General features: G+C 36.3%; 6 protein-coding genes across 6 annotated transcripts; 4 read left to right on the top strand and 2 right to left on the bottom strand.

The window, feature by feature from the left end:
• The first annotated feature begins 5,989 nt into the window (after positions 1 to 5,989).
• Positions 5,990 to 11,273, top strand: LOC111155662 (keratin-associated protein 6-1-like). The gene is made up of 2 exons (XM_022515956.1): positions 5,990 to 6,003; positions 10,940 to 11,273. The coding sequence occupies exons 1-2, from the start codon at positions 5,990 to 5,992 to the stop codon at positions 11,271 to 11,273; spliced, it is 348 nt and encodes a 115-aa protein (XP_022371664.1).
• Positions 11,274 to 20,304: 9,031 nt separating this feature from the next.
• On the bottom strand, positions 20,305 to 20,451 carry LOC111155641 (keratin-associated protein 20-2-like). The gene has a single exon (XM_022515913.1). It carries the CDS (start codon positions 20,449 to 20,451, stop codon positions 20,305 to 20,307), a length of 147 nt encoding a protein of 48 aa, XP_022371621.1.
• A 5,427-nt stretch (positions 20,452 to 25,878) lies between these two features.
• Positions 25,879 to 26,115, top strand: LOC111155661 (keratin-associated protein 6-1-like). The gene has a single exon (XM_022515954.1). The coding sequence runs from the start codon at positions 25,879 to 25,881 to the stop codon at positions 26,113 to 26,115; it is 237 nt and encodes a 78-aa protein (XP_022371662.1).
• A 15,184-nt stretch (positions 26,116 to 41,299) lies between these two features.
• LOC111155660 (keratin-associated protein 6-1-like) lies at positions 41,300 to 50,352 on the top strand. Its single transcript, XM_022515953.1, has 2 exons — positions 41,300 to 41,328; positions 50,019 to 50,352. Exons 1-2 carry the CDS (start codon positions 41,300 to 41,302, stop codon positions 50,350 to 50,352), a joined length of 363 nt encoding a protein of 120 aa, XP_022371661.1.
• Positions 50,353 to 59,384: 9,032 nt separating this feature from the next.
• On the bottom strand, positions 59,385 to 59,531 carry LOC111155643 (keratin-associated protein 20-2-like). The gene has a single exon (XM_022515917.1). It carries the CDS (start codon positions 59,529 to 59,531, stop codon positions 59,385 to 59,387), a length of 147 nt encoding a protein of 48 aa, XP_022371625.1.
• Positions 59,532 to 64,958: 5,427 nt separating this feature from the next.
• On the top strand, positions 64,959 to 65,195 carry LOC111155659 (keratin-associated protein 6-1-like). The gene has a single exon (XM_022515952.1). The coding sequence runs from the start codon at positions 64,959 to 64,961 to the stop codon at positions 65,193 to 65,195; it is 237 nt and encodes a 78-aa protein (XP_022371660.1).
• The last annotated feature ends 6,894 nt before the right edge of the window (positions 65,196 to 72,089 follow it).

Here is a 72,089-nt window from a genome sequence, read left to right as displayed (position 1 = left end):
AATGAAACTGGACCACTATCTTATTATACCATACACAAAAATAAATTCAAAATGGATAAAACACCTACATGTGAGACAGAAAACCATCAAAATCCTGGAGGCGAACACAAGTAGTAACCTCTTAAACATATTGCCAGAGGCAAGGAAAACAAAACTGTTGGGAATTCATCAAAACGAAAAGCTTCTGCACAGTGAAGAACAACCAACAAAACTAAAAGACAACCTACAGAGTGGGAGAAGATATTTGCAAGTGACGTCTTTGATAAAATGTATAAAGAACTTAAGAAACTTGACACCCCAAACACAAATAATCCAGTTAAAAAAATGGGTAGAAGACATCCGCAGACATTTTCCAAAGGAGACGTACAGACGGCCAACAGATACATGAAAAGATGCTCAACATCACTCATCAGGGAAATGCAGATCAAAGCCACAATGAGCTATCACTGCACACCCATCAGGATGACTAAAATTAACAACACAGAAAACAACAGGTGTTTGCAAGGATGTAGAGAAAAGGGAACCCTCTTACGCAGCTGGTGGGAATGAAAACTGGTGCAGCCCCTGTGCAGAGTACTACGGAGCTTCCTCAAAAAGTTAAAAATAGACCCACCCTAAATCCAGCTCTTGCACGACTCGGTATTTGCTCAAAGGATAAAAAATACTGATTCGAAGGGACACATGCCCCCCAATATTTATAGCAGCACCGTCAACAATAGCCAAATTATTGAAAAAGCCCAAATATCCATTGACTAATGAATGGATAAAGAAGATGTGTTATATATGAGTAAGATATTTCTTGTGATTTGTTTGGAATTTTCATGAGAAAGCTCTTTTCTTTGTCATAGCTAAAGCTTTTTAGCCTGAATTCTATTTGGTTGATGTCAGGTTTATATGTTTTCTTGTGACATTTTGCACAGATACCTTTGTATATGCCTTTATTTATTTATTTTTTGTTATTCTGAATCAATTTTGCTTAGGTATATATACAGCATATAGTGATGTTTTCCTTCAGGAGTCAAATTCAGAATATTTTATTTAATAGATAAATGAAGCCAATTTATATGTATTGATGAGGCTGATATGTTTCAAAACTCAATACTCTTAAATAAATTTAAAAAATGGCATTGGAGGGAGCCTGGGTGGCTCAGTGGGTTAAGCCTCTGCCTTCAGCTCAGGTCATGATCTCAGGGTCCTGGGATCGAACCCCACATCGGGCTCTCTGCTCAGCGGGGAGCCTGCTTCCTCCTCTCTCTCTGCCTGCATCTCTGCCTACTTGTGACCTCTCTTTCTCTGTCAAATAAATAAATAAAAATCTTAAAAAAATGGCATTGGAATGGTTTGTAGTTTTCCTAGTGGTTACTTCGGTATCTTTGTATCTATAACAAACTTAATGTGCTAAATTCTCTCTTTTCTTATTCAACATTTTATTATGTGATATACTAGTTACTTCATATTCTTAACTTCCACTGTTGTCTATAGAATAGCAGCTTAAGTTATTTTTCTCTCTCCATCTCCTGCTACTCCCTTGTCTTTTACCTGGTTTATTACTACTTTGTCATCACAACATATTTATATATTATTAATCCTCAAATATAATCCCTGTGTTTGATTTGGTTGTATATTACACTAAATATGTATCTCACACACACACACACACACACACACACACACACACACACATATAGTTACCTATATGTATATAGACACACATATCTCTAAATCTATATGTCTCCAACATTTTGCTGCTCAGTATAGCCTTTTGGGTGCAGAATTTCCTAATTTATTCTATGCTGAAAACTGTTGTTCTAATACATTGTTACATGAAAGACAGCTTCATTAGATATAAAGTCTTTACTTAATACTAGCTTTTATTAGTTAGTCTTTAAATGTTCTCTCTTCCACCCATCTTTGAATGTAGTTTATGAAAAGTCTGATTAACAGCTTAATACTTTATCCTTTGTAAATTATTTGATTGCTGAAAAGCCTTGAGTAAGCCTTCTTTATCTTTGAAATATAATATTTTAATAACATATATCTTATAATTAATAATTTTAAATTCATACTCTGTTATCATTAGGACCTGTCAATGAGTATTTTTTTGATCAAATAAAATAAACACTAGAATATATCATAATTAAATATTTGAAAAGCAAAGGCAAAGAAAAAATTCTTGAAAGTAACCAGAGAGACACAACAGATTATCTACAGAATAACAGCAATTTGAATGACAGTTGCTTTGTCATCTGAACGGAGTAATAAAATATGGCATAGCAGTTTTCAAATGGTGAAAGAGAAGAACTGTCATCCATGTATTTTACATCTTGCAAAACTATCTTTCAAGAATGAAAGGGAAGTAAAAACATCCTCAGAAGGAAAAAAATAATTTTCCATTAGCAGATCTACATTTAAAGATTGACTTGAAAAAGTTCTCTGAACAGAAAAGAAATGCTAAAGGAAGAGATCTTGAAACATCACAAAGGCACAATGAAAAAAACAGGAATATGAATACCTACAATACACTAACTTCCTCCTCATGAGTTCTAGAAATCATATTTAGTGTTTGAAATAAATATTATAACATTATTATCAGGGCAATAATAGTAAAAGCAGACATGATAAGGGGATCTAAATCAAAGTAAATACCCAACACTTCACTTGTGGCCATAAATATTGATACCAGTACACTGTTATAAGTTGCATATGCATATTATAATACCCAGAGGAAACATTATAAAAGCTATGCAAATATATGCACTAAAAATACCATAAATAAATTAAGATGCAATGCTATGAAATGTTCAAAAAACATAGAAAGGCAAGAAAAATAAACAGAGTAACAAGAACTAGAAGAAACAAATAGAAAACAAATAATAAAATGACAGACTTAAATGCTAGCTTATCAGTAATTACATTGAATGTGTATGGTCTAAATACATCAGTCAAAGACAGAGATTGGAAAAGTGGATTGCAAAATCCAACATGACCTACCTATATTTTGTTTATCAGAAACTCACTTCAAATTCATTGACATAAGTAGGCTGCAAGTAAACGGATGGAAAAAATTATGTCATGTAATCATTAATAAACTAAAGCAGGAGGTGGCCATATTAACACCAGATAAAATAGACCTGGGACCAAAGAAAATTACAGAGACAAAGAGACATATTACATATGGTATAAGGATTAATCCACCAGGGAGAAATAACAATTCTAAGTGAGTACCAAACAATAGAGTTTCAAAATATATGAATTAAAAGAAATAGAATTTAAAATAGAAATAGAGAAATTTACAATTATACTTGGGTATTTTCAACTCACCTTCTGAGAAACTAATAGATCTAGTATGCAGAAAACAACTTGGAGACAGATGATCTGAGCAACACAATCAGCCAAAAGAGTTTTTCATATTATAGAATTCTTTACCCAGCAATATATATATATATATTTTCAATGAAAGTATGTATATATTTTGAGGCCAGTCTTTAAGGTTTGCCCTACATCTAGGAGGGCTCCTCTTACCTGTCTTTCCCCTGGTTCTCTGGGAAAACCAGCTGGCTTATGGTTTAGCTTATTGCTATCACAGAGCAACAAAGTTCCTCTTAATTACTTATCCTCAAAATCTCTGCTGTTTTCAAGCATATGCTTAAGCTTGAATTTCCTACACACTATTCTAAACAAACTAGTTCATTTGAGAAAAGGTTCAGAACTCTCTGTTTTTGCCTCTTGCTTTGTGCAAAATATCTGAGCAGCAACTACAGAACTGGGGATAGGAACAGTTGCTTGCTTACTATCTCGTAAAGACACATCTGCATTACTAGCAATCACTGGGCTTGAGCAGTAGCCTCTTGTTTTTTAGGCTTGATGCCCTTGTGATGAACTCTCCTTCTTATGAGTGACATGGGGTGATGGAAAGTCAGATAGGGCCTCAAGATTATTAGCTTGTTGGGTGATGGGTAGAGTTTGGCACTACAATTGGGAACTGGGTAGACGAAGGGAAACACATAACTCTTGGCCATTTTCACTTGGAATTTAGCCACTGCAACATAGAACAAGAGAGCATGAGATATGCTAATGGCCTGCCCAGATAGGAGAGATAATGTAGCCTTTGACAAAGGGAGGGGGTACTGTTTTTGTGGCTTCCTCTGTCCAGAGTTGAGCTTCTGCCACATTAACTGGGAGGAAAGAGGATGGAAGAAGAAGATTGCGGCTTAAGAAGATCAAGACTCTCACTAAACCTTGATTAAGCTTATTTTCTTGAATGAATGTTTCTACATTTGTTTTGTTTCCTTAGGGCAATTTCCAAAGACTTGAATTTTTTAAAGTATGTAATATATTTGAAAAAGGCCTGATATCTGATGGACACTTTTTAAAGTATGGTGGGATTGAGTCTAAAGTCACAGCTTCTACATGGCTTCCACTCTGATCTTTTTGACCACTGTAGCACAGGGCCCTCTGTTGACCTGCCTTTTAACACTCTTATCCACTATGGCAGGACCAAAACCAAGTCTATTAGAAAAGGGACTTACTTAGTGTCTCTCCTTTCAGTTTTGCTGCCTTCAATGTTTGGAGATGTCAGGGTGATACAGCACCATACGTTGCCTGTTTTCAGTTGATGGAGGATAAACAGATAAACTTATATTCTTTCTTCCTTTGGATACCTTAAAAAAATCCATTTTGTTGCTGGTTAAGAGTTTAGCCAACTTCACATTTTAATAGTTATTCGGAAGGTAATTTTATATGGATCTAAAATTAGTTGTAGAAGCCCCTAATTCTAACAGTAGTCACTAAAAGTTTAGAAGATAATGTTGCCTTATACTTTACCATTATTGATGTCATTATTAACACCTAATAAGTGGAATTAATAAGGAAACGTTATTATGAACATCTTTACTGAACATGAACCAAGCTGGAAGGATCAAAGTACTTTCTCCAGCCTATAGTTTGGATCAGACTTGTGTTTTGTGGATTTGGTCTACCTCAGCCTCTGCTTTGTTATGAATGTTAGAAGGTCGTGGGCTTAAAGGCAGGCAAATATCAACCTCTGTGATAAATTTAGTGAAGCAGACTTAAATTCAGTCATCTCTCTGTGCCAACATAGAATCACATGCAGAATCACATAGAATCAACATGGGAATCACAGGCAGAATAGCTACCTATGCAGCCACCGTACATTGATTGAGTTCAATGATATATTTTGTCATGAGTAAAAAGAAACAGCTATAATACATGATTTAGGGGAAAACAGTTACAGCTGCCTAGAGCCACAGATTCAACAGCTGAGTATCAGGGAAAAAATGAAATTGGATGAAGTGTTAAGAAAGGGAATACTGTTTCTACAAATTATTTTAGTCAAACACTGGCTATACTGAAGATGAGGCTTTGATAAAACCAAGTTATATTATAATAGCTTTTGGGTCTGCTCATGAAAACACATTTGCAAAAGTGCTGTTGAATATAGCTATCATTCAGACCTAACACTTCCATATTATCAACTGTAGATAGCCAAAGGGTGACCAAACTCTTCTTCTGTCTTTTACGCATACACAGACACATACACATTACCCCAACAGACATTATATACAGATATATATCCGTGTATAATGTATATAATATGTATGCTGTGCTATATAATGTGTATAATACATACGATGTGCATTTGTATTATAAGATGACTTTCAATGAAAAATGAATTTAGACATTTTCCCAAATGGAAATGGTTAAGGTTGCTTATATTTAATCATGTACTAATAAAACAACATCGAGGCTTTTGTTTTCAATTGTTGGAAACTCCAGATAATTGATCAAGGAAGTTCTGATGTGGTATTGTAGGCTAAGATTTGGTTGTTATTGTTTGAACAGCCCATAATATTGTTATTATAAATAATGGAGTAGATGAATGTGGTGTCTCACAGGATAATGATCTAAAGAGATCAACAATCTAGAATTTCTTAGAAGAAACCAGAAGACCAGAATCTTCCATACCAGCATGGATGGTAAGAGGTATATCCATAGCCAACCATAGCCACATCCCAGGCTTCCACGGCCATACCTCAGGCCACCATAGTAGTTGCCATAGAAGCTCATGGGTGAGAAGAAGGCTCAGAAGAACAGAGTCAGTTTCTAAAGTTTAAAGTTTATAATCTAAACAGGACCTTATAAACCAACTGAGTGGAATGTGGGGCAAGCCACAGGCACTGCTGGATTCATCTTTCAAACTAATTGGCATTAAAACCATCTCAAGAATTTCTCATAACTAATATATCCAAGACAACTTTGGTATGTGTCAGAAGGCCTGTAATGAAATCATGTGCCTTTGATGAGAGATTCTTCTACTTTGGTGACTTGTTTATTCCAGATTCCAAATTTAGATTGTGTTACTGCTACCATAACATCATGTAACCCATGCAGATTCTACCTGTTGAAAATTCTAGTTTTATTTAATACTATTTTTGCACCTGCATATTTGCTGTCTTGAGGACAAAAGGGCAGTTTCAAAGGAAAGAGAAAGATGGAAAGGATATGGGACAGGAGATATGGTGCCAGGATTCACTTGTAAACACTGAATGACTATGTGTTTTATCTTTTTTGGGGGAGCAATGTTATTAACTTTGGTTTATACTTCACATTTACATGTGTCCGTAATTTTATAAATGACCCCAAACCATGGCAGAGACCTTGAAGTTTGACCTCATTAACCCTAAATATGTAGAAAAGGAGGGACTTAGTTTACTAGAAATTTGAGTTTTAATGGATTCCAGAAACTCTCAAATGATTTATTGACGTCATGCTCCACTGCATATGTTGCACTGAAAAAGACACATCTCTTTTGGTATTCTTGCTCAAAATGTAAAACCTCAATCTAGATGTGATAAAACTTCAGACAAATTCAAACTGGGAATATTCTACAAAACACACAACTCTTTCGAATTGTTAAGGCCATAAAGACCAAGGAAAGACAGAGGAACTATCACTAGTTAAAGAGACTAAAAAGGTCTTACAACTAAATGCAGCATGAATTGGATTATGGAACAGAAAAAAGACATGAATGGAAAAAATGATGAAATAAAATCTATAGTTAAGAATATCATATAAAGTTAATTTCTTTGACTTGATAAATATACTATGATTATGAAAGATATTAACCTTAGGGAACATTAAGTGTATATAAAAATTTTCTGTACTATTTTGGAACTTTCTATAGGTCTAAAGTTATTAAAAATATGATGTTTAAAGGAAATATAAAAATACTCTTTCATTTCATTGATTTGATCATTTTCTAATTCACTTATCAAACTTTATTGAGAACCAATTATATACTAAGCACTACCTTTTTATTTTAAGATTTATTTATTTATTTGAGAGAGAAAGAGAGAGAGAAAACACATGGAGGGAGGAGTAGAGGGAGAAGAAGAGTGAGCATCTCAAGTAGGCTCCATGCCTAGTGTGGTGCCTCATGAGGGGCTTGATCCAATGACCCTGACCTGAGACTCTGACCTGAGCAGAAATCAAGAGTTATATGACTACCAAACTAAGCTACCCAGGCACCCCAATACCAGGCATTTTTATGAGCACTGGGACAGAGCAATGGATAGGACAGACAAGGACACTATTGTGATGGAGCTTATGTTCTAGATTAAGCAGGGGAAGGAAATTCAAGACAGACAAAGATTGAGTGAATTAGATAATTTCTAATTGCAATGAGTCTGTGTAAATAATAAATCAAGATGAGCAAAGGAAAACTTGGAGAGTTATTGGTGAAGGATTTACTTCAGACTGAGTGATCAGGGAAAGCCTCACTGAGAGAACAAAGAGAGAAGGATGAGCCATTCTTGCTATTACTTCAGGAGCTCAAAGGCAGAGCCTTTAAGGTGGAAACAAGCAGGCCCATCTGAAAAGCTGAGAAGCCACTGTGATCTATATATTGTAAAGTAGAGGAACAGGGTTACCAGATGAGCTCATAGATGTAGTCAGGGCTGTGACATGCAGGGTCACATCAGCTGTGTTTTCTAAGCTTCGGGTTGCCAGATGCAGCAAACAAATACTGAAATTCAAATTTAATTGCATGTCTGGTACATACTCTAGCCATCCTAATGTGGGTAGACATTGAAGAATTACAGTCAGGGAGGGTCATGATCTGATCTGTGCCAGGCATGCTTTGAGACCTAGAAGAAAAAAATGAAAAAGTTGGAGTAATATAAAGAATCATCAACTTAATTTTGTTTTGTTAAATTTCTAATGATGATTAATCTATGAAGATATACATATATATATATACACATTTATATATTAAGATTGGAAATATATGAAATATCATATATAAGATATATATCATATATATAATAAGATTGGAAATATAAATTGAAACTGGAGAAGAGAATGTATCCAAAGTGATTCATCTAACAGGAGTCCTGGTGGAGACTAGAGACCATAGGTGGGGTAAACAGCTGGTGAGGCATTCTCACAGTTGAGGGTAAAATCTGAGGAGAAAAGAGAAAGGACACTTAGAAGGAGAAGCCACTGAGGTTGGAATTCAACCAACTGTGCATGGAAGGATGATGGTAAAGGTTGGAGAGATTTTCAGGAATGAGAGAGAAGCCGGTGAATCTGAATGCTGCTGAGAGGCTGACTAAAATACTTGACCTCTAGATTTGGCAGGACTGAGGTCCTGATGATCTCTGTCAGAGGGTCTCAGGAGAGTAGTGGAGATGAAAGACCAAAACACAGGATCAGAGAGATAAAGGATTCTTAGAATACTGCTGTGGAAATACACTTGTGAAGTTCTGTTGTGAAGCAGAATACAGAAATGCGGATTATGCTGAAGAGTGTGAAGAATGAAAGAAAGCTTGTTTAATTTTTCATTATGGAATATATTTGAGAATTGAGTATATTTAGAAAAGCACACCTACCAGAAAAGATAGGGAAAAAAAGAATGGCATGCCGTGCGAAGCTCTCATTGCTATGATCAAGGAGAACAACTTAATTCTTCAGAAGAAACACATTAATTAAGAATCTAGGGAGAAAAAAAACTCTAACAAATGTTATTAGAGACATCGTTTGCATAAAATACAATGTATTTGATATTCTTTTAAATATCAGAATATTTAAATATCAGAAAACCCCAGATTAATTATAGTTCTTTTAATTACCTGATATAATTCAGGTCTACCAAATTTAGGCAATGATCTAAGAACTTAAATATTGTTGAGGAAGAATAAAAATCATGCTATTTCAACTGGTGTTGGCTAAAACTTATTGTTCACTAGGCTCTGAACTGTGAGAATTGAGTCTATTGTGATTTTTCTGTATGGAAAATTTGAACATGATGTCAAATCATGGTGAGGATGTCCTCTGCCTTTAATATCTCGATCCAACAGGTAGTGACTAAAATTTTGCAATAGTGTGGTGCTTTACAAAACACATCTATCACAAAACACACATGGAAAGCACATTCAAAGACATATGACCACTGAGTAGGAGAATGTGTTGATGGGACCATTAAATGAAATTCTTTTCTGTTTCATTAAGATGCTATTTTCTTTTGACTTATTTGAAATAGTTACCATGTAAGATGAATTGCATTATTTGAAAAACCTGTGTCCTTATTCTGAACATCTCCAGAGAGAGTAGATTAAAATGCAGAGGGTGTCTAACTTCTTAACCCATCTTCCCTGTGATATAAACCAGCATCAGTTCCATTCTATAAACCCTGCTAAGGTTACTTGAAGAAATACATAAAAAGATATTTTGCCTGAGAACTGTAATTAAATATCAGAAATCTGCGTGGCTGTATAGATAATGCTGTCTTCCCACATGCATTTTCTTAAAGACACAGAAGTCTATTTTTAAACTGTAACATAAAACTACTCCTGCTTTTTGGGATTCCTGGGTGGCTCAGTTGGTTAAGCAGCTGCCTTCAGCTCAGGTCATGATCCCAGCGTCCTGGGATCGAGTCCCACATCGGGCTCTTTGCTCATCAGGGAGCCTGCTTCTCCCTCTGCCTCTGCCTGCCATTCTGTCTGCCTGTGCTTGCTCTCTCTCCCTCTCTCTCTCTGACAAATAATTAAAAAGAAAAAAAAAAAAAAACTACTCCTGCTTTTCTTGGGCTATCCTGCTGGGTGAGCTATCACACTGATTGGAGTAATTCAAGGGTTATGCAAGAGAGCTTAGCATGTCAGGTCACAAATCATACTGATTTGACGTTTAGAGAAAAAAATAGTTCTCTTATTAACAAAAATATGTGATGCTAAGCTCATTAGGTAGTTACTTCGAATATTGACTAATCACTGCATATACAATTAGGACAAAAAATATAAAAATTGGATTCCACAGAATAACTTGTATTTGCTTGTCCTTCAGTAGAAGTTAGACATAAGTGAGAATAAAACTCATTCGTATAAACAGGAAAGTAGAAGATACTTTGTTCAGACCTGTTTCCCTTGATTTTAGTGAGTTAAATTATTAACAACATCATGAGCATGAAAGATACATTATGCTTTCAATAGAGAAAAAGGAATTAAATCCTTGAAGAAATTAATTATTTGGATCAAGAGAGAAGAAAAACTCATGAATAGAAAGAAATGTTATTCTCTGTGAAATGCTATACAATAATATAATTATTTGGGGACCAAGACCCTCACAGATGCATTCTTTTTTGAAATAAGGATGATTATAGGTAGTTAAAATGAAGGTCTAATTTGGGGCAGGACTGTGTAGAGTGCATGAGTGTCTCCCCTCATTCAAACCCTAAACTGGATAAAAAGTCCAAACAAAGTAAATCACCTTAATACCTCTGAAGCTTTATCTTATGGTTGAGGAACAACAAACTAATGCAATTAATCATAAAATTAGCCAATGACATGACACATGTTGTGGTGACATCCACTCTGGGAGCATATAAAAGGTCTCTGCAGGGAGAAATGTCCACACCACAGTGAAGTAACACTTCTCCTCTCCTCATCTACCCAACAACAACCTCAACAACCAACACCATGTGTGGCAGCTACTATGGAGGCTGTGGCTATGGACGCTGCGGCTATGGAGGCTGTGGCTATGGAGGCTATGGCTACGGAGCCTGTGGCTACGGAGGCTGTGGCTACGGAGGTCTGGACTGTGGCTATGGCTCCAGCTATGGCTGTGGCTTCCGCAGACTGGGATGTGGCTATGGCTGTGGCTCTGGTTGTGGCTACGGCTATGGGTCCCGCTCCCTCTGTGGCTGTGGCTCTGGCTGTGGCTCTGGCTGTGGCTATGGCTATGGCTATGGCTGCTACTAACTGAGGTCGCCGTGGGAGACTCTCACCTTCCACACCTGGACATGGGCTTCACCAGTTCTGACACTTTCTGAGCCTCATGGTTGGGGGCTGATTATCCTGTATCACTGGTGTTAGACATGACTTTTTCTGAAGACTTGAACTCTGGTGCTTTCTTCTTCTGAACTATATCTCCTTCCTTTCCTGGTTATAACTCGTGAAAAGTAGGAGAATGTGAAAATTATCCTGTGAGCTCCTGCCAGGTGTCTCATCTGGGTGATGTCATGGATCCTGCCTTTTGATTTTCATACAGATTATTTTTCTCCATTTTTCTAATAAACTTCTTCAATCTGACATAAAAATATTGTTTTTTTTCATTTAATATTCATAGCTATGCTTTGAGCTTTTAAAAAATTATTTGTATAAAAGGAAAAAATTGCCTTCTTTAGGGGATATCTTCTTTTTATATTTCTTTTTTTTGTAAGATTTTATTTATTTATTTGACAGAGAGAGAGATAGAGATCACAAGTAGGCAGAGAGGTAGGGGGAAGCAGGCTCCCCGCTGAGCAGAGAGCCTAATGTGGGCTCAATCCCAGGACCCTGAGATCATGACCTGAGCTGAAGGCAGAGGCTTAACCCACTGAGCCACCCAGATGCCCCTTCTTATTATATTTCTAATTCAGTTGCTCCACCAAATCCTTGATTTGTGACATCAAGAAAGTACCATTCTTTGCAGCTATCATTTTCTACTCTGTTTAAGTGGTAATAATGTGTGATGCTGGGTTATTGTTAAGATAAACGAGATAGTATTTGCCAATTTAGTTAAGCATTGCCTGGAAACACTACATATTCCAAGTGCTTTTGCATCAAAATCTCCATCTATTGAAATTTCTTATAAGATATGAGTGTTGGAAGGAAAAATAAAACAAGATAAAAACAGGGAGGCAGGCAAACCATAAGAGACTCTTTACTATAGGAAATAAACTGAGGGTTGCTGGAGGGAAAGTGAGTGGGATCGGATAGATTAAATGGGTGATGGGCATTAAGGAGGGCACTGGTGATGAGCTCAGGGTGTTATATGCAAATGATGAATTATTAAATTCTACCCCTGAAGCTAATGCTACACTATATATTAAGTAATTTGAATCTAAATAAAATCATTTTTTCAGGGACGCCTTGGTGGCTCAGTGGGTTAAAGCCTCTGCCTTTGGCTCAGGTCGTGCTCCCAGGGTCCTGGGATCAAGCCCCACATCATGCTCTCTGCTCAGCAGGGAACCTGCTTCCTCCTCTCTCTCTGACTGCTTCTCTGTCTGTCAAATAAATAAATAAAATCTTAAAATAAAATAAAATCATGTTTAAAAAAATAAATAAAATCATTTTTTCGAAGATTCTACTTATTCATTTGAAAGAGAGAGAGAGGGAGAGCATGAGTTGGGGAGAGGGAGAGGGAGAAACAGACTCCCTGCCGAGCAGGGAACCTGATGTGGGACTCCGTCCCAGGACCCTGGAATCACTACCTGAGCCAAAGGCAGATGCTTAACCTACTGAGCCACCCAGGTGCCCCTAAATAAAATCTTGAAAGAAAAAACAACAGATATGAGTGTTGATGCATGATTCTGGTTTTCTCATCTTTGGTTTGGGCATATGTAAACAAGAAGTGTTTCTTATGCTTGTTCGGCTCATGAGGTAAAGTGGATCAAACCACCCGCAACGTCTTTCCATCTAACAAGTCTTGCTATGATTTCATAAATTATTTTTAAAAGATGACGCCATCTCTAACACCCATTACTTGTTTATGTTTAAAGCTGTTTGGTGGCCTCCTCCACGCTTGTTTGTCCTGAGTCATTTCTTCCCTGTCCGGTGTGTGGTTTCACAGTTGTAGCTGCGGTTGTTTGCTTCTTCCACTGGTGACCGTGTGTGCACACGCACATGTGTGTGTGAGACTCAGGCCTGTAAACTTATCAATTACTTTTTTCTTGAAATGTGATTTTTTGATCTTGGGACATGAATGAGTTCAAGTGTTGTATTTAAGGTGGTGGATAGGCCCCAATTCACAGGGCAGGTTGTTAGGTTCAATTTCAAAATTGTTCACCTCTGGAGAAGGAATTAAGATCCCTGGAAATATCAAACCCCCAAAGAGAGCATATTTTCCTCCATGTACACCTGTGTGAGAACTTGTCTTTCCTCTTTATTTTTGAAGCTTAGAATTTTTCTTTAATATTAAATAGAAATTAGTTGATCTATGCTTGCGCATCTAAAGAAATGGTGGGTTTTACAACTATTTTGGCTTGCTTGGTAAATCATAACAGTTGGACACAAGTGATGCCTTGGATGTAGGGTCACAAGCCAAGACTCTTTTTGGTTATGGTTTTCCATGATTTCCCCCCAACATATCCTTTAATGTCACCCAGAATTGATTAATATTCTTAGCAGCTCTACCACATTGAAATTGACATTAAATGTTACCATTATCATCCCCAAATAAACATCCATTTTTGTACTCACATTGGATGGGCCACTTCTTAAAGTCTTCAAATTATGTAGATCTCTAATTGCAATTGAAATACGTGGACATCTTTTACACTCTACACCATTCCTTATTTGTGTCTCTCTTTTTTACAGTGACAAACCTCTACCTCAACATCATTGTGTTCACCCTATCCAATAGCATACACAAAATACTTCCTAAATTACCACCCTAAAACTTAAAACATAGGTCTGCCTCTTACTGTCTCATAACATTTGACAAATTGTGGACTCTCTTGGAAATTGGTGTTCTTATAAAATGTTAGGTATAACAATAAAACCAGCCTTCTTTTTTTTTTAATTTTATTTTTTATAAACATATAATATATTTTTATCCCCAGGGGTACAGGTCTGTGGATCGCCAGGTTTACACACTTCACAGCACTCACCATACCACATACCCTCCCCAATGTCCATAATCCCACCCCTCATCTCCCAACCCCCCTCCCCCCATTAACCCTCAGTTTGTTTTGTGAGATTAAGAGTCACTTATGAAAACCAGCCTTCTTGAATTGCTCTGAGAATGTTCATATCAAGTAAATGTAACTTTTTACTATTTCATGCATGGCTTATTTTCTGATTCTTTGCATATGAAAGAGTTATTTTTTGTCATACTTGTTCTATGCTGCTTATGTAATTCATATTCCAAAGCTCTGTGTAATAATATGCATTTATAATCTAAATAATAGTAAGTAACATTTTTTGGCTGTTTATCATAGGATAATCACTTGCCAAGTCCTTTATGCACATTATCCTACATAAGCCCCAGAACAACTTTACAATGTATTAAAATTACCCTGTTTTATAGCTGAATAAAAGAGGAATGAGTTAATTTTCTCACTGGCAGTTTTAATGTGGCAAAGAGATGTCTCATAATTACCTATTTGTTGTCTCTGTGCATGTGAATATAAAACATTGTTGGTTTTTCCTGCCTAGATAATTACAAGGACCTTATTCCCCCCACTAAATGCAAAAGAATCTCCTGGGATAAATTTAGTTACTAGTACCATTTATTATTGACTAATATAAAATTAATATATTGATGATCAAGTTTATTTTTAACTCTTTTTCCCCATGACTTTCTTCCTTCATCCTTTACTTTCTAACTGCCAGTTAAATTATGAAATTCCAATGCTCTTTTGTGAGACATCTAGAATCTTTGGTGTACATGACTTTCTCTACTTGGCACAATTGTTGTCTTGGCCTAAGAGCTTTTGCTCCAAATTTTAGGGAAGCCTGTCAGTCTCTTTCTCTATCTCAGCTTATGTTAAATTTTCTATCTTCAGTAGAGGCTGCACATTTCTCATGACAAATATATATTTCTCCTTTTTGGATTTGCTATTTGCTTGTATGGTTATAATAGCATTATCCATCTCATGTCTCTTAAACATTGAATTTTAGAATTAAAAAAAATCTTTTAAAGTGTTCTCCTTTCTTTTGCAATAGTGCTATTTTGATGGATGAGCTTATTCTGAATCCTTAGATCAATTCTTTGATTTTTGATAACATGTTTTTTTTTCCCAAATGGTTTTATCCTTCAAAAGAATAATCTACATACCCAGTACTTAGGCTTGGTACTTGTTCCATAAGAATTTATGTGTGTTCATATGCAAATCTTTCATACACAGACAACTATAAAGGAAGATGTTTAGATTTTTAATTTTATTTAGCTTATTTACAATAGTCACTATTCTTTTTTAAAAAGATTTATTTATTTTAGAGAGAGAGAGAGTGAGAAAGAGCATGGGGAGAGGTAAAGAGGGAGGAACGGAGACTCAAGCTGGCTCAACACAGAGCCCAAAGAGGGGCTTGATCCCATGACCCTGTAATCATGACCTGACCCCAAATCAAGGTCAGATCCCTAACTGACAGAGCTGCCCAGGCACCCCAGCAATATCTATTACTTTTAAGGAAGACCTTATGGTGCAGGCAAGTGGAGGTAATCATTTCTAACACTGTATATTCTATTGCTATGTTTATTGTGAGGCTGTCTTACCGATCTATGCTAGACGTTGGTGATGTTCTACTTCAGATTCTTTCTATCTTCTCCCTAGGTGAGTTTTTCTTTTCCTTTCTAATATATAGAATTTTAATCTATTTACTTTTTCTCTCATTCAGTCTTGCCAAATAGCATGAAGAAATACTCTCAACATTCTTGCAAATAGATGACAATACTTGCATATTTACAGTAACTTCTATTAGTTTCTTGCAGCATTACAGATATTTTACAGCATTATTATCATAGTCCCTTCTTTTCTGAAGATATTTAGAACTTGGTGAATTGAAGTTATTTATGATTATATTTTTGATCCTAAGGTCAATATAAATGCTATATTCTCTTTTGATTGCATATTTAATATATACACTTTATAGCAATGTTCAATCAGTCACGGTTGCTTATGGTCAACAGCAGAACAAATATCAGTTAGTGAATAAATAAAGGAGTTAGCAGTCTCAGATTTTCTGGAAAGGTTATGCAGCCCAGGAAAAATGAAATAGCAATTTTTAACATCCCATTATGGGGGTTCTAGGAATACATCACTGTGCCACTTCTTGAGTAAAGGCATTGCAGTTGTAAGAAATGAAGTTTGGAAATAATTATCAGAAATTCTATGCCTTCCCCTCCTTATATGTTATATATTTGCCATTATTCTCAATGTATGATGATTCCTTCCATTATCCACTTGCCCACAGTTCTCCCTCCTGAATTTGGGCTCCAATGAGAAAGTGTGCTACAGTGTTACAGGACATATCTATCTATCTGTCCATTGATCCATCTATCATCTAACTATCCAACTAATTTCTTTCTAAAGGGATATATTTCCAATCTCTTTTTGAGGGACTTTGATAATTTATCAGAGTAGCTAAATACTAGGAAAAGAGAATATCTAAATTTTTAGAGTGCTATTGTCATAGGATCAGAGCTCATGTTTGTATAGAGACCCTGAATACAGGAATTACCTCTTATTAGGTTGAAGGACCACAAAGACTAAATGTCAGTCAGAGTTTTGGCCCAAATATGTCTCAAAATGGGATTAATGGCCCCATAAACCCAGTGTGTAGTAATTTCTGCAGTCTTGTGGGCATAAATAACATAGGTATACATAGAAGCTAACTAAATCTTTACAAGGTTCCCTCACCAGTAAAAAACAGTGGAAATGTTCAAATGGAAGACCTTGAAGAAATATTTAGAAATAGAGAAAAGAGCATTTATTATAGGAATTGTCTCACACAATTATGGAGGTTGAAATGTCCTACAGTCTGCCATATACAAGCTGGAGAACAAAGAAAGCCAGTGGTATAATTCAGTCTGAGTCTGGAGGCCTTGAGAACCAGTAGCACCAATGTCTGGGGTCAGAAGAGGGGTGTATTGATTCAGGAAGAAAAAAAATTGCCCCCATTCTGCTCTTTTTTTGGTTCTATTTATGTCCTCAACAGATTGAAAGGTGCCCATTCAGATTGGTGAGGGTGACCTTCCCTATTTAGTTTATGAACTCATCTCATCCAGAACCATTCTCACAGACACATCCAGAAATAATGTTTTACTAGTTATCTGGGCATCCATTAGCCTAGTCAAGTTAACACATAAAATGAACCATCACAGCATAGAATAACAGATTATTGCCACCACTAAAGACTTAAAGGATGTAGGAATTGTGATACCCATCATATACACATTTGATTCATTGTTGTTCCTCCTGCAGAATTCAGTTTTTGGCAAACCCCCATGTGCAAGTTGCAGCACAGATTGCTAGGTTTCTGGAGCAAAGCCATATTGCAGCAGAATATATTCACAGCTCAAAAAGAAGCTCCTGGCATACTAATAGACCCAAGCAGAGACTGAACATCTGTCACTAGGTAACATCAAATGATGATGGTGCTGACCTTCGTGACTGGGTACTCTCAGATCCACCAAGCTATAAATTCTGGTAGACTTAGCAGCAGGAATCTAATGTTAAGTGACAATATAGATTCAGAGTCAGTTGGAGCAGGTGCAAAGGTCATGAATGATTTGAACTTGTTATCTCTCTAAAAGCTTATCTAGCCCAAAGTCTACCTCTAACCCTAAAGCCTTTTGGTAAGCTCACTGTTATAGCCCAATGGGGCTGTTCCAATGACTAAAGGGCAGAGCAAGAATACACCAGGTATGGTTCATGGATGGGTCTTCTTAATATGTTGGAATTCGCCTGAAAATGGACTTTTGTTGCACTAAGAATTGCTCTGAGAAAGAATAGTAGGGGGGGAAATATTCCCAGTAGGCAGAACTTTCATGAACTTTCATGCAGTATACTCAATTTTACGTGGAGGGAGATGTGGTCTGAAGTAAGAAGATACAAAGACATCTGGAAAGTTATTATTAGTTTGGCTAGTTTGTCAGGGGTCAAAAAGAGTAGGTTTAAACAAAGAAATCTGAAGAGGAATTGTGTAGATGGACATATCAGAGTGGATACAATTATGTAGATATTTGAGTCTGATGTCAGTTTCACCATAGTGCAACTACATCAGAGAAGACTGTACTAAACAACCAGGAGGACAGTGACTCAGCTAGGAAATGTCTAACAGCTTTTGTTACCTGCAATACCAGCACATGTTCAAGGGGGCTCAGAAATAGAATTACTGTACTGCCAGATGGGTTTCCTTTTACAAAATGGATTGGAGTTGGAATATCTAATCAGCAAGCCCCAGAGTATTTCACTGAGCCCTTAATGGAGCACCACACTTAGAGGATTCCAACCAGGTCTTGATGGCAAATTGATTTTTATCAGACTCCTTCCATATAGATGGAAGTTGCTATTTAATAGGAATGATAGATATTCAGGTATGAGTTTGCCTTTACTGTCCACAGGGTCATGACCATCACCAGATATGTGGTGGCTTATTTATCATCACAGGGTCCCACATAACATTGCTGTGGACTGAGAAGAAGATGAAATAATTTTCTTCTGAGAAGAAAATGAAATAATGCACCCGTGGTTATGAGATCTGTTCATCTTAACATATGTCACAGCAACCAGTTGAAATGGCTTCTTTTTTTTTTTAAACAGGTAACTGTATTTTATTTTTTATTTCTTTTCAGCGTAACAGAATTCATTGTTTTTGCACTACACCCAGTGCTCCATGCAATGTGTGCCCTCCATAATAACCACCACCAGGCTCCCCCAACCTCCCACCCCCTGCCCCTTTAAAACCCTCAGGTTGTTTTTCAGAGTCCATAGTCTCTCATGGTTCATCTCCCCCTCCAATTTCCCTCAAATGGCTTCTTAAAATGCAGCTAATGAAGGATCAAAGGATTATACTCTGTGAGATTTGGTATTGTTTCTACAATGTAGACTATATATATATATATTTTTACCAATGTCGCCCTGTCCCTAATATGTAGAATATAGAGATCTGAGGAAAAACAAAACAAAACAAAACAAACAAACCTGTTGAAGAAAACTTCTCTCTCACCATCGCTCCCTGGGACCCACTTAATAAATCGCTATAGCGTTTTTGCCTACCTGATAAGAGTGAGCTCCGCAGACCAGTAGATCAGCAGAGAAATTAATTACAGTATTGATTACTGTGAAGAGATACAGTTCTACTGTATAGTGGGAGTCTGAAGAGACATGTCAGAAATTCATAGGATTTGTTGGGGTTGCTTCTATTCCCAAAGGACTGTTGTATAAAGGCACAAGAACTAAGAGGAGGGCTAAGACTTCTCAGGGATACAGTTTTAGCTACCTAGACCAGCAGCGGAAGCAACAAACTATGAGGGCAATGTAAAATGGGTAACACAGGACAGAGATGGTCATTGTCAATTACTGCTTAGAAACCAATTTGTAGCTGAAAAGAGACATTAGCTTGTCCAACTAATCTTCTCTGCTGTTTAATTTGGTTTTGTTTTTGAGACTTCAGGACCAGCTATTGTCTTTAAGAAGTGGTGATAGAAGAGATTGAACATAACATGAGTTGTGCCTGCACCTGAATGGGACAAAGAGTAAACTCTAGAAGATGCTTGTTGGTGCCTCATCAGTAAACACTCTGTATCCATTTCAGTCACGCTCATGCTTTCCTCTTGCAAGCTGTTCAAGTTCTCAGAACAATGCCTTTGTCCTTTCAAGTGCCAATGAGTTCATGTCTTTGGAGCAGACTTTAGCAAACAGAAAAATAGCAGCTATGCAGACACACACACACACACACACACACACACACACACTTACACTCAGAAGTGATGAAGGTAAATGAATATATGTAAAAAATACTATACACTTGCAAATGAACTTACATTTAATGAAAAATAAATAATAAATAAAATCAGAATTTTCCCAAGATTGTATTTGTGCACATATACCAAAATGAATGTATATTTTTACCCCACGGAATCATTGGATATTCTAGATAGTTCATGAGTTGGTGACTCTTTTATCGTAGGTGGCCTAGGATTTTAGATATTAGTGTTAGAATAGAAAAATAGTACTAATATAATAGAGAATCTTTATATAAATAACAACAGGAACTATCCCAGGGATCAGCAAACTAGAACAGCTCAGTAGAAGCCAGAACACCAGTATCTTCCAAAGCAGCATGGACGGTAGCAGGCATGACCATAGCCATCCCAGCCGCAGCCATAGCCATGACCCAGGCCACTGTAGCCGTAGCCCAGGCCGCCATAATAGTTGCCATAGTAGCACATGGTGTCAGGAGTGGAGGCTTCAGTTGAGGAGCAGAATCAGTTCCTTGAGTTTGGATTTCATAATCTGCACAGGGCCTTTTATACAACCTGAGTGGTATGTGGGAAGACCACTAGCAGGATAGACTCATCTCCAAACAGATGGACATTTTTAAAAAAAAAATCTGAAGAATTCTTCATAACCAATGTATTCAGGACTCTGTTGCTGTAGTGTCATGTGGCACTAAAACAAAACCCATCTCCTAATTACAGTGTTTGGTTACTTAAGAACCCAGCTTCCATGAGAGCTTACGAACAATGCAAACCTCATCTGTATTTGTTATTTTTATTATGATTGTTTTTGATTTGATTTGAATTTTTTGAAATTTTTATTTAAATTCCAGTTACTTAACATACAGTGTAGTATGAATTTTAGGCATACAATATAACGATTCCACTCTTCCATACATTGCCGGGTGCTCATCACAACTGTGCTCCTTAATTTCCATCACTTGTTTCCCCCACTTTCCCTCTGGTAATCACTGATTTGATTTCTTAAAGATATGATAGGAAATTCCTTTTTTTAAACTTTATTGAAGAATAATGGACAAATATAATGATATACATTTCAAGTGTACAGCATGATGATTTGATGTACATATTCATTGTGGAATGATTACGAAGATCAAGATAGCTAGTAGAACTTCCATCACCTTACATCGTTAACTCTTTTTAAGTGTGTGGTAATGACACTGCTATGGAAACATAAAGATGAATGGAAACACTAGTAGTTTAAGCAAAGCTTGATTTTAAGCTGAATAAATTTTTACTTTTTTAAATTCTTGAAGCCTCCCTCTCCCTTTCACTTGTTTTTCTGAGACTCCTTTGTTTCAGAAACTTCCTGTTGATACTGACATTTCACTGACCCTGATGTATACTTAGTAAGGTGACTAAGATGGCCAGCACCAGCGGAGTCAGGAAACCACCTCGAAGTCATGATGTGCACAGCTGGTACAGTACCTACCAGATTCCTATGGACACCACCCAGGTCCTGTATTTTCCTACAAAACCCCTCAGCCTGTTAACCAAGTGGGTCTGCAGTTTTGAAGGCATTAGTCTGCTACAGCCTCTTTTGCCTGGCAAAGTAATAAAACTATTGTTTTTCTTATTAGTTTTTAAAGATTTTATTTATTTATTTGAGAGAGAGAGCATGGACGGGGCGGGAGTGGGGCGAGCAGAGGGAGATGGAAGAGCAGATTCCCGGCTGAGCAGGGGGCTCAAGGCGGGGTTTCATCTCAGGACCCTGAAATCAGGACCTAAGCCAAAAGCAGATACTTAACCAACGGAGACACCCAGGTGTCCCCTGTTGCTCCTCTTAATCCCCAAACTCTGTCTTCATGTTTTATTTCAGCTCTGGAACACAGAGGTTAGTTTTCAAAAACAGTAAGAGTGTATAAGATCTTCTCTCAACAACTTTAAAGCATACAACTGTTATTAACTATAGTCACCATGTTGTACAATAGTTCCTCAGAACTTAAAAATGAAACTTGTACCCCTTGAACATCACCCCATTTCCCTCTTTTTGCAGCCTCTAGCCAATGCCATTCTATTGTCTGTTTCTATGAAATTGCCTTTTGTTTTTGTTTTAGCTTCCACACATGAGTGATACCATACAGTATTTATTTTTCTCTGTCTGGCTTATCTCACTTAGCATAATGCCCTCCAGGCTGATCTATGTTTCTGCAAATGGCAGAGTTGTCTTCTTTTTTTATGGCTCAGTTTGTGCCATTTGTCTACATGGGCCTTTGACATTGAGAGGAAATATGTATTCTACCAGAAATCTTAGTTTAGAAAGCTATTCTACTTTGTTGATTTTTTTTTTTCATTTTTTCCCTTATTATTTTTTTGTGTGTGACACAATAGCAAATAAACTCTGAAATAAATATATTAAATTCTGATAATACTTGAAAAACAATAAAAGTCAAAGGGTTGAATAAGGTTATTTGTTACTTGGGGGAGTAAATCTTGTTTATTTATTTTTAATTATTTTGTTTTTAAAAAGATTTATTTATTTATTTATTTATTTAATTTGAGAGAGAGAGAGAAAGACAGAAAGAGAAAAAGCATGTGAGTGGGGGGGCAGAGGGAGAGAGGGGAGGGAGAAGCAAACTCCCCAGTGAGCAGGGAGCCCAATCCCAGGACTCTGAGATCATGACCTGAGCTGAAGACAGACGCTTAACCAACTTAGCTACCAAGGTGCCCCTGGGGGAGTTATTTTTAATTTGAGTGGTCACAAAAGAATTTGAGGAGATGGCACTTTCACTGAAACCTGAATAAAGAGAAGGATTCAACCATTCCCACTGCTGCAATTTCCAGATAAAGGGGTCAGCTGTACATTGGCAAAGGTCTTAAGGAGAGATATAACTTGGTCTGAGATGCTGAAGAGTCACTGTGTTTGGAATATGGAAAATGAGAAAGAAAACGGTAGGAGATGATGTCAAAGAGGATAGTTTATTGCTGGATATTCTAAATGTAATGGGAAGCTTATGTAGTCATGCTCCAGGGAAAGGGTGTAATTTAATTTTTCTTGAGCCATGAGATTGAGATATTAGAAGAGAATACATTTGGTGTTATGAGGGGGTCATGGACTGTTTGTGGCTAATATTACATTTCTGATGACTATTTAAGATAACAATTGAATTATCAGGTAGACAGTTGACTAGACATCTATAAAAAGGGTGAAGATAAAGAACATAGGAAGGTCAAAAACAATGCTGTAAGATTGAAGTCAAATTATGGAGAAGATAATACAAAAATTCCTGGAAAGATGATGTTGGAGGCAAAGTAAGCAAGTACAGTGTATTGCATTCAGAGAGAGAGAATCTGTCAAGAAAGAAGAATTCAACTGACCTGAATTTTCAGAGCTCTGATGAAATGAATACAAAGAAACAAACCATATTTGGATTTGTCAAGACATGAAAGGTGCACCTCAGTGGAGTGGTGGGTCAACAGTCTAAATGTTTGAGGGAACAGAACATGAGACAATGGAAGCAGTAATCTTATAAATACATTTTTGAAATTTCTATGAAGAGGAATAGTGAATTAAGGAGTTACCTTGGGAAACTCATGGGAATTATCTTGGGGAAATATTTGTTTAATGTTTGCTTTGTTTTCCATGAGAGATAGTTAGCATTAATCATATTTCAGAGCATTAGGGAGCAATACTTAAAAAAAGAAAAAGAAAAAAAGAATACTATGGTATATACATAGACAGAGCATGGAAGATTTTTAGGGCCGTGAGGCTCTTCTATATGATACCACAATGGTGGCTACATGTCATTACACATTTGTCAAACACCACAGAATGTATAACAACAAGAGTGAACCCTAATTTAAACTATAGACTTAGGGTGATAATAATGTGTCAATATAGGTCCGTCAGTTGTAATAAATGTACCATTCTGGTTCCAGATGTTGATAGTTATGGGATAGAGGGGACCATCCAAAATCATCTTAACTATTTGCAAAACTTGTTAAATAATTATTTTGTTAACTAATAGATTTTAGTCATACACCTTTCTGGTCCATGAATTTATTCAATGTATAGGACTTAAGTCTAAAAAAAATGATAATCACATTATTTCAACTAGTGTTTATTAAAAAATTATTCTCAGTTGAATGATAAGTGATTGATGAAATCTAAAGTATGATAATTTGAAACAAGTATCTGATGTAGTTGAGATTTTCTAATAGTTATTATCTCAGTGAAGGAGGGAATGAAATGATCTGCAACCATCATAATGTCTTTAGTTTGTGGAAATATACTTATCAATAAAAATAAATAGAAAATACATTAAAATACATGATAAATGGATAAGTGATTGTGTTTAACCTGATTATTCATATAAAAACGTTGCTCTGTTCTATTTAGAGGCTATTTTCATTTGACTAATTTGAATTACTTATCAAAGCAGATGAACAGAATGAATTACAAAGATCTTGGGTACTGAATTCCAGGGGAAGGTAAACTGAAGTTTGAATGGTTTCCAGTCTTGAACCCTCTTCACTATTGGATAACCCAACCTTAACACTCTTTGGTTATACTTTAAGGTTAATGAAGAGATATTTGCTAAAAGTCTTAAAACACAGAACATCATTGTATTGTGACCACTTTGGTCATTGATTATGGATTTATATGCATAATCATACCTTCTTCCTGACTCTTCCCAAAGACATAAAATCTATCTGTTTTCAGACAATAACAAGATTCTCTTGGCTTTTCTGTACCCCCTAGTAGCCTAGATTACCATCCAGTGAAAAGAATGAAGTAAAAAAAAATATCAATGATTATTTAGGAGAGTTCCTTGTGCCTGATTAAAAATAGACTACTTATTTAACATTGTATGCCTTTATAAATGAACTTTTCTTTTTATCATGGGAAAAATAACTATCTGAAATTTAAAAAATATCAGTCAGAATATCAGCTGATAATTATATATCCCCAAATGTGAACAGATATCCCTGTTGACCAGTGAGCTATTACAAAAAAAAAAAAAAAATGGGAAGCACTGACATTTCAGATACAGTAAAGCCCATAAGCATGTAACTGGCAAAAATTATTAAATTTTCAAAGTTAAAAATGGTATCAATTGAAAATGGCAATTGATACATGTCTCAGTAAAATGAGATCCATTATTATCACTCTCTCTGGCGGTAGGTTCTGATCAGAAATTGCAATCCATAGGATAAACTATTTTTAGTGTCCTGAAGAAGAATTAGGCATAAAGAATTAAAAAAAAAACAATTTGTATAAGTAAAAAACCAGAAATGCAGTTGGCTCAGGGTAGTTCTTCAAGACATGTGAATAAGTTGGCTCTTTCTGAATTGTATTACAGAGATGAATTGACTTTGCGATTTTCTGTGACACATCCTTTTGAAGGTGGAGAGACAGCTGAAACACTGAAGAGGGAAAAGTGTTTTGAAACAAAGTAGAGGCAAGACTCATTGGTCAAAAATGTGTGCTATTAGTTTTTGGAAAGACAGGGAGAAGACTATAGGTTTTATTTTGTGCCAAGAGCAAGTCAAAATTGGCCTGCTGCAAATGCCATTTCTTGAAATGATGCATGTTTATTGAGATTAAAATGAGATTTGGTGTAATGCAGGGATTTGGGTGTATGACTATCTCCTGTCATTACTGACACTGAATTGTTTTGGGGGAGTCCCGAGTCACCAAATAAAATAAATTTCTTTAATTCCTCTGAGGTTTTATCTTATGGTTAAGAAACAACAAACTAATTAGATTAGTCATAAGATTAGCCAGTGGCATGACTCCTGTGGTGGATCCCACCCACATTGAGGGTATATAAAAAGTCTCTGCAGGGGAATTGTCCACACTGAAGTGACACTTCTCCTCTCCTCCTCTACTCAAGGACAACCTCAACAACCAACACCATGTGTGGCAGCTACTACGGAGGTTGTGGCTATGGAGGCTGTGGTTACGGAGGCTGTGGCTATGGAGGCTGTGGCTACGGAGGCCTGGGCTATGGCTATGGCTCCAGCTATGGCTGTGGCTTCCGCAGACTGGGCTGTGGCTATGGCTGTGGCTACGGCTATGGGTCTCGCTCCCTCTGTGGCTGTGGCTATGGCTGTAGCTCTGGCTACCGCTCTGGCTTTGGCTGCTACTATTGAGGTTGCCCTGGGAGACTTTTCTCTCCCACACATGTAACATCATGATTTACCTGTCCTGAATCCCACGCCCTGTGTTCCTACACAAGGTTGAGATAATTCTGATTTGTGGAATGGGGTGGTCCCTGTCTGGATCTAAAACCCATAATTATTTATTCCCAACCTTTGCTTCATGAAAAGCCAGAATGTGATAATTCATCCTGTGAACTCACTTACGTACTTCTACCTAGTCATTGATCCTGCCTTGATAATTTTCATGCATCATTCTGTTTCCCAGTGTTCCTTAATAAACTTGGCTATCCTGAAATAAAAATCTTGGTTTCCTTTCTATTTATTACAAGTAATAGGGTTTATTTTATTTACTTATTTTAAAGAATTATTTATTTGAGAGAGAAAGAGAGAGAGAGTGTGCTTATAAGCAAAAGAGTTGGGGGTAGGGAGAGAAGGAGAAGGAATCCTCAAGCAGATTTCCTGCTGAGCCCAGATTAGATTATATATTAGAGAATAGATTCCCAGCTCTATTCCAGGACCCTGAGATCATGACATGAGCTGAAATAAACAATTGGAGGCTTAACCAACTGAGCCACCCAGGCTTCCCAGAATTTATTTTATTTTATTTAAAAAAATTTTGTATTTGCTTGATACCAAGAAAGGTTGTGATTATCTGTTTTTGACATATATTCTTTTGCTGTTTCTACTTCAGTTCCTCTAACAGTTCTATTATGTCTCTGTTGCTAGGAGTTTTTAGACTAAATGGTACAGCATTTGTCAATTAGTTTATTGTTGCTTAGCTCATGGTAAATATTCTGCATATCTTTTCCCTTCACAAACCACCATCTGCAAAGTTCCATGCCTCCCCGAATCTTTTTTTTAATGTTTTATTTTTAAATTTTTAAAATTACAGACAGAAAAATTCACTCCCTTGGTTATATCTCTGTGACTTCGAAAAATGCATAGTGTTGTGGTACAACCATCAAAATCAAGATACAAAACAGTGCCATCATTCTCCCCACAAAACCCCTCATGCTTTCTTTCTTTCTTTCTTTCTTTTTTTTTTTTTTTGGTAGTTTCAAGTTTTGATTTAAATTCCAGTTAGCTAACAAATAGTATAATACTAGTTTCAGGAGTAGAATTTCGTGATTCATCACTTACATACAACACCCAGTGCTCATCACGAAAAATGCCCTCTTTAATACCCCTCACACATTTAACCCATCCCCTGTCCACCTCCCCTCCAGCAACACTCAGTTTATTCTCTGTAGTTAAGAGGGTGTTTTACGGTTTGCCTCTCACTTTCCCTCCCCACTGTGTTTATCTGTTTCATCTCTTGAATTCCATGTATGAGTGACATTATATGGTTTTGTCTTTCTCTGACTGACTTATTTTGCTTAGCATAATACACCCAACTCCATCCATACCATTCCAACTGGCAAGAAAAGATGCTCAACTTGTTCACATCAGGGAAATACAAATAAAAACTACAAGGAGGTATCACTTCACACCTGTCAGAATGGCTAAAATTAACAACACAGGAAATAACAAATATTGATGAGGATGTGGAGAAAGGGGAACCCTCTTACACAGTTGATGGGAACACAAACTGGTGCAGCCACTCTGGAAAACACTATGGAAGTTCTTCATGCCTTTCCCAAACCCCTTCCCAATCAAGCCTTCCTCTTACTCCTAAACCTTATAAATAACTGATTCTTAAATCAACCTATACTTTTGCCTTTTCCAAAAGGCCATATTGTGTTGGAGACTGTTCACAGTTTTGGAAATTTGCTAGAAGGACTAATGGGACTCAGCATATACTTATGCTTTTGGCTAAGATTTATTATAGCAAGGTAGTAATGATACATAGCTAGTTAAGGGAAAAAGAAACAGGCAGATTCTGGAGGTACCCATGTGAAGATGTTGTGATGTTCTCTCCCTCCAGGAGGGGCTACACAGAGCTCGCTCTTCCCCCAGCAACAGAAATAAAGTTTTCTATGGGTGATATTTCTGCTCAAGGAAGCCTATTAGAGACTCAATGCCCAAAATTTTAACTGGGGACAGGTGAAAAAAGGCACCAGCAAAATCTCACTCTTCCAGAATGAAAACATGTGTCTGGCTAAAAATACATTGTTTATACAATCTAGGGGCTATGAGTCCTGCTTATCAGTTAGAGAATGGTGGGAACACTTCTGACATCCAAATTCCTAGATCTGGGATAAGGGTAATATTGATTTCATAAAATAGATGGAGATACATTCCCTCCTCTTTTTCTTACTCTCTTTTCTGGAGGGATTCCATATAACTAGTATTACTTCTTCCTTTCATGTTTGGTGGAGTTAATCAGTGAAATTATATGAACTAGGAGTTTTCTTTTTTTGGAAAGATTTTAATCACAAAATGTATTTTCCTATGAGTTATGTGGCTATTCAGATGATATGTTTCCTTTTGATCAAGTTTTTGGCAATGTCCTGCCTTTTAAGGAACAGGTCTATTTCATGTAAGTGGTCAAATTTATGAACATATTGTTCCCTATGTTCCTTTATTGATTATAGGGTCTGTAGTGATGTCCCTATTTTATTACTACTGTTGGTAAATGTGTCTTCTTTTGTTTCTTTGTGAGTCTTGTTACAGATTTATCAATTTAATTGAAATTTTCATAGAATCAGTTTTTGGCTTCACTTTTTTCCCCTCTACCCTCTGTTTTAAATTATATTGATTCCAGCTATTAGCTGTATTATTTCCCCTTTCCTCTTTTTGTACTTCTCTGTTAATTATTTTGTAGGAATCTTGGATTACTGATTTGAGAACTTTCTGACTACTACCTATTCAATTTCCCTTCAAGCACTGTTTGATTTACATCTCACAAATTTTGGCAACTTCTCTTTTAATTTTCATTCAGTTCAAAATATTTCTAGCATCCCTTTAGTTTTTCTCATAGACACAAACACACACACTTATATTTTATATGATTCTCTTATAAACAATATATAGATGGGTCTAATTTTAGCAAATTTGATTATCTCTTTTTTTCATTGATTATTTAAATAGTCACATACTATTTAATTATTGATATGGTTGGAATTAGTTCTATCATTTTATTATTTGTTTCTGTTCTCCATTTCTCAGTTCCATTTCACTGCCTACTTTGTATTATTTGAGTGTTTTTTAATATTAGATTTTAATTTATCTAGTGACTTTTTGCTATATCTCTATATTTTTTAGTGGTTAATCTTGGGATTGCAGTATACACAACTAACATTTCACAGTGTTCTCAGAGCTCATATTTTGCTACTTTAAGTAAAAGGCATAAGCCTTACAAGCCTAAATATCTCTTTACCATTGCCTACTTATAATACATTTATTGTGTGTGTGTGTGTGTATATATACATACCTTGAAACCTAAACCTAAACATACCTTGAAACATACCTAAACATACCTTGAAAACCTCTCATTAAATATTTTAACACTTGCTTTTAATAGTTGCATATGTTTTGAAGAATTTAAGAGGGAAAGAATAATCTATTTACCCAAATGTATAAAGCTTTCTATTGCTCTTCCTTTATTTCTGAAGTTCCAACTATCTTTTTAGTATTTTTTTCCTTTAGAGTAAAAAATTTCTTTTAGCGTAGCTTTTAGAAAAAATCTCCTGGACACAAATTCTCTTAGTTTTCCTTTAACAGAGAAAGTGTTTAGTTCACTTTTGCTCCTAAAGCATACCGTTAAGAATAGAATGTAGGATTCTTTTCTATCAGCACATTAGGAATATTTCCCACTGTCTTTTGGACTCTGTTTCTGACCAAAAAATCCATCATTTCCTATATTTAATATATTATTTATCTCTACCTGCTTTCAAGAATTTCTCTTTTTTTTTTTTTTTTTTTTTTTGTTTATGATGTCTGTGTGTCACCAGCTAGAGACCCTAAGACCTGGCCTTTATTGCCCACCTTCTTGTACTCACTAACATTTGTCTTAAACATTTTTCACTAAACTCTTCTTTCAGGGTTTCTACTTAACTCAGACAAATGAGACCCCAAACCACCCCAGGTGATGGCAACTGCTCTGACAAAATCTCCCATCTGTCCAGACCATCCAGACTCTTTGAGCTAAACCTGATTTGTACCTGTGCAGATGAACCATGGATGACCTCTGGAATGACGTACAATCACCTTTATCTCATTATAATACTAATATCTCTGCCCAGTGAGAAGACTCAGGCTAATTTACATAGCATACGATGTATGTTTAGGTATGTTTCCTTAAGGTGTATGAGCAATCTCATGCCCGCCTCTACATACACAACAAGGCTTCACTATCTAAATATTCATCATAACCCTAAACAAAAAGAATCCGTTCATCTTCTCTTGGGGCATCATGGCTTTGGAAGACATTCCCCATGATTCCCTTATTTACTGCAAACAAATTTCTTTGTGTGACAACTCAACCTTATGCATTTCTGACTCATCAAGGAGAAAACTCACTTTGGTTCATTTGCATATGGACATAATTTTTTGTTTATTCTAATTGGGATTTACAACTTTTTGACTGTCTAAATGTGTGAATTTTACCAAATTTGAGAAAATTTCAACCATTATTTCTTTAAATATGATTTCTGTGTCAATCTGTATTCCCCTGCATTTGAGATTCTAGTGCTATGAATGTCAGAAATTTCTGTATGTCCTACAAATTCCTGAGACTTTTTTTCATAGTTTATAGTTGGATTCCCTTCGTTTTTGTTTTTGTTTTTGAATTCCATAATTTCTCCTGATTTATCATCAGATTTTTGGCTCTTTCCTCTGATATCTCAGTTCTGCTAGTGAACCCATCGAAAGGATCTTTTTTTAACATTTCAGATATTGTATATTTTTAGTTATAAACTTTTCATTTGGCACTTTTTACATTTCTATTTCTCTGTTGAAGATCTCTTCTTTTTTTCCTTTTCTTTTCATTCAGTGTTTATCTGTACCCTATGGATCATACTTATAAAGTTGCTTAGGAACACCTGGGTGGTTTAGAGGGTTAAGTGTCCAACTCTTGATTTCAGTTCAGGTCATGATCTCAGGGTTGTGAGATTGAGCCCTGCATCTATAGTAGTCTACCTATTGTTGTTACCACAAACTTAACAACTTAAAAATTATTATTTCACATTTTTTTTAGTCTCTGCTCAACATAACATAGCTGGCTCTGCTGCTTAAGGATTTCTCACAAGGCTGTAGTCAAGGTGTCATCTAGGTCTGAAACCCAGGATTGACTCAAAGATTGACTTGGGAGGGATCCCATTTCTAAGTTCTCGTGGTTGTTGGCACAATTCAGTGAGTCCTGGATTGTGGGTCTGAGGGCCTCAGATTCTTTCCTTTTTTTTTGACAGAGAGTGAACATGAAGAGGGGAGGGACAGAAGGAGAAGGAGAGAGAAAATCTTAAGCAGGCTCCATACTCAGTGCAGAGCCTGACACGAGGCTTGATCTCACAACCCTGAAATATGACCTCAGCTGAAGTCAAGAGTTGGATGCTTAAATTGCTGAGCCATCCATATTCCCCTAGGGTCTCAGTTTCTTGCCAGCTATTGGCCAGAGGCCACTTTTAATTCCTTCCCAAGTGAACCTCCATTAGGCAGCACACAACATAGCTATATTCTTAATCATAGCCTGCAAAGAAGAAAATATGTAAGAAAGATGGACATTATGGTCTCATGCAACGTAATCATGAAAGTAATATCATATTACCCATTTACACTTTATTGATTAGACGATGCCACAGGTCCTGTCATACAGAAGTGGGAGGGGTAATGCAAGGGTGTGAATATCAGTAAGTGGGGAAAATGTGGGCCATTTTAGTGTATTTGCCAGAGTGGGATATGTCTCAGTTTTCTTCCCCTTTAAGAACTGATCACAATTACTAGGCTTTTGTACATCATATGATTTTATATTTTATCTTAGACATTTTGAATGTTGTGGTATGTTAAAAATCTTGAAAGATTGTTATTTGTTGTTATTGTTGTTTTCTGTTAGCAGCAGATTAGCCTGGTAAGCTTCAACCCACTACAACTTCTCTCTCAAAGTCATGATTGAATGTTATATATAAAAGCTAAAAAAGAAACCTGAAGGCAGAAGGTAAGATTTTATACATTCAGCTATGTTCATGTAATATGTTCTCAGACTGCAATATCTCCTGTCTATTATGAACCTATAAAAATTAGTGTCAAATAACTTGCTGAAATACTGATACTAACCCATATCTATGGCAGATTCTAAATCTTTTGAACAGAGCAATGGGGCAACCTGAACCATATTATTTTCCCTTCCATTCCTAAATACAATTTTCTTTGCCTGGTCTGAATGGTTGATAGGGCTGTGAGCAACTAGGAATAAGTCAAGCTAGGGCTCTGTGTGGATTCCAGTGGAGAGAATTGACCTAGGACTTTCTGCATTGTAGGTTTGGCATGCACCTGACAAAATCCCATATGTCGTATCTAAGCAGTATAAATGAAAATTATTGACAATATCAGCACTCATAGATCTCTGGCCACCTAAGGGAAGTCAACTTCTCCCCAACATGCCAGGTCCCTATTGAGATTGGAAGGATCCTGAAGTACTAATTAAGAAACTGTAGAAATCTATAGGCAAGAAGTATAGAGCTAAAATCATTATAAGAAAAAAATATGTTCCCCTCTCTTTACCAGACAAGAAACTAAGATTTACAAAGGTCAGGGATTTTTCTGTAATCACAAATATTAAAATCAGTACAGCAAAGATGAGATGAATACTGAGGAAAATTATTTCCCAAAGAAAATTAATTGTTATTCTATTAATAACCCAGAAAATCAAACTCTACATAATAAATTAATTAAACAAGTTTTCTTTTTCATATTTATAAGGAAATTCAAATTTATTAGGAAAACAGATAAGCAAATTTAGCATAAAATTACAAAAATAAGAGTTATACCAATATCACCTTGTTGGAACATGAGTTCACAAGTTGAGTTTCATATTCTTTCAGGTATCAAGTGGTATCAGTTCCAGATATCAGACATTTACCAAATCTTATCAGAAGTTTGCAGTGCAAGATAGATTAAACATCACTTGGGGGTAAGACAAAAATTTGTGTGGTTCAGAACTGCTGAGTCATTAAGTGAAGGTGTGGAGGGTGAGAGTCTCCCATGGTGACCTCAATAGTAGCAGCCAAAGCCAGAGCCGTAGCCAGAGCCGCATCCATAACCACAGCCACAGAGGGAGTGGGAGCCATAGCCGTAGCCACAGCCAGAGCCACAGCCATAGCCACAGCCCAGTCTGCGGAAGCCACAGCCATAGCTGGAGCCATATCCACAGCCCAGGCCTCCGTAGCCATAGCCTCCATAGCCACAGCCTCCATAGCCATAGCGTCCATAGCCACAGCCTCCGTAGTAGCTGCCACACATGGTGTTGGTTGTTGGTTGTTGAGGTTGTCCTTGGGTAGAGAAGGTGAGAAGTGTCACTTCACTGTGGACATTTTCCCCCTGCAAAGGTCTTTTATATGCTCTCAGAGTGGGTGTCACCCACAACACATGTCATGTCATTGGCTAATTTGCAGGGCCACTGTGAGTAATTTGTTGACTTCTGGTTTTAGACATGGCTTCGGAGGCAATGAAGAGATCTGCTTTGTTTCACCACATCTGAACCATTCTTTGGGACATTAAGGAGAATCAGATGTCTCATCCTCAAAGCTGTACTCATGAAATCTTTAATTACCCTTTGTAATCAATCTTTATGGCAAGAAATAACATTTTTATTGACAAACTCTGACCTGCTCCAGATAAATAATTTTACCTTCGTTGTATTGACATTCAGCAGATCATAGTATTCTCTCTTAACCTTGAATTCTCCATTATTACCTCCTGCCCCAAACCTATTATTTTCCATGAGGGAGTCTTCTCATTTTCATGCAAGAGATACTTTACCACTAAAAGCCAAGAATTGAATACTTAGTTTCATGATGTTTTTGATAAAAAAAAAAATAGTTTAAAATTCTGAAATACCAGGTCTAAGAAAACCAGAATTTCTCATTTACACTAATATTTCTTAAACTTTTAACACTCTATTTTAAGCATGAAATACTTTCCCCATGGTTTCAAATTTATACCCTGAATTCAGAGTCAGAAAAAAAGAAGAAATGACGAAGTTTCACTGGATTCATGAAATGACATTTTTATGAATTTTTTAAAAAAATTTGAACTCTGTGATCTGACTGGAATATGGTGTTTTTTAATTTAAAACAATAATACTGCCAGAGATAACTTTTCGTGGAATCTACTAGATTTTCCCTAACAAACTGGCTTTTGATAAAATATTTCATACTCTGAAAAATATGAGAAATACATTGCTATCATCATCATTATTATTATGTTATTACTTTTACTACAATGAAGTTCACTATTGAATTCAATGATAAAGTCAAATAACCACTCTGAACCTCTATGTTCCTAGAAAAATCAACTCCTAAGAGTCAGTGGAACACATCTGTTAAGTATAAAATGTGTGTTACTCTCTGTTTGCACATATTCTCCCAATTTTTCTTCAGGAAAAAGATTCTCATTTATTTTTGTGTTAAATATAAGCTCCTTTGGAAGCATATTTTGAAATGTATATTCGTTTATCTCCACCATTTCTTTGTGTGAACGTATTGATTAATGCAAAGGGATAGGGTTGAGACACCAAGTATCTCTAACAAGAATCTGAAGAGTGTTGTTTGCTGACCTATCTACAAAAAGTTAGGATGAAAGAACATTGCAATAGCTTAGAATTCTTTGTATAAGAAAGAAAATCCCACTTAAGAAGAAGACAGAGAAACCTGAAGTACAATGTCAATAACCATGTGCATAAAATCTTTTACATGGTATTAGAAATAACTAGCTTTGCCTATTGCATTGCCTCCCTTGATAATAATGGATATTTCTAATTGGGCAAACTAAAATGAGGGAAATCTCAATATTTTTCTTTAAGTTATCAGTGTTTGAGAGGTTTACATATGAACACATGTAAACTCTGATAGAATAAATCTCTAGTCTCAGTACTGGGTAGGTATAAATAAATCTTTTAAAGGATAGAACTATATGAAAAGAACTAGCTATTCCAAATCAGGACGTCAATCTGAGGACTCAGAATGATTCCAGATTTTGAAATAGTTCTATTATAAGACAAGAACAACACTCTCAAACATTCTTTTTTAAACTTAGTAATGTTTAAAAGCCACGTAATTTAGAAAAGTAGAATAAGCATACAAGCAAATGGCAAAATCTGGAAAGAGAAAATACATATTTGTCATGAAAGAGTTGACTTCCAAATGTAAAGATTCATTAAAGACAGACAAATACTAATATGAGGTAAGACAGGGAACAAATTCAGAAATTCTTCTAAAATTTAGAGTAAAAGAATAATAAGAAAAAAATATACAAAAATAGAAGAGATATGTAGAACATATTCCAGGTATCTAATATTGTAGAGTAAGGATCACACATATAAAAAGTGACAGGGGTGCCTGGGTGGCTCAGAGGGTTAAAGCTTCTGCCTTCAACTCAGGTCATCATCTCAGGGTCCTGGGATCGAGCCCCACATTGGGCTGTCTGCTCAGCAGGGAGCCTGCTTCCCCCTCCTCTCTCTGCCAGCCTCTCTGCCTACTTGTGATCTCTGTCAAATAAATAAATAAATCTTAAAAAAAAAAGTGACAAACAGAAAAGAGGAGCAGAGAAACATTTAGAGAAAGACGTTTTTAGGTAGAGGATTCCTAAAACATAAACATATATTTAGTGTCATATCAGACATTAACAATTAAAGGATACTAATATTTAAATGTCCTGGGAGTTTCTTTGCCTTTTCTGGGAAAAATATTACCTAGGAAGCATAAAATATTTTATGTTTATACACAAAGAGACAAAAATCGTGTAGTTATGAGAACTGCCACTTGAGTACATTTCTTCATCACTACTTATTTACAGTTGTAAAATGTTCATAGTTTTAGCATATACCAGACTTGTTCTGAGAATGATGTGAGATAATGCACATAAGGGATTTCACACAGTAACTGCTCTGTGGTAAACACCTTGTAAATGCTATCTAATTGTTATTATTATTAAAATAATAATTATAAATTGTTTCACAGAGTTCTGACACAAGAATTCCATGAAGAGCACCAGGCAAGATAAACAGAGAATATTCTTATATATAGGAAGAAGCAGAAAAAAAAAAAACTCCATGTGTATAATAGTGTCTGATAACACATACATAGCATTTATTAAATTCCAGGCATGGTTTAAATGCTTTACATATCTTGACACATTTAATTCTCATAAAAACACCAAACTGTAGGTGGTGATTTTTATGTAAGAATAACAAGGCCTAAGAATTTACATAATTTAACCAATGTTATAGGCAGCTAAGTGGAAGAATCTAAATCTCACACAATGCAATATATTTATTCATACATTTTGCCTCATGAGAAAGCCTAGGAGTTGCTATCCCTGTTATAATAATGGATTATTTATAATAGAAATCCATGAATTTAGACTGATGTAAATAACTGAACAATGAAGTGGAAAAACTTCCTTGAAGAAGGCCAACTAATATATTTGAAAAAAAAAAGATGAAAATGAGAAAAATCAACATTCGCAATCCATCATCATAATAAATAATTCAGGCAAGAAAGAAAAATAAGTGCTAAGACTAATGATAAATTTGGGGATTTGAATGGAATATTCATGTAGTCACAAAATATCTCTGCCAAAATATTTCTTAGTGGCTAAAAGAATAATAAAAGTAAATTTCAGGTAGAGGAATCTGGTACTCATCATATTGATGAAGTGTAAAATTATCCCCATCGGTAATGGAACGCATCAACCTCAAGTGCCACCCAATAGAGTCCAACAAAAACCAAACACCAACCCTTCCTTTATTTGCTTGACAAAATGCATAACCTTGTCCTAATCACAAGGAAACATTAGGAAAATCAAAACTGTGGAATATTCTAAAAGAAAGTATCTCCTATAATCTGTAGAAATATTAAAGTCAGGGAAGAGACTTTAAAACAGTGTGACAACTGGGCGCATTTGTGACCCCAGATTAGATTATTTTTCTATCAGAGCATTATTACAACAATTAAATTCTTGGAATGAATATTGTAGAAAGGAAGAGGAGGAGGCAGCTTGGGGTAGGGAGGAGAGCTGAGTTGGCAGTCAGTTCATCGGAAGGCTCAGGAAACAATATGGAAGATTCGAAAGTTGGGATTTCCCAGAAAAATTGTTGGAGGTTGGGGCAAGAAGGTGTGTCCTTATATCCTCCAGTGATCAATCATGGGAGTCTGGCTGCAGGAAGTGGGTGCTATCTTGTGTTGACGGTGCTCTTCACCTGAAGGTACTCTGTAACACCCCCAGCAACTGCACAGTCATTTCTTCATTGCTGAAGAGGAATAGAGTGGTGTTGTACCAAGTGATCCCAGAAGATTTGGACTAAAGGTGATAACACAATGTTTAAACTTACATATGTTAGGGGTGATCCAGTTATAAATATGAAAATATTAATATAAAGTTCTTAAGTAATTCACTTATTACCCAGGATGCTCACTGATATAATTTTGACACTTAATACTTGGATTTTGTTTTCAGAATTTATCATAGAATACCAAGTTGCCCCCCCAACCAAAAATAACACAAAATTGTTTTATATTCACTCAATGCTTGATTGACCTAATTTTGGCACAAATTTCCTTATTTTTAGCATATCAAATGATCTTAATCTCTGTCTTAAAAATATTGGTTTTGGAAATATATGATTATTTTAATTGCTAGAGTCAGAAAAAATAGATTGTGATGTATTTTAGTAAATGATTATCTTGCAATGTTAAAAATGTACTAATGTGTTAATCTCATGAAATAATAAGAGGTTGGGAAATGCTCTAGATTATGACAGACAACAAATTGCAAAGTATGGTAGTTTTCATCCATTGGATTCTCTATCAAAAATAAAAGCTGTGAAGAGACAGACAGAGAGACAGAGAGAGAGAGAGAGAGAGCAGAGAGGGAGAAAGGGGAAATCAAACTGGCAGAATACCAGCAATTGCCAAATCTAGGTGAAGAGCACTTAGCTGTTCATTATACCGCTTTCTCAACTTAACTGAAGGTTTGAAATTTTTCAAAAGTAAATGCTGGGAGAAATCAATCGATATAGAGAAAAACATTATTTTTTACAGTACTGAAATCTTCAGTGAGTCATTTCTTGAATGCCTAAATGTAAGTGACTCCTGTTTGAAAGCTTGAATATGAGTATAAAAAAAGTAAAAGGGAAAATTAAAAAAAACATAAAAAATAAAAATGAAAGAGTGCAACCTCTAGGAAAAAGCATACAACCTCTAGGTAACGCAGAGGGACAATAAGAACAAGTAATTATGAGATGTATGATTGCTTCTGTACTAAGAAAGCAGAAGAAAATGAAAATACAAATTGGGTAAGCGGGAATGGGTAGAAGGAATAAATACAGGAGTGAGACTATTACTGAGTGTATCTTTATATATAGTTTTGATCTCTGAACCATGGAAACACTTCCCATATTTTAAAAACAGAATAAATACACTTGAAATCAAATATAAATGGAAACAAAAGAACTCTTTCTATAAGATAAATAGCATAACTACTCAGGAAGAAAATTAATTCATATCAATGTTGAACACAATATTCTGTCCATTCTTTGTGGAATCCCTTCTAATGCTAAGAATGCTGCAAAGGAATTTTAGCAGTTGCTCAGGGCATTGCTTTCAGTATGCAATCGAGAGTGAATATTGTACACAGGTTTGAATAGAGTTAATACAGTGATGCTGTTGGGATCTGGAGCTTTCAGTGTAAGAAAGAAGCAATGGTGGCGTGGAGTAAAATGTAAAAGAATCTTAGGTTTTTCAGTTTTAGTTGGAATTATTCATCATTTGAAGCTTTTAAAGAAGAGAACCAGCCAATATGAATACAAAGCAGATGCTTTTTTGGGGCTGTTAGTGGTGGCATTTCACTCGATGCAAAATACTTAGAGAAGCTAACATGTCAGCCAAATATGTTCATGCTAAGACAGGCTAAGCGGCAGATCTTGGAAAGCTATAATCCGTAACAGTCTCGTCTCATGAGTCTCTAATTTAGGATCTGTTCTCTAACTCAAGTCAATATCCAATTTCTTTGTGTTTCATTGTTATGACCTACCAGGTAGGCCAAAGGAGTTTTAAAAAATCTGCCATTGCTTGAGATGGACAAGCATAAACCATCTAAATTCTGCATAATATTAAAAGAAAATTTTAATCTTTCAGAATAAATAGGAAAGACAAGCCTTCATAAATAATGGTTTTAAAGGAAAAAAGGGCTCTCTTCTGGGTAACGATTTTCCCAGAGATCTTGATTCCATGGCTTCAACTTTTTTTACTATCTTGGACCAGTCAAAATGAATTGGGACAGATCCATTATCTTACACTAAAATGCTACTTAAACTCGTTCATGTCTAACACAAAAGCTTGAAATACTCTATCAAGAGAAGATAATTGCCAAGTTTACAGATACATTAGTCACAGAAAATTAGTGGAGAAAGAAATGCTTATGGCTACAACCATGAATCACATATATCACAGGAACAAGAAATCTCAAGAAAACCACCAAGTGGCTCTAAGCTTAAATACGTACTAGTTGGTAGAAAAGGTGTCACTTAAAAAAAGCTATATATTTCCAGACACATAGAAGTTAGGTACAACAGTAGGTTTAAACTTCTCTACCTCTTGCATTGAGCAAGCATAGGAAATACTTCTTTTTCTTCTCCTTCCTCCTCCCCTTCTTCTTCTTCTTCTTCTTCTTCTTCTTCTTCTTCTTCTTCTTCTTAAGATTCTATTTATTTATTTGGCAGAGAGAGAGAGAGATCACAAGCAAGCAGAGAGGCAGGCGGGGGGTGCGGGGGGAGAAGGCTCCCTGCTGAGCAGAGAGCCCTATGCAGGGCTCAATCCCAGGATCCTGAGATTATGACCTGGGCTGAGGTTGGAGGCTTAACCCACTGAGCCACATAGGCACCCTGGAAATGCTTCTTCTTTGAATATGCCCCAAAACATTGGTGTGCCTGGGTGGCATCCCAGGTTGGTTAAGTCTCTGACTCTTGATTTCAGCTCAGTCATGATCTCAGTGTCCTGAGATCAGCACAGAGGCTGCTTGGGGTTTTCTCTTTGCCTGTCTCTGCCCCTCTCCTGCTCCTGGTCTCTCTCCCTAATAGATAAATAAGTAAATAAGCCTCCAAACAGACTAGAATTGGAGAATTCTGGGCCAACTTCTGCATCTTCTGAAGGATTTCGCTATTAAGGTTTGGTATGAAAGTACTTTGAATATATAGTGTTTCCAGGCAATGCTTAACTAAATTGACAAATTACCTGTTTTCATCCTCACAACACACCTGCATAGCACATGGTTATCAGTACCTTACCAAAGCAGAAAAATGAAGGCTTCAAGTTTGATACTTCCTTAGTGTTGCACATCAAGGATTTGGTAAAACAACTGAAGTAGAAACATTAAAACAAGATGTCTCCCCAATAAGGCAGTTGTTTCCTTGAATTCATCCAGGGAAAAAAAAAAAAGCCAAAATGACAAATACTGGACTTTAAATGACAAGAAAGCCAGGTTTATTATTCCACACTGAAAGAGTTTATTAGGAAATTAGAGAAATGGTTCCTGCATGAACATCAAAAGGGAGGACCTGTGGCATCATTCCAATGAGAGACCAGACAGTTCTCAGGATCTCAGGAGTTTCACAAGCTCCCACTTCTCATGAGGTAAGTACAGGAAGGAAAAAGATTGCTGTATCCGACACAAAGGGCCTGAAGGCAGCTCTTCAGCAAAGTTGAGACGTGTGGGGCTCAGAACTGGTGAATCCCATGTCCAGGTATGGAAGGTGAGAGTCTCCCATGGCGACCTCAATTAGTAGCAGCCAAAACCAGAGCCGTATCCATAGCCACAGCCACAGAGGGAGCGGGAGCCATAGCCGTAGCCACAGCCAGAGCCACAGCCAGAGCCACAGCCCAGTCTGCGGAAGCCACAGCCATAGCTGGAGCCATAGCCACAGCCCAGGCCTCCATAGCCATAGGCTCCATAGCCACAGCCTCCATAGCCACAGCCTCCATAGCCACAGCGTCCGTAGCCACAGCCTCCGTAGTAGCTGCCACACATGGTGTTGGTTGTTGAGGTTGTCCTTGGGTAGAGGAGGAGAGAAGTGTCACTTCAGTGTGGACAATTCCCCTGCAGAGACCTTTTATATACCCTCGATATGGGTGGGATCCACTGCACGAGTCATGGCACTGGCTAATCTTATGACTAATCTAATTAGTTTGTTGTTCCTCAACCATAAAATAAGTCTTAGAGGTATTTGGGAGGCTCGCTGTGTTTGGCTCTCCATTTGGACTCCCATCCAATCAAGGACTTCAAGGAGAGGAGATACACACTCACACCTATGCAGCCCAGCCTCAAATTAGAATTTCATTTTAGCTTCCTCTAACCATTCTTTGGAAATGGAAAGAAGGAAAGAATACATTTATCAGTCTCAATCTTATTTGCTCTTGGTACTAGTTAGTTTCACTAATGTTTTTTACATTTCATAACAATACTACTACTTTTGACTCTCTTCTTTTGAGCCAAGTTAATTGTTTTCTGCAGGGATTCAGTTCCTTTTTATACTAAAACCATCATGTATCTTTCATCCCCATGATGTTGATAATAATTCAATTAAATTTTCCAAAATACCAAGTCTGAACAAGATGCATCATCCTTTTCTATGTGTACCAATGAGTCTAATTCCCATTTATATTCAATTTCTACTGAAGAACTACAAAGTAAGTTATTCCTTGGAATCCAATTGTTCTGCTTTTCTCTCTCTACACTGAGCATACAATTATACAAATAAGTATTCTCATTAATATTAGAATAATAATCTAAGGAGCTGTCCAATAGGTTTAACATTGCATATTTGCATTTACAATGTATTACACAGAGGTCTGTTCCTTTATCGAAATGCCTAGCATTATTCTTTACGTAACTGATCATACTGCATTCTCTTGCATAGCCCTACCATTCTTAGTCTTTATTTAAATTAATGTGGTAATTCTTCCCATTGGAAGGCACTGGAAAAGTGAGAAGAGTTTCATATGACAGTTAAAAAAATGTACCTTTGTGTCTTTACAAGAATGTGTGTGGGGAGGTGTCATCCACACATTATGTGGAATCTGTCAGTGTTTTTGTTTTTCTAGTGATATTTCTGAGTCAAACTATTACTTTTATGTATCCCCTCATAACCATACGTGGAGACAGGGAGTAAAAGATGATGGACACTCTCTGTATTTTAGTTAACTCTTCTCCATAGATTATAAGAATGAAGACGCAAAATTTTTAAAATTTTCCAATTCATCTGTCTTTTAAGTATATCTAAGGAGTCAACAATGCCTCTTAATAAAATAAATGTTTTCATACTGAGGATCTGATCAAACACATTCAACCTTTCATCTAGTGTGTGTTTTTGAATGTTCTTTCCATGTGTGTCTTTTGGTAGCTTCATTTTTGTAAAATGAGCATATTATTGTGTCATTTTATTCACCATTTAGTGGATTGACATCTTAGAAGGAGAGGACATCTTCACTCTATCGTTTTCAGATTTTCCATACAAAAATTAAAAGTAGTCTCATCTATCACGGTCAATTAAGTAATAAGTTAGAATAAGTTTTTGGTAAAAACTAATTTGAATAACATGCTGATCAGTCTTCCTCTAGATCAAGTTCTTAGAATATCACCTGAAATTGATATTAGTCAGTTAAAAAAAAAAACTATAATTAACTTTTTTTTGGTATTTGATTAATATAGCTATAAAAGACATTATTATTTTGTGCAATACAATACCCCTAATAATATTATTTATGGGGTTATATCTCTATAGAATTTACTTCCTGGGGCTAATTTGTTTCTTTTGAACAACGAAGTTGTCTCTCTGATCATAACTGAGAGCTTGCACCCAAGGAGATTCCATTAACTATTTGTTTTCTGCTGTGATTTTTCTGAACCACATTTAGTTCTGAAGTACATTCCATGACCAAAAGCAGAAGGAAACAACCCTCCTTGTGTCCTTGGTCCTTTCCAGCTGCTCTCACATTTTCTTCTGTTTCATTGCAAAACTGCACGTCTTTTTCCATGGTAGCTTTCTCTTTATGTCTTTCCTCACACTTTTGGTCTTTTGTCCTCACCACTCCACCAAAACTGCTCCTGCAGGGGTCACCAACACCCCAACCTTGTCAAAGCTAGAGAGTCAGTCTTCATTTCACTAAGACTCTGAGTAGCATTCAGATTCACCAGCTCCTCTTCTCATTCCTAAAAAACTCCCTGACGCTTATCTATATCCTACTGCACACATTGGATTTAATTGTAGTATCACCAGGTGCTTCTGGTATAGTATCCCTTTTCTTTTCTCCTCTTCAGATCTTATTTTCAAATGTGAAGGTGCCTAGCTAGGTGCTTGACCTGCCTATAGTTTACATTTAAACACTTTTTTTTTAATTGTTTTTTTTTTCTTTTTACTCTGGTGTAGATAACACATAGTCTGTGTTATATTAGTTTTGTAGTATTCAATATGGTATTTAAACTTTCTTTCAGGATTACTCTGGATACATTATTTTATCCAATTAATCTCCATTCACATTTCCAATTCTGGTATATATCCAAATGATCACTTGACATCTCCTTAGAGTGTAAAATGTCATCAAAAATATAATAAAATGAAACTAAGTTCTAGATTCTTCATAGACTCAGTTTCCTTCCTTCCTTCTTTCCTTCCTTCCTATCTTCCTTCCTTCCTTCCCTCCCTCCCTCCTTCCTTCCTTCTACCTCTTAAAGCATACAAGACATAAATCACTTGGGGTTCCTCCCCCTGGTTTGTTCTTTACTGCATTTCCACATTAACATTGCTAGATTATACATGACACCCAGTTAAATTTGAATTTCAAAATTTGAATTCAGAATATTGAATTTCCCAAATATTACATGGGATATGCTTATATATATAAATTATTTATCTGAAAATCAAATTCTTATTTCCTATACCTAGTAACTGGAAGCTTAGAAACACAGCCTTTATGGGCTGCCCTGTTATAGCCTTGACTAGATCTATGAGCATCTCTTGGAACACTCTTCCTCTCTTTATAATACATAGAAATCAGTAGTCCTTTTGTTCTTCAGATGTAGCAAACCTATTTCCAACTTAAAACTTCTGTTTGGGGGTTGCTGAACCCTTGAAAGTAATAGCAAAAATAGCTAAACCTTTTCTGCCTTTCCCCTGACCATCTAGTCTGAAGTAATCTCTCACTAGTGCTCTTTTAAAATTTACCTTACCTTGCCTTGATTTGTAATGTAAATAGATTTATCCCTATCAGAAATGATCTCCTTCACTTGTCATTTGCTTTCAAATATCTGCCTGCATTTCCTGTCCTTGCTCAATCTAGAATTTAAACTCCATAACAATGGGGATCTTGTCTGTCCTGTTCATTCCTCTATTTCCAATGCTCACAGTAGTGCCTGACAGATGATTGATTCTTAAAAGTTTGATGCATGAAAAGGTTAATAAATGACCAAATCAATGCAATCAAGTATAATTTTAATATTCTTTTATTTTGAAATAATTTGAGTTACCAAAAGTTGCAAAATATATAGAATTTTTCCATTTACTCTTTACCCAGTTACACAACTATGTTAATACCTTTCATAACCAAGTACAATTATCAAAACTAAGAAATTAACCTTGCACCATATTCTTAACTAACTTGAACATTTTATTTGGGTTTTGCCATTTTTTTTTTCTCTAGTGTCCTTTTTCTGGTCCAGGACCCAATTCAAGGTCCTACATGGCATTTGATTGTCTTATGTCTTTAGTCTTCCCCAAACTGGTGACAATTTCTGTATTTTTTAACTTTTATGGCATTAACAATTTAAAAAAAATGTTCTATAGTATGTTGCAAAATTTGAGTTTGTTTTCTTATAACAAAGTTGAGGTTATACGTTTTGGGCAAGAATATCAAAGAAGGTATACCTATCTCTTGTGTCATAGCAGGGAGTACATGTTGTTAGTAAATCTTTAAAATTTTCTGGAGTAGATTTTTAAGTTCAAATTACTAATACAGTAAATCCTTCCATTTCTATATAGCCATGGTCCATGGATTGATTTGTTGATTGATTGATTGGTTTAAAGATTTTATTTATTCATTTGAGAGAGATAGAGCACGAGCAATGCAGGGGCAGAGGGAGAGGGAGAAACAGACTCCCCACTGAGCAGGGAGCCCTATGTGAAGCTGGCTTGATCCCAGGACTCTGAGACTATGACCTGAGCCAAAGGCAGATGCTTAACTGAGCCACCCAGGTGCCCCTGGTCCATGGATTTAAACTTTAGGGATTCTACTGTGGTTTTTGATCATATACAAAATGATAGATGCATACACATGTGAAGTATAAACCGAAGTGGATAATACTGCTTCACACATATACAAAAAAACACCAAAAACACAATAAAACACATTAATCATTCAGATATTTACAACTGAACCTTGCCATGTTTTCTCTATGTAGTCTACGTGACTTCTGCCCTATCTTCTCTACAAATTTTCCCACCTTTCCTACATCTTTGAAACCATACTTTCCTCCCAAGGGTGCATATATGCAGCTAGGAAGGAAGATGTTATTAAAGGAAAAAAGGATTTTGAAGAAGTGGAACACATATGGGTTATGTGATCTCATGGTAGCCAGTAATAGAGTTTTGATTTCACATCTGGAATAAACAAGTCACCAAAGTAGGAGAAAACCCTTTCATTAAAGGCACATGATTTCATTACAGGCATCCTGACACACAGCAAAATTGTCTTGGATATTTTGGTTATGAGGAATTCTTGAGATGGTTATAATGCCAATTAGTTTGAAGCACGAATCCAATAGAGCTTGTGGTTTGCCCTACATACCACTCAGTTGGTGTAGAAGGCCTCGTGTTGATTATAAACTTAAAATCCTAGAAACTGATCCTGCTTTTCTTTTTTTTTCTTTTTTTTAAAAGATTTTATTTATTTGACAGACAGAGATCACAAGTAGGCAGAGAGGCAGGCAGAGAGAGAGAAGGAGGAAGCAGGCTCCCTGCTGAGCAGAGAGCCCAATTCGGGGCTCGATCCCAGGATCAATTTCAGGAGACATATCTAGAAAAATGTTTGTATGACTAATGTCAAAGGCATTACTGCCTGTGCTCCCTTCTAGGATTTTCATCATTTCAGGTCTCATATTTAGGCCCTTAATACATTTTGAGTTTATTTTTGTGTATGATGTAAGGAAGTGGTCCAGTTCCATTCTTTGGAATGTGGCTAATCAGTTTTCCTAAGACCTTTTGTTAGAGAGATTTTTTCTCATTGCATATTCTTTCTTCCTTTGTCTATTAATTGACCATGTAACTATGTGTTTATTTCTGGGCTTTCCATTCTGTTCCATTGATTCAGGTGTCTACTTTTGTGCCATTACCATACCGTTTTGATTACTATAGCTTTGTATATAACTTGAAGTCAGGAATTGTGATACCTCCAGTTTTGTTTTTCTTTTTCAAGTTTGCTTTGGTTATTCGGGGCCTTTCATGGTTCATACAAATTTTAGGATTATTTGTTCTAGTCTCATGAAAAATACTGAAGAAGATAAAGAATTTGAAGTTTATTTCAGTGAAATTTTCAAAGGGTCAATTTCTGCTTGCATCTTGGAAAGAGACCTGTTTTATAATAAGGCAGTGGCTTGTACAGACAAAAATTATGTAAATTTTAGTCTGATCCAAAATAGAGGCAGTGAATATATCCTTGATCTTGGTAGTCTATTCATTAAAGCTGTTTATAATAACCCCTCTTAATTCACCTGATTTATTTCTACTAAATAACAATCTCAGCAATTATAAAATACAAATCAATTGTATCTATTAGTATTTTAGATTTAGTATTTTAGAAAGTAATGTTGGAATTTGGCAAAATTCAGACTGACAATGGATCCATCAAAATTACTTCTTGAATAGAGATCAAATTATGAGGCTGGCCAAAATCAGCCAAAATTTGAACAGAGATCAAATTATCAGGCTGCCTCCAAATGCATGTTCTAAAAGCATCTAGAGGAGAGAATTAGGTAGATGAGATTTCTTCTATAAGCTGAAGATAGCACATAAGACTATATGCAATTTCAATTATTGTAAATTCACTTACTCTTATTTTTGTCCTAATATATGATCCATCTTGGAGAACATTCTATTGTGTACTTGAAAGAAATTTGTGTTTTCTTGCAGTTGGACAAAATGCTGTCTAGAAGAGTGTAAGTTCTAGTTGGCTTATAGTGTTTTATTTTGTTTTTCAAATTTATGTATATTATAATCTTTTATGTAGTTGCTATATCCATTAATCAAAGTGAGATTTTGACATCTTCAATTATTATTATTCCAGTCCTTTTTTTCTTTCAATTCTGTCATTTTTTAAAATTTGTTTACTTTGGTGGTCTGTTGTTTGCACCAAGTGGATTTAACACCAGTACATACCTTATATCTTCCTGAAAGATTACCCTACTTATCATCACAAAATGTCCACCTTTATTTCTATTAAATGGTTTTGTTTTTAAAGTATATTTATTCTGATACTGTTATAGCTACTCCAGCTTTCTTAATAGTTGCTATTTATATAATATGTATATGTATTTCCATTCTTTTACTTCCAAGTCATTTGTTTCAAGAGAATTTGATTGTTGAAACATTTTTAAAAAAATTTAATTTTTTATTAACATATAATGTATTATTAGCCCCAGGGCTACAAGTCTGTGAATTGCCAGGTTTACACACTTGATCGTTGAAACACTTTTATGACAGTTACTTTAAAATTTGTATCATGTGAATGGAAAACCTGATTAGTGTTAGGGTCAGCTAATTATCTTTTCTCATTCAAGGTGTAATTTTCTTGTTTTTTGGTATGATGGCTGTGATAGTAATTTTGTGTATTTGAAGCATCTTGATCTCATTAAAAATTTTTTTTCAAAAGCATGTAGTCACCCTGCTTAGCCTTAGCACATGGGTCTTGTGGATTATGATTCATAATTTTCAGAGTTATTGTGTTATTTTGGTCTGTTTGGTTTAACTTGCACCACTCGCTGTCCCACTGGTCCCTGCCATTGCTACCTGAATTGTGGAAGGAGTTTGGCCAGCCCATCTGCTGTGTATCTTTTGGTGTAATAATGCATGGTGGGATTCCCCACCTACCTCCTTCAGTGCCAAGAGGTCTCTTATAGGAGGTGGGAGAGTCTCAGATATGAGGACACAGTCTTCCTGGATCAGGAAACAACTCCAATTAAAAAACATATAGATGAAAAAAGAAACCACATGGGAAGTTAGAAGATATTTTGAATTGATAAATAAATAAACATTCCAAATGTATGACTTACCACTGAAGAAGTGATCAGAAGGAAATTTATAGCTTTAACTATTTATTTTAGAAAAAAGAACATGTTAAAGATCAGTGCTCTAAGCTACCTTAAAAAGCTAGAAATGAAGGAAAGATTAAATATATAGTAAGAAGAATGATAGAAAAATAAAGACAGGAATGTAATCAATTTAATGGAAAATGAACAAACTATAATGAAAATTAATAATATTATATTTTTCCTCCTCTGACTTACTTTGCTTAGTATTATCAATCCTCTCTAGCTCCATCCATGTCACTGCAAAGGGCAAGATTTCATTCTTTTTTTTTTAATTTTTTAAAATTTAATTTAATTTAATTAATTTTTAAAAAATTTTCGGCATAACAGTATTCCTTGTTTTTGCACCACACCCAGTGCTCCATGCAATCCGTGCCCTCTCTAATACCCACCACCTGATTCCCCCAACCTCCCACCCCCCGCTGCTTCAAAGGGAGCCTGCTTCTCCCTCTGCCTCTGCCTGCCATTCTGTCTGCCTGTGCTTGCTCTCTCTCCCTCTCTCTCTCTGACAAATAATTAAAAAGAAAAAAAAAAAAAACTACTCCTGCTTTTCTTGGGCTATCCTGCTGGGTGAGCTATCACACTGATTGGAGTAATTCAAGGGTTATGCAAGAGAGCTTAGCATGTCAGGTCACAAATCATACTGATTTGACGTTTAGAGAAAAAAATAGTTCTCTTATTAACAAAAATATGTGATGCTAAGCTCATTAGGTAGTTACTTCGAATATTGACTAATCACTGCATATACAATTAGGACAAAAAATATAAAAATTGGATTCCACAGAATAACTTGTATTTGCTTGTCCTTCAGTAGAAGTTAGACATAAGTGAGAATAAAACTCATTCGTATAAACAGGAAAGTAGAAGATACTTTGTTCAGACCTGTTTCCCTTGATTTTAGTGAGTTAAATTATTAACAACATCATGAGCATGAAAGATACATTATGCTTTCAATAGAGAAAAAGGAATTAAATCCTTGAAGAAATTAATTATTTGGATCAAGAGAGAAGAAAAACTCATGAATAGAAAGAAATGTTATTCTCTGTGAAATGCTATACAATAATATAATTATTTGGGGACCAAGACCCTCACAGATGCATTCTTTTTTGAAATAAGGATGATTATAGGTAGTTAAAATGAAGGTCTAATTTGGGGCAGGACTGTGTAGAGTGCATGAGTGTCTCCCCTCATTCAAACCCTAAACTGGATAAAAAGTCCAAACAAAGTAAATCACCTTAATACCTCTGAAGCTTTATCTTATGGTTGAGGAACAACAAACTAATGCAATTAATCATAAAATTAGCCAATGACATGACACATGTTGTGGTGACATCCACTCTGGGAGCATATAAAAGGTCTCTGCAGGGAGAAATGTCCACACCACAGTGAAGTAACACTTCTCCTCTCCTCATCTACCCAACAACAACCTCAACAACCAACACCATGTGTGGCAGCTACTATGGAGGCTGTGGCTATGGACGCTGCGGCTATGGAGGCTGTGGCTATGGAGGCTATGGCTACGGAGCCTGTGGCTACGGAGGCTGTGGCTACGGAGGTCTGGACTGTGGCTATGGCTCCAGCTATGGCTGTGGCTTCCGCAGACTGGGATGTGGCTATGGCTGTGGCTCTGGTTGTGGCTACGGCTATGGGTCCCGCTCCCTCTGTGGCTGTGGCTCTGGCTGTGGCTCTGGCTGTGGCTATGGCTATGGCTATGGCTGCTACTAACTGAGGTCGCCGTGGGAGACTCTCACCTTCCACACCTGGACATGGGCTTCACCAGTTCTGACACTTTCTGAGCCTCATGGTTGGGGGCTGATTATCCTGTATCACTGGTGTTAGACATGACTTTTTCTGAAGACTTGAACTCTGGTGCTTTCTTCTTCTGAACTATATCTCCTTCCTTTCCTGGTTATAACTCGTGAAAAGTAGGAGAATGTGAAAATTATCCTGTGAGCTCCTGCCAGGTGTCTCATCTGGGTGATGTCATGGATCCTGCCTTTTGATTTTCATACAGATTATTTTTCTCCATTTTTCTAATAAACTTCTTCAATCTGACATAAAAATATTGTTTTTTTTCATTTAATATTCATAGCTATGCTTTGAGCTTTTAAAAAATTATTTGTATAAAAGGAAAAAATTGCCTTCTTTAGGGGATATCTTCTTTTTATATTTCTTTTTTTTGTAAGATTTTATTTATTTATTTGACAGAGAGAGAGATAGAGATCACAAGTAGGCAGAGAGGTAGGGGGAAGCAGGCTCCCCGCTGAGCAGAGAGCCTAATGTGGGCTCAATCCCAGGACCCTGAGATCATGACCTGAGCTGAAGGCAGAGGCTTAACCCACTGAGCCACCCAGATGCCCCTTCTTATTATATTTCTAATTCAGTTGCTCCACCAAATCCTTGATTTGTGACATCAAGAAAGTACCATTCTTTGCAGCTATCATTTTCTACTCTGTTTAAGTGGTAATAATGTGTGATGCTGGGTTATTGTTAAGATAAACGAGATAGTATTTGCCAATTTAGTTAAGCATTGCCTGGAAACACTACATATTCCAAGTGCTTTTGCATCAAAATCTCCATCTATTGAAATTTCTTATAAGATATGAGTGTTGGAAGGAAAAATAAAACAAGATAAAAACAGGGAGGCAGGCAAACCATAAGAGACTCTTTACTATAGGAAATAAACTGAGGGTTGCTGGAGGGAAAGTGAGTGGGATCGGATAGATTAAATGGGTGATGGGCATTAAGGAGGGCACTGGTGATGAGCTCAGGGTGTTATATGCAAATGATGAATTATTAAATTCTACCCCTGAAGCTAATGCTACACTATATATTAAGTAATTTGAATCTAAATAAAATCATTTTTTCAGGGACGCCTTGGTGGCTCAGTGGGTTAAAGCCTCTGCCTTTGGCTCAGGTCGTGCTCCCAGGGTCCTGGGATCAAGCCCCACATCATGCTCTCTGCTCAGCAGGGAACCTGCTTCCTCCTCTCTCTCTGACTGCTTCTCTGTCTGTCAAATAAATAAATAAAATCTTAAAATAAAATAAAATCATGTTTAAAAAAATAAATAAAATCATTTTTTCGAAGATTCTACTTATTCATTTGAAAGAGAGAGAGAGGGAGAGCATGAGTTGGGGAGAGGGAGAGGGAGAAACAGACTCCCTGCCGAGCAGGGAACCTGATGTGGGACTCCGTCCCAGGACCCTGGAATCACTACCTGAGCCAAAGGCAGATGCTTAACCTACTGAGCCACCCAGGTGCCCCTAAATAAAATCTTGAAAGAAAAAACAACAGATATGAGTGTTGATGCATGATTCTGGTTTTCTCATCTTTGGTTTGGGCATATGTAAACAAGAAGTGTTTCTTATGCTTGTTCGGCTCATGAGGTAAAGTGGATCAAACCACCCGCAACGTCTTTCCATCTAACAAGTCTTGCTATGATTTCATAAATTATTTTTAAAAGATGACGCCATCTCTAACACCCATTACTTGTTTATGTTTAAAGCTGTTTGGTGGCCTCCTCCACGCTTGTTTGTCCTGAGTCATTTCTTCCCTGTCCGGTGTGTGGTTTCACAGTTGTAGCTGCGGTTGTTTGCTTCTTCCACTGGTGACCGTGTGTGCACACGCACATGTGTGTGTGAGACTCAGGCCTGTAAACTTATCAATTACTTTTTTCTTGAAATGTGATTTTTTGATCTTGGGACATGAATGAGTTCAAGTGTTGTATTTAAGGTGGTGGATAGGCCCCAATTCACAGGGCAGGTTGTTAGGTTCAATTTCAAAATTGTTCACCTCTGGAGAAGGAATTAAGATCCCTGGAAATATCAAACCCCCAAAGAGAGCATATTTTCCTCCATGTACACCTGTGTGAGAACTTGTCTTTCCTCTTTATTTTTGAAGCTTAGAATTTTTCTTTAATATTAAATAGAAATTAGTTGATCTATGCTTGCGCATCTAAAGAAATGGTGGGTTTTACAACTATTTTGGCTTGCTTGGTAAATCATAACAGTTGGACACAAGTGATGCCTTGGATGTAGGGTCACAAGCCAAGACTCTTTTTGGTTATGGTTTTCCATGATTTCCCCCCAACATATCCTTTAATGTCACCCAGAATTGATTAATATTCTTAGCAGCTCTACCACATTGAAATTGACATTAAATGTTACCATTATCATCCCCAAATAAACATCCATTTTTGTACTCACATTGGATGGGCCACTTCTTAAAGTCTTCAAATTATGTAGATCTCTAATTGCAATTGAAATACGTGGACATCTTTTACACTCTACACCATTCCTTATTTGTGTCTCTCTTTTTTACAGTGACAAACCTCTACCTCAACATCATTGTGTTCACCCTATCCAATAGCATACACAAAATACTTCCTAAATTACCACCCTAAAACTTAAAACATAGGTCTGCCTCTTACTGTCTCATAACATTTGACAAATTGTGGACTCTCTTGGAAATTGGTGTTCTTATAAAATGTTAGGTATAACAATAAAACCAGCCTTCTTTTTTTTTTAATTTTATTTTTTATAAACATATAATATATTTTTATCCCCAGGGGTACAGGTCTGTGGATCGCCAGGTTTACACACTTCACAGCACTCACCATACCACATACCCTCCCCAATGTCCATAATCCCACCCCTCATCTCCCAACCCCCCTCCCCCCATTAACCCTCAGTTTGTTTTGTGAGATTAAGAGTCACTTATGAAAACCAGCCTTCTTGAATTGCTCTGAGAATGTTCATATCAAGTAAATGTAACTTTTTACTATTTCATGCATGGCTTATTTTCTGATTCTTTGCATATGAAAGAGTTATTTTTTGTCATACTTGTTCTATGCTGCTTATGTAATTCATATTCCAAAGCTCTGTGTAATAATATGCATTTATAATCTAAATAATAGTAAGTAACATTTTTTGGCTGTTTATCATAGGATAATCACTTGCCAAGTCCTTTATGCACATTATCCTACATAAGCCCCAGAACAACTTTACAATGTATTAAAATTACCCTGTTTTATAGCTGAATAAAAGAGGAATGAGTTAATTTTCTCACTGGCAGTTTTAATGTGGCAAAGAGATGTCTCATAATTACCTATTTGTTGTCTCTGTGCATGTGAATATAAAACATTGTTGGTTTTTCCTGCCTAGATAATTACAAGGACCTTATTCCCCCCACTAAATGCAAAAGAATCTCCTGGGATAAATTTAGTTACTAGTACCATTTATTATTGACTAATATAAAATTAATATATTGATGATCAAGTTTATTTTTAACTCTTTTTCCCCATGACTTTCTTCCTTCATCCTTTACTTTCTAACTGCCAGTTAAATTATGAAATTCCAATGCTCTTTTGTGAGACATCTAGAATCTTTGGTGTACATGACTTTCTCTACTTGGCACAATTGTTGTCTTGGCCTAAGAGCTTTTGCTCCAAATTTTAGGGAAGCCTGTCAGTCTCTTTCTCTATCTCAGCTTATGTTAAATTTTCTATCTTCAGTAGAGGCTGCACATTTCTCATGACAAATATATATTTCTCCTTTTTGGATTTGCTATTTGCTTGTATGGTTATAATAGCATTATCCATCTCATGTCTCTTAAACATTGAATTTTAGAATTAAAAAAAATCTTTTAAAGTGTTCTCCTTTCTTTTGCAATAGTGCTATTTTGATGGATGAGCTTATTCTGAATCCTTAGATCAATTCTTTGATTTTTGATAACATGTTTTTTTTTCCCAAATGGTTTTATCCTTCAAAAGAATAATCTACATACCCAGTACTTAGGCTTGGTACTTGTTCCATAAGAATTTATGTGTGTTCATATGCAAATCTTTCATACACAGACAACTATAAAGGAAGATGTTTAGATTTTTAATTTTATTTAGCTTATTTACAATAGTCACTATTCTTTTTTAAAAAGATTTATTTATTTTAGAGAGAGAGAGAGTGAGAAAGAGCATGGGGAGAGGTAAAGAGGGAGGAACGGAGACTCAAGCTGGCTCAACACAGAGCCCAAAGAGGGGCTTGATCCCATGACCCTGTAATCATGACCTGACCCCAAATCAAGGTCAGATCCCTAACTGACAGAGCTGCCCAGGCACCCCAGCAATATCTATTACTTTTAAGGAAGACCTTATGGTGCAGGCAAGTGGAGGTAATCATTTCTAACACTGTATATTCTATTGCTATGTTTATTGTGAGGCTGTCTTACCGATCTATGCTAGACGTTGGTGATGTTCTACTTCAGATTCTTTCTATCTTCTCCCTAGGTGAGTTTTTCTTTTCCTTTCTAATATATAGAATTTTAATCTATTTACTTTTTCTCTCATTCAGTCTTGCCAAATAGCATGAAGAAATACTCTCAACATTCTTGCAAATAGATGACAATACTTGCATATTTACAGTAACTTCTATTAGTTTCTTGCAGCATTACAGATATTTTACAGCATTATTATCATAGTCCCTTCTTTTCTGAAGATATTTAGAACTTGGTGAATTGAAGTTATTTATGATTATATTTTTGATCCTAAGGTCAATATAAATGCTATATTCTCTTTTGATTGCATATTTAATATATACACTTTATAGCAATGTTCAATCAGTCACGGTTGCTTATGGTCAACAGCAGAACAAATATCAGTTAGTGAATAAATAAAGGAGTTAGCAGTCTCAGATTTTCTGGAAAGGTTATGCAGCCCAGGAAAAATGAAATAGCAATTTTTAACATCCCATTATGGGGGTTCTAGGAATACATCACTGTGCCACTTCTTGAGTAAAGGCATTGCAGTTGTAAGAAATGAAGTTTGGAAATAATTATCAGAAATTCTATGCCTTCCCCTCCTTATATGTTATATATTTGCCATTATTCTCAATGTATGATGATTCCTTCCATTATCCACTTGCCCACAGTTCTCCCTCCTGAATTTGGGCTCCAATGAGAAAGTGTGCTACAGTGTTACAGGACATATCTATCTATCTGTCCATTGATCCATCTATCATCTAACTATCCAACTAATTTCTTTCTAAAGGGATATATTTCCAATCTCTTTTTGAGGGACTTTGATAATTTATCAGAGTAGCTAAATACTAGGAAAAGAGAATATCTAAATTTTTAGAGTGCTATTGTCATAGGATCAGAGCTCATGTTTGTATAGAGACCCTGAATACAGGAATTACCTCTTATTAGGTTGAAGGACCACAAAGACTAAATGTCAGTCAGAGTTTTGGCCCAAATATGTCTCAAAATGGGATTAATGGCCCCATAAACCCAGTGTGTAGTAATTTCTGCAGTCTTGTGGGCATAAATAACATAGGTATACATAGAAGCTAACTAAATCTTTACAAGGTTCCCTCACCAGTAAAAAACAGTGGAAATGTTCAAATGGAAGACCTTGAAGAAATATTTAGAAATAGAGAAAAGAGCATTTATTATAGGAATTGTCTCACACAATTATGGAGGTTGAAATGTCCTACAGTCTGCCATATACAAGCTGGAGAACAAAGAAAGCCAGTGGTATAATTCAGTCTGAGTCTGGAGGCCTTGAGAACCAGTAGCACCAATGTCTGGGGTCAGAAGAGGGGTGTATTGATTCAGGAAGAAAAAAAATTGCCCCCATTCTGCTCTTTTTTTGGTTCTATTTATGTCCTCAACAGATTGAAAGGTGCCCATTCAGATTGGTGAGGGTGACCTTCCCTATTTAGTTTATGAACTCATCTCATCCAGAACCATTCTCACAGACACATCCAGAAATAATGTTTTACTAGTTATCTGGGCATCCATTAGCCTAGTCAAGTTAACACATAAAATGAACCATCACAGCATAGAATAACAGATTATTGCCACCACTAAAGACTTAAAGGATGTAGGAATTGTGATACCCATCATATACACATTTGATTCATTGTTGTTCCTCCTGCAGAATTCAGTTTTTGGCAAACCCCCATGTGCAAGTTGCAGCACAGATTGCTAGGTTTCTGGAGCAAAGCCATATTGCAGCAGAATATATTCACAGCTCAAAAAGAAGCTCCTGGCATACTAATAGACCCAAGCAGAGACTGAACATCTGTCACTAGGTAACATCAAATGATGATGGTGCTGACCTTCGTGACTGGGTACTCTCAGATCCACCAAGCTATAAATTCTGGTAGACTTAGCAGCAGGAATCTAATGTTAAGTGACAATATAGATTCAGAGTCAGTTGGAGCAGGTGCAAAGGTCATGAATGATTTGAACTTGTTATCTCTCTAAAAGCTTATCTAGCCCAAAGTCTACCTCTAACCCTAAAGCCTTTTGGTAAGCTCACTGTTATAGCCCAATGGGGCTGTTCCAATGACTAAAGGGCAGAGCAAGAATACACCAGGTATGGTTCATGGATGGGTCTTCTTAATATGTTGGAATTCGCCTGAAAATGGACTTTTGTTGCACTAAGAATTGCTCTGAGAAAGAATAGTAGGGGGGGGAAATATTCCCAGTAGGCAGAACTTTCATGAACTTTCATGCAGTATACTCAATTTTACGTGGAGGGAGATGTGGTCTGAAGTAAGAAGATACAAAGACATCTGGAAAGTTATTATTAGTTTGGCTAGTTTGTCAGGGGTCAAAAAGAGTAGGTTTAAACAAAGAAATCTGAAGAGGAATTGTGTAGATGGACATATCAGAGTGGATACAATTATGTAGATATTTGAGTCTGATGTCAGTTTCACCATAGTGCAACTACATCAGAGAAGACTGTACTAAACAACCAGGAGGACAGTGACTCAGCTAGGAAATGTCTAACAGCTTTTGTTACCTGCAATACCAGCACATGTTCAAGGGGGCTCAGAAATAGAATTACTGTACTGCCAGATGGGTTTCCTTTTACAAAATGGATTGGAGTTGGAATATCTAATCAGCAAGCCCCAGAGTATTTCACTGAGCCCTTAATGGAGCACCACACTTAGAGGATTCCAACCAGGTCTTGATGGCAAATTGATTTTTATCAGACTCCTTCCATATAGATGGAAGTTGCTATTTAATAGGAATGATAGATATTCAGGTATGAGTTTGCCTTTACTGTCCACAGGGTCATGACCATCACCAGATATGTGGTGGCTTATTTATCATCACAGGGTCCCACATAACATTGCTGTGGACTGAGAAGAAGATGAAATAATTTTCTTCTGAGAAGAAAATGAAATAATGCACCCGTGGTTATGAGATCTGTTCATCTTAACATATGTCACAGCAACCAGTTGAAATGGCTTCTTTTTTTTTTTAAACAGGTAACTGTATTTTATTTTTTATTTCTTTTCAGCGTAACAGAATTCATTGTTTTTGCACTACACCCAGTGCTCCATGCAATGTGTGCCCTCCATAATAACCACCACCAGGCTCCCCCAACCTCCCACCCCCTGCCCCTTTAAAACCCTCAGGTTGTTTTTCAGAGTCCATAGTCTCTCATGGTTCATCTCCCCCTCCAATTTCCCTCAAATGGCTTCTTAAAATGCAGCTAATGAAGGATCAAAGGATTATACTCTGTGAGATTTGGTATTGTTTCTACAATGTAGACTATATATATATATATTTTTACCAATGTCGCCCTGTCCCTAATATGTAGAATATAGAGATCTGAGGAAAAACAAAACAAAACAAAACAAACAAACCTGTTGAAGAAAACTTCTCTCTCACCATCGCTCCCTGGGACCCACTTAATAAATCGCTATAGCGTTTTTGCCTACCTGATAAGAGTGAGCTCCGCAGACCAGTAGATCAGCAGAGAAATTAATTACAGTATTGATTACTGTGAAGAGATACAGTTCTACTGTATAGTGGGAGTCTGAAGAGACATGTCAGAAATTCATAGGATTTGTTGGGGTTGCTTCTATTCCCAAAGGACTGTTGTATAAAGGCACAAGAACTAAGAGGAGGGCTAAGACTTCTCAGGGATACAGTTTTAGCTACCTAGACCAGCAGCGGAAGCAACAAACTATGAGGGCAATGTAAAATGGGTAACACAGGACAGAGATGGTCATTGTCAATTACTGCTTAGAAACCAATTTGTAGCTGAAAAGAGACATTAGCTTGTCCAACTAATCTTCTCTGCTGTTTAATTTGGTTTTGTTTTTGAGACTTCAGGACCAGCTATTGTCTTTAAGAAGTGGTGATAGAAGAGATTGAACATAACATGAGTTGTGCCTGCACCTGAATGGGACAAAGAGTAAACTCTAGAAGATGCTTGTTGGTGCCTCATCAGTAAACACTCTGTATCCATTTCAGTCACGCTCATGCTTTCCTCTTGCAAGCTGTTCAAGTTCTCAGAACAATGCCTTTGTCCTTTCAAGTGCCAATGAGTTCATGTCTTTGGAGCAGACTTTAGCAAACAGAAAAATAGCAGCTATGCAGACACACACACACACACACACACACACACACACACTTACACTCAGAAGTGATGAAGGTAAATGAATATATGTAAAAAATACTATACACTTGCAAATGAACTTACATTTAATGAAAAATAAATAATAAATAAAATCAGAATTTTCCCAAGATTGTATTTGTGCACATATACCAAAATGAATGTATATTTTTACCCCACGGAATCATTGGATATTCTAGATAGTTCATGAGTTGGTGACTCTTTTATCGTAGGTGGCCTAGGATTTTAGATATTAGTGTTAGAATAGAAAAATAGTACTAATATAATAGAGAATCTTTATATAAATAACAACAGGAACTATCCCAGGGATCAGCAAACTAGAACAGCTCAGTAGAAGCCAGAACACCAGTATCTTCCAAAGCAGCATGGACGGTAGCAGGCATGACCATAGCCATCCCAGCCGCAGCCATAGCCATGACCCAGGCCACTGTAGCCGTAGCCCAGGCCGCCATAATAGTTGCCATAGTAGCACATGGTGTCAGGAGTGGAGGCTTCAGTTGAGGAGCAGAATCAGTTCCTTGAGTTTGGATTTCATAATCTGCACAGGGCCTTTTATACAACCTGAGTGGTATGTGGGAAGACCACTAGCAGGATAGACTCATCTCCAAACAGATGGACATTTTTAAAAAAAAAATCTGAAGAATTCTTCATAACCAATGTATTCAGGACTCTGTTGCTGTAGTGTCATGTGGCACTAAAACAAAACCCATCTCCTAATTACAGTGTTTGGTTACTTAAGAACCCAGCTTCCATGAGAGCTTACGAACAATGCAAACCTCATCTGTATTTGTTATTTTTATTATGATTGTTTTTGATTTGATTTGAATTTTTTGAAATTTTTATTTAAATTCCAGTTACTTAACATACAGTGTAGTATGAATTTTAGGCATACAATATAACGATTCCACTCTTCCATACATTGCCGGGTGCTCATCACAACTGTGCTCCTTAATTTCCATCACTTGTTTCCCCCACTTTCCCTCTGGTAATCACTGATTTGATTTCTTAAAGATATGATAGGAAATTCCTTTTTTTAAACTTTATTGAAGAATAATGGACAAATATAATGATATACATTTCAAGTGTACAGCATGATGATTTGATGTACATATTCATTGTGGAATGATTACGAAGATCAAGATAGCTAGTAGAACTTCCATCACCTTACATCGTTAACTCTTTTTAAGTGTGTGGTAATGACACTGCTATGGAAACATAAAGATGAATGGAAACACTAGTAGTTTAAGCAAAGCTTGATTTTAAGCTGAATAAATTTTTACTTTTTTAAATTCTTGAAGCCTCCCTCTCCCTTTCACTTGTTTTTCTGAGACTCCTTTGTTTCAGAAACTTCCTGTTGATACTGACATTTCACTGACCCTGATGTATACTTAGTAAGGTGACTAAGATGGCCAGCACCAGCGGAGTCAGGAAACCACCTCGAAGTCATGATGTGCACAGCTGGTACAGTACCTACCAGATTCCTATGGACACCACCCAGGTCCTGTATTTTCCTACAAAACCCCTCAGCCTGTTAACCAAGTGGGTCTGCAGTTTTGAAGGCATTAGTCTGCTACAGCCTCTTTTGCCTGGCAAAGTAATAAAACTATTGTTTTTCTTATTAGTTTTTAAAGATTTTATTTATTTATTTGAGAGAGAGAGCATGGACGGGGCGGGAGTGGGGCGAGCAGAGGGAGATGGAAGAGCAGATTCCCGGCTGAGCAGGGGGCTCAAGGCGGGGTTTCATCTCAGGACCCTGAAATCAGGACCTAAGCCAAAAGCAGATACTTAACCAACGGAGACACCCAGGTGTCCCCTGTTGCTCCTCTTAATCCCCAAACTCTGTCTTCATGTTTTATTTCAGCTCTGGAACACAGAGGTTAGTTTTCAAAAACAGTAAGAGTGTATAAGATCTTCTCTCAACAACTTTAAAGCATACAACTGTTATTAACTATAGTCACCATGTTGTACAATAGTTCCTCAGAACTTAAAAATGAAACTTGTACCCCTTGAACATCACCCCATTTCCCTCTTTTTGCAGCCTCTAGCCAATGCCATTCTATTGTCTGTTTCTATGAAATTGCCTTTTGTTTTTGTTTTAGCTTCCACACATGAGTGATACCATACAGTATTTATTTTTCTCTGTCTGGCTTATCTCACTTAGCATAATGCCCTCCAGGCTGATCTATGTTTCTGCAAATGGCAGAGTTGTCTTCTTTTTTTATGGCTCAGTTTGTGCCATTTGTCTACATGGGCCTTTGACATTGAGAGGAAATATGTATTCTACCAGAAATCTTAGTTTAGAAAGCTATTCTACTTTGTTGATTTTTTTTTTTCATTTTTTCCCTTATTATTTTTTTGTGTGTGACACAATAGCAAATAAACTCTGAAATAAATATATTAAATTCTGATAATACTTGAAAAACAATAAAAGTCAAAGGGTTGAATAAGGTTATTTGTTACTTGGGGGAGTAAATCTTGTTTATTTATTTTTAATTATTTTGTTTTTAAAAAGATTTATTTATTTATTTATTTATTTAATTTGAGAGAGAGAGAGAAAGACAGAAAGAGAAAAAGCATGTGAGTGGGGGGGCAGAGGGAGAGAGGGGAGGGAGAAGCAAACTCCCCAGTGAGCAGGGAGCCCAATCCCAGGACTCTGAGATCATGACCTGAGCTGAAGACAGACGCTTAACCAACTTAGCTACCAAGGTGCCCCTGGGGGAGTTATTTTTAATTTGAGTGGTCACAAAAGAATTTGAGGAGATGGCACTTTCACTGAAACCTGAATAAAGAGAAGGATTCAACCATTCCCACTGCTGCAATTTCCAGATAAAGGGGTCAGCTGTACATTGGCAAAGGTCTTAAGGAGAGATATAACTTGGTCTGAGATGCTGAAGAGTCACTGTGTTTGGAATATGGAAAATGAGAAAGAAAACGGTAGGAGATGATGTCAAAGAGGATAGTTTATTGCTGGATATTCTAAATGTAATGGGAAGCTTATGTAGTCATGCTCCAGGGAAAGGGTGTAATTTAATTTTTCTTGAGCCATGAGATTGAGATATTAGAAGAGAATACATTTGGTGTTATGAGGGGGTCATGGACTGTTTGTGGCTAATATTACATTTCTGATGACTATTTAAGATAACAATTGAATTATCAGGTAGACAGTTGACTAGACATCTATAAAAAGGGTGAAGATAAAGAACATAGGAAGGTCAAAAACAATGCTGTAAGATTGAAGTCAAATTATGGAGAAGATAATACAAAAATTCCTGGAAAGATGATGTTGGAGGCAAAGTAAGCAAGTACAGTGTATTGCATTCAGAGAGAGAGAATCTGTCAAGAAAGAAGAATTCAACTGACCTGAATTTTCAGAGCTCTGATGAAATGAATACAAAGAAACAAACCATATTTGGATTTGTCAAGACATGAAAGGTGCACCTCAGTGGAGTGGTGGGTCAACAGTCTAAATGTTTGAGGGAACAGAACATGAGACAATGGAAGCAGTAATCTTATAAATACATTTTTGAAATTTCTATGAAGAGGAATAGTGAATTAAGGAGTTACCTTGGGAAACTCATGGGAATTATCTTGGGGAAATATTTGTTTAATGTTTGCTTTGTTTTCCATGAGAGATAGTTAGCATTAATCATATTTCAGAGCATTAGGGAGCAATACTTAAAAAAAGAAAAAGAAAAAAAGAATACTATGGTATATACATAGACAGAGCATGGAAGATTTTTAGGGCCGTGAGGCTCTTCTATATGATACCACAATGGTGGCTACATGTCATTACACATTTGTCAAACACCACAGAATGTATAACAACAAGAGTGAACCCTAATTTAAACTATAGACTTAGGGTGATAATAATGTGTCAATATAGGTCCGTCAGTTGTAATAAATGTACCATTCTGGTTCCAGATGTTGATAGTTATGGGATAGAGGGGACCATCCAAAATCATCTTAACTATTTGCAAAACTTGTTAAATAATTATTTTGTTAACTAATAGATTTTAGTCATACACCTTTCTGGTCCATGAATTTATTCAATGTATAGGACTTAAGTCTAAAAAAAATGATAATCACATTATTTCAACTAGTGTTTATTAAAAAATTATTCTCAGTTGAATGATAAGTGATTGATGAAATCTAAAGTATGATAATTTGAAACAAGTATCTGATGTAGTTGAGATTTTCTAATAGTTATTATCTCAGTGAAGGAGGGAATGAAATGATCTGCAACCATCATAATGTCTTTAGTTTGTGGAAATATACTTATCAATAAAAATAAATAGAAAATACATTAAAATACATGATAAATGGATAAGTGATTGTGTTTAACCTGATTATTCATATAAAAACGTTGCTCTGTTCTATTTAGAGGCTATTTTCATTTGACTAATTTGAATTACTTATCAAAGCAGATGAACAGAATGAATTACAAAGATCTTGGGTACTGAATTCCAGGGGAAGGTAAACTGAAGTTTGAATGGTTTCCAGTCTTGAACCCTCTTCACTATTGGATAACCCAACCTTAACACTCTTTGGTTATACTTTAAGGTTAATGAAGAGATATTTGCTAAAAGTCTTAAAACACAGAACATCATTGTATTGTGACCACTTTGGTCATTGATTATGGATTTATATGCATAATCATACCTTCTTCCTGACTCTTCCCAAAGACATAAAATCTATCTGTTTTCAGACAATAACAAGATTCTCTTGGCTTTTCTGTATCCCCTAGTAGCCTAGATTACCATCCAGTGAAAAGAATGAAGTAAAAAAAAATATCAATGATTATTTAGGAGAGTTCCTTGTGCCTGATTAAAAATAGACTACTTATTTAACATTGTATGCCTTTATAAATGAACTTTTCTTTTTATCATGGGAAAAATAACTATCTGAAATTTAAAAAATATCAGTCAGAATATCAGCTGATAATTATATATCCCCAAATGTGAACAGATATCCCTGTTGACCAGTGAGCTATTACAAAAAAAAAAAAAAAATGGGAAGCACTGACATTTCAGATACAGTAAAGCCCATAAGCATGTAACTGGCAAAAATTATTAAATTTTCAAAGTTAAAAATGGTATCAATTGAAAATGGCAATTGATACATGTCTCAGTAAAATGAGATCCATTATTATCACTCTCTCTGGCGGTAGGTTCTGATCAGAAATTGCAATCCATAGGATAAACTATTTTTAGTGTCCTGAAGAAGAATTAGGCATAAAGAATTAAAAAAAAAACAATTTGTATAAGTAAAAAACCAGAAATGCAGTTGGCTCAGGGTAGTTCTTCAAGACATGTGAATAAGTTGGCTCTTTCTGAATTGTATTACAGAGATGAATTGACTTTGCGATTTTCTGTGACACATCCTTTTGAAGGTGGAGAGACAGCTGAAACACTGAAGAGGGAAAAGTGTTTTGAAACAAAGTAGAGGCAAGACTCATTGGTCAAAAATGTGTGCTATTAGTTTTTGGAAAGACAGGGAGAAGACTATAGGTTTTATTTTGTGCCAAGAGCAAGTCAAAATTGGCCTGCTGCAAATGCCATTTCTTGAAATGATGCATGTTTATTGAGATTAAAATGAGATTTGGTGTAATGCAGGGATTTGGGTGTATGACTATCTCCTGTCATTACTGACACTGAATTGTTTTGGGGGAGTCCCGAGTCACCAAATAAAATAAATTTCTTTAATTCCTCTGAGGTTTTATCTTATGGTTAAGAAACAACAAACTAATTAGATTAGTCATAAGATTAGCCAGTGGCATGACTCCTGTGGTGGATCCCACCCACATTGAGGGTATATAAAAAGTCTCTGCAGGGGAATTGTCCACACTGAAGTGACACTTCTCCTCTCCTCCTCTACTCAAGGACAACCTCAACAACCAACACCATGTGTGGCAGCTACTACGGAGGTTGTGGCTATGGAGGCTGTGGTTACGGAGGCTGTGGCTATGGAGGCTGTGGCTACGGAGGCCTGGGCTATGGCTATGGCTCCAGCTATGGCTGTGGCTTCCGCAGACTGGGCTGTGGCTATGGCTGTGGCTACGGCTATGGGTCTCGCTCCCTCTGTGGCTGTGGCTATGGCTGTAGCTCTGGCTACCGCTCTGGCTTTGGCTGCTACTATTGAGGTTGCCCTGGGAGACTTTTCTCTCCCACACATGTAACATCATGATTTACCTGTCCTGAATCCCACGCCCTGTGTTCCTACACAAGGTTGAGATAATTCTGATTTGTGGAATGGGGTGGTCCCTGTCTGGATCTAAAACCCATAATTATTTATTCCCAACCTTTGCTTCATGAAAAGCCAGAATGTGATAATTCATCCTGTGAACTCACTTACGTACTTCTACCTAGTCATTGATCCTGCCTTGATAATTTTCATGCATCATTCTGTTTCCCAGTGTTCCTTAATAAACTTGGCTATCCTGAAATAAAAATCTTGGTTTCCTTTCTATTTATTACAAGTAATAGGGTTTATTTTATTTACTTATTTTAAAGAATTATTTATTTGAGAGAGAAAGAGAGAGAGAGTGTGCTTATAAGCAAAAGAGTTGGGGGTAGGGAGAGAAGGAGAAGGAATCCTCAAGCAGATTTCCTGCTGAGCCCAGATTAGATTATATATTAGAGAATAGATTCCCAGCTCTATTCCAGGACCCTGAGATCATGACATGAGCTGAAATAAACAATTGGAGGCTTAACCAACTGAGCCACCCAGGCTTCCCAGAATTTATTTTATTTTATTTAAAAAAATGTTGTATTTGCTTGATACCAAGAAAGGTTGTGATTATCTGTTTTTGACATATATTCTTTTGCTGTTTCTACTTCAGTTCCTCTAACAGTTCTATTATGTCTCTGTTGCTAGGAGTTTTTAGACTAAATGGTACAGCATTTGTCAATTAGTTTATTGTTGCTTAGCTCATGGTAAATATTCTGCATATCTTTTCCCTTCACAAACCACCATCTGCAAAGTTCCATGCCTCCCCGAATCTTTTTTTTAATGTTTTATTTTTAAATTTTTAAAATTACAGACAGAAAAATTCACTCCCTTGGTTATATCTCTGTGACTTCGAAAAATGCATAGTGTTGTGGTACAACCATCAAAATCAAGATACAAAACAGTGCCATCATTCTCCCCACAAAACCCCTCATGCTTTCTTTCTTTCTTTCTTTCTTTTTTTTTTTTTTTGGTAGTTTCAAGTTTTGATTTAAATTCCAGTTAGCTAACAAATAGTATAATACTAGTTTCAGGAGTAGAATTTCGTGATTCATCACTTACATACAACACCCAGTGCTCATCACGAAAAATGCCCTCTTTAATACCCCTCACACATTTAACCCATCCCCTGTCCACCTCCCCTCCAGCAACACTCAGTTTATTCTCTGTAGTTAAGAGGGTGTTTTACGGTTTGCCTCTCACTTTCCCTCCCCACTGTGTTTATCTGTTTCATCTCTTGAATTCCATGTATGAGTGACATTATATGGTTTTGTCTTTCTCTGACTGACTTATTTTGCTTAGCATAATACACCCAACTCCATCCATACCATTCCAACTGGCAAGAAAAGATGCTCAACTTGTTCACATCAGGGAAATACAAATAAAAACTACAAGGAGGTATCACTTCACACCTGTCAGAATGGCTAAAATTAACAACACAGGAAATAACAAATATTGATGAGGATGTGGAGAAAGGGGAACCCTCTTACACAGTTGATGGGAACACAAACTGGTGCAGCCACTCTGGAAAACACTATGGAAGTTCTTCATGCCTTTTCCAAACCCCTTCCCAATCAAGCCTTCCTCTTACTCCTAAACCTTATAAATAACTGATTCTTAAATCAACCTATACTTTTGCCTTTTCCAAAAGGCCATATTGTGTTGGAGACTGTTCACAGTTTTGGAAATTTGCTAGAAGGACTAATGGGACTCAGCATATACTTATGCTTTTGGCTAAGATTTATTATAGCAAGGTAGTAATGATACATAGCTAGTTAAGGGAAAAAGAAACAGGCAGATTCTGGAGGTACCCATGTGAAGATGTTGTGATGTTCTCTCCCTCCAGGAGGGGCTACACAGAGCTCGCTCTTCCCCCAGCAACAGAAATAAAGTTTTCTATGGGTGATATTTCTGCTCAAGGAAGCCTATTAGAGACTCAATGCCCAAAATTTTAACTGGGGACAGGTGAAAAAAGGCACCAGCAAAATCTCACTCTTCCAGAATGAAAACATGTGTCTGGCTAAAAATACATTGTTTATACAATCTAGGGGCTATGAGTCCTGCTTATCAGTTAGAGAATGGTGGGAACACTTCTGACATCCAAATTCCTAGATCTGGGATAAGGGTAATATTGATTTCATAAAATAGATGGAGATACATTCCCTCCTCTTTTTCTTACTCTCTTTTCTGGAGGGATTCCATATAACTAGTATTACTTCTTCCTTTCATGTTTGGTGGAGTTAATCAGTGAAATTATATGAACTAGGAGTTTTCTTTTTTTGGAAAGATTTTAATCACAAAATGTATTTTCCTATGAGTTATGTGGCTATTCAGATGATATGTTTCCTTTTGATCAAGTTTTTGGCAATGTCCTGCCTTTTAAGGAACAGGTCTATTTCATGTAAGTGGTCAAATTTATGAACATATTGTTCCCTATGTTCCTTTATTGATTATAGGGTCTGTAGTGATGTCCCTATTTTATTACTACTGTTGGTAAATGTGTCTTCTTTTGTTTCTTTGTGAGTCTTGTTACAGATTTATCAATTTAATTGAAATTTTCATAGAATCAGTTTTTGGCTTCACTTTTTTCCCCTCTACCCTCTGTTTTAAATTATATTGATTCCAGCTATTAGCTGTATTATTTCCCCTTTCCTCTTTTTGTACTTCTCTGTTAATTATTTTGTAGGAATCTTGGATTACTGATTTGAGAACTTTCTGACTACTACCTATTCAATTTCCCTTCAAGCACTGTTTGATTTACATCTCACAAATTTTGGCAACTTCTCTTTTAATTTTCATTCAGTTCAAAATATTTCTAGCATCCCTTTAGTTTTTCTCATAGACACAAACACACACACTTATATTTTATATGATTCTCTTATAAACAATATATAGATGGGTCTAATTTTAGCAAATTTGATTATCTCTTTTTTTCATTGATTATTTAAATAGTCACATACTATTTAATTATTGATATGGTTGGAATTAGTTCTATCATTTTATTATTTGTTTCTGTTCTCCATTTCTCAGTTCCATTTCACTGCCTACTTTGTATTATTTGAGTGTTTTTTAATATTAGATTTTAATTTATCTAGTGACTTTTTGCTATATCTCTATATTTTTTAGTGGTTAATCTTGGGATTGCAGTATACACAACTAACATTTCACAGTGTTCTCAGAGCTCATATTTTGCTACTTTAAGTAAAAGGCATAAGCCTTACAAGCCTAAATATCTCTTTACCATTGCCTACTTATAATACATTTATTGTGTGTGTGTGTGTGTATATATACATACCTTGAAACCTAAACCTAAACATACCTTGAAACATACCTAAACATACCTTGAAAACCTCTCATTAAATATTTTAACACTTGCTTTTAATAGTTGCATATGTTTTGAAGAATTTAAGAGGGAAAGAATAATCTATTTACCCAAATGTATAAAGCTTTCTATTGCTCTTCCTTTATTTCTGAAGTTCCAACTATCTTTTTAGTATTTTTTTCCTTTAGAGTAAAAAATTTCTTTTAGCGTAGCTTTTAGAAAAAATCTCCTGGACACAAATTCTCTTAGTTTTCCTTTAACAGAGAAAGTGTTTAGTTCACTTTTGCTCCTAAAGCATACCGTTAAGAATAGAATGTAGGATTCTTTTCTATCAGCACATTAGGAATATTTCCCACTGTCTTTTGGACTCTGTTTCTGACCAAAAAATCCATCATTTCCTATATTTAATATATTATTTATCTCTACCTGCTTTCAAGAATTTCTCTTTTTTTTTTTTTTTTTTTTTTTGTTTATGATGTCTGTGTGTCACCAGCTAGAGACCCTAAGACCTGGCCTTTATTGCCCACCTTCTTGTACTCACTAACATTTGTCTTAAACATTTTTCACTAAACTCTTCTTTCAGGGTTTCTACTTAACTCAGACAAATGAGACCCCAAACCACCCCAGGTGATGGCAACTGCTCTGACAAAATCTCCCATCTGTCCAGACCATCCAGACTCTTTGAGCTAAACCTGATTTGTACCTGTGCAGATGAACCATGGATGACCTCTGGAATGACGTACAATCACCTTTATCTCATTATAATACTAATATCTCTGCCCAGTGAGAAGACTCAGGCTAATTTACATAGCATACGATGTATGTTTAGGTATGTTTCCTTAAGGTGTATGAGCAATCTCATGCCCGCCTCTACATACACAACAAGGCTTCACTATCTAAATATTCATCATAACCCTAAACAAAAAGAATCCGTTCATCTTCTCTTGGGGCATCATGGCTTTGGAAGACATTCCCCATGATTCCCTTATTTACTGCAAACAAATTTCTTTGTGTGACAACTCAACCTTATGCATTTCTGACTCATCAAGGAGAAAACTCACTTTGGTTCATTTGCATATGGACATAATTTTTTGTTTATTCTAATTGGGATTTACAACTTTTTGACTGTCTAAATGTGTGAATTTTACCAAATTTGAGAAAATTTCAACCATTATTTCTTTAAATATGATTTCTGTGTCAATCTGTATTCCCCTGCATTTGAGATTCTAGTGCTATGAATGTCAGAAATTTCTGTATGTCCTACAAATTCCTGAGACTTTTTTTCATAGTTTATAGTTGGATTCCCTTCGTTTTTGTTTTTGTTTTTGAATTCCATAATTTCTCCTGATTTATCATCAGATTTTTGGCTCTTTCCTCTGATATCTCAGTTCTGCTAGTGAACCCATCGAAAGGATCTTTTTTTAACATTTCAGATATTGTATATTTTTAGTTATAAACTTTTCATTTGGCACTTTTTACATTTCTATTTCTCTGTTGAAGATCTCTTCTTTTTTTCCTTTTCTTTTCATTCAGTGTTTATCTGTACCCTATGGATCATACTTATAAAGTTGCTTAGGAACACCTGGGTGGTTTAGAGGGTTAAGTGTCCAACTCTTGATTTCAGTTCAGGTCATGATCTCAGGGTTGTGAGATTGAGCCCTGCATCTATAGTAGTCTACCTATTGTTGTTACCACAAACTTAACAACTTAAAAATTATTATTTCACATTTTTTTTAGTCTCTGCTCAACATAACATAGCTGGCTCTGCTGCTTAAGGATTTCTCACAAGGCTGTAGTCAAGGTGTCATCTAGGTCTGAAACCCAGGATTGACTCAAAGATTGACTTGGGAGGGATCCCATTTCTAAGTTCTCGTGGTTGTTGGCACAATTCAGTGAGTCCTGGATTGTGGGTCTGAGGGCCTCAGATTCTTTCCTTTTTTTTTTGACAGAGAGTGAACATGAAGAGGGGAGGGACAGAAGGAGAAGGAGAGAGAAAATCTTAAGCAGGCTCCATACTCAGTGCAGAGCCTGACACGAGGCTTGATCTCACAACCCTGAAATATGACCTCAGCTGAAGTCAAGAGTTGGATGCTTAAATTGCTGAGCCATCCATATTCCCCTAGGGTCTCAGTTTCTTGCCAGCTATTGGCCAGAGGCCACTTTTAATTCCTTCCCAAGTGAACCTCCATTAGGCAGCACACAACATAGCTATATTCTTAATCATAGCCTGCAAAGAAGAAAATATGTAAGAAAGATGGACATTATGGTCTCATGCAACGTAATCATGAAAGTAATATCATATTACCCATTTACACTTTATTGATTAGACGATGCCACAGGTCCTGTCATACAGAAGTGGGAGGGGTAATGCAAGGGTGTGAATATCAGTAAGTGGGGAAAATGTGGGCCATTTTAGTGTATTTGCCAGAGTGGGATATGTCTCAGTTTTCTTCCCCTTTAAGAACTGATCACAATTACTAGGCTTTTGTACATCATATGATTTTATATTTTATCTTAGACATTTTGAATGTTGTGGTATGTTAAAAATCTTGAAAGATTGTTATTTGTTGTTATTGTTGTTTTCTGTTAGCAGCAGATTAGCCTGGTAAGCTTCAACCCACTACAACTTCTCTCTCAAAGTCATGATTGAATGTTATATATAAAAGCTAAAAAAGAAACCTGAAGGCAGAAGGTAAGATTTTATACATTCAGCTATGTTCATGTAATATGTTCTCAGACTGCAATATCTCCTGTCTATTATGAACCTATAAAAATTAGTGTCAAATAACTTGCTGAAATACTGATACTAACCCATATCTATGGCAGATTCTAAATCTTTTGAACAGAGCAATGGGGCAACCTGAACCATATTATTTTCCCTTCCATTCCTAAATACAATTTTCTTTGCCTGGTCTGAATGGTTGATAGGGCTGTGAGCAACTAGGAATAAGTCAAGCTAGGGCTCTGTGTGGATTCCAGTGGAGAGAATTGACCTAGGACTTTCTGCATTGTAGGTTTGGCATGCACCTGACAAAATCCCATATGTCGTATCTAAGCAGTATAAATGAAAATTATTGACAATATCAGCACTCATAGATCTCTGGCCACCTAAGGGAAGTCAACTTCTCCCCAACATGCCAGGTCCCTATTGAGATTGGAAGGATCCTGAAGTACTAATTAAGAAACTGTAGAAATCTATAGGCAAGAAGTATAGAGCTAAAATCATTATAAGAAAAAAATATGTTCCCCTCTCTTTACCAGACAAGAAACTAAGATTTACAAAGGTCAGGGATTTTTCTGTAATCACAAATATTAAAATCAGTACAGCAAAGATGAGATGAATACTGAGGAAAATTATTTCCCAAAGAAAATTAATTGTTATTCTATTAATAACCCAGAAAATCAAACTCTACATAATAAATTAATTAAACAAGTTTTCTTTTTCATATTTATAAGGAAATTCAAATTTATTAGGAAAACAGATA

The sequence above is a fragment of the Enhydra lutris genome, unplaced genomic scaffold (genome assembly GCF_002288905.1).
Source record: "Enhydra lutris kenyoni isolate GAN:26980312 unplaced genomic scaffold, ASM228890v2 scaffoldscaffold43, whole genome shotgun sequence".
NCBI classification, from domain to species: domain Eukaryota; kingdom Metazoa; phylum Chordata; class Mammalia; order Carnivora; family Mustelidae; genus Enhydra; species Enhydra lutris.
This window is presented reverse-complemented; position numbering and strand designations above follow the sequence as displayed.

What these genes read in the sequence shown, in the direction of transcription:
- LOC111155641 (XM_022515913.1), bottom strand. Translation starts at nt 20,451, where the DNA reads ATGTGCTACTATGGCAACTATTATGGCGGCCTGGGCTACGGCTACAGT.
- LOC111155661 (XM_022515954.1), top strand. Translation starts at nt 25,879, where the DNA reads ATGTGTGGCAGCTACTACGGAGGTTGTGGCTATGGAGGCTGTGGTTAC.
- LOC111155660 (XM_022515953.1), top strand. Translation starts at nt 41,300, where the DNA reads ATGGTGTTGGTTGTTGAGGTTGTCCTTGG. An exon ending in GTTGTTGAGGTTGTCCTTGG is followed by an intron (nt 41,329 to 50,018) that starts GTAGAGGAGGAG and finishes ACCACAGTGAAG; the next exon opens with TAACACTTCTCCTCTCCTCA.
- LOC111155643 (XM_022515917.1), bottom strand. Translation starts at nt 59,531, where the DNA reads ATGTGCTACTATGGCAACTATTATGGCGGCCTGGGCTACGGCTACAGT.
- LOC111155659 (XM_022515952.1), top strand. Translation starts at nt 64,959, where the DNA reads ATGTGTGGCAGCTACTACGGAGGTTGTGGCTATGGAGGCTGTGGTTAC.